Source organism: Onychomys torridus, chromosome 22, assembly GCF_903995425.1.
Source record: "Onychomys torridus chromosome 22, mOncTor1.1, whole genome shotgun sequence".
Classification (NCBI taxonomy): Eukaryota; Metazoa; Chordata; class Mammalia; order Rodentia; family Cricetidae; genus Onychomys; species Onychomys torridus.
In genome coordinates this window covers 29,792,620-29,844,384 of record NC_050464.1, presented here as the reverse complement: position 1 = coordinate 29,844,384, position 51,765 = coordinate 29,792,620, and the positions used below count along the sequence as shown (strand labels likewise).

Below are 51,765 nucleotides of genomic sequence, written 5' to 3'. Positions count from 1 at the left end.
TGGCACACACCTTTTAATCCAAGCACTGAGGAGACAAAGGCAGGTGGATCTCTGAGTTCGAGGCCAGCCTGGGCTACAGAGTGAGTTCCAGGACAGCCAGGGCTACACAGAGAAATCCTGTCTCGGGAAAAAAAGTAAAACAAAACATTTGTTGCTCTTACAGAGGACTTGGCTTTGATTCCCAGCACCTACTTGGCTGATCACAACCATCCTTATCTCTAGTTTTGGGGGTCTAACACCCTCTTTTGACCTCTGAGGTCATAAACCTAACATAAGTTCAGGCCAAATACACATCAAATGATGAATCTAAAACTCAAACACCAACCAAAGAAAAGATGTGAAGAGAGACAGGAAGATTGCCAATCTGAATTACCAAGTTAGGCTCTGTCTCAAAAAAAAAAGTGTGGGGACCCCATTGTGCTGGATCTGCAGGATGAAACCTTTACTCAGAGAAGTAACAGCCTCATCAAGGATCAGAAGTAAGTTTGAGGCCAGGCATGGTGGCTCAAGCCTTTAATCCCAGCACTCAGGAAGCAGAGCCAGGTGGATCTCCATGAGTTTGAGGCCAGCCTGGTCTACAGAGCAAATTCCAGAGCAGCCAATGCTACACAGAGAAGCTCTGTCTTGAAAAACCAAAAACCAAACCAAACCAAACCAAAACCAAAAAATGAGTGTGGGCACCAAGACCTCCCCTCCCAGGAAAATGGATGTGTTTCTCCTCCATTTTTTGAGGAGCCACCTAGGGGGTCCAGCACACACCACCCTGATCCAAGTGTCCTGTGATGGTCCTTCTGTACCTGCCCTCTTGGATTAAGGAAGACTAAAGACCAGCCCATCAGGAGGGAGTTGGGACAGCGTTTGATATCCCAGTGATTTTCTACAGTATTGTCTCTCCCTCAGTGGGAGGAGATAACTGCCATCTCAGGAATTCTCAATAAAATGTTTAATACTTCAACTGAAAGGGGAGGGGCAAGGAGTAAGCGCAAGCTTGTTAAAATGGACCACAGCGGCAGGCTTCAAGAGTAAATGGTGTTTACTGAAAAACTTTTGTTTCTGCTTCATAAAAGAGTGCGTGTCTATTTTTAGAGACATTTGGAGTACTGGACTTCCGTGGTCAGGAGAGTTTATAAACCACGGGACTGGATTCAGATCCCTCTCAATAGATGGTCTGCATTTGGAACGCAGTTAGCAAGTGCAGACCACTTGGTGAACCCCATGTGACCAAGGCTTGGGGATCTCCCCAAGGCTCCAGCTATCTATAGGATAACTGTAGGGTGAACCAGAGGAGCTTGGAAGAAGAAAGCGTGTAGAGGGGTTGGGCATGGCAAGCGAGGAGGCGCTCTCACGAGTATCGAGAATGCCAGGTGCTCAGGGACTCCGTGGAGCCCAACAGGAAGGTAGGAAGGTGGTTGATATTCAAGTGAGGTGGGCACGGGCCTAGCTGGGCCTTGCCAACCACACGATCAATAATCTTTAGCCCTTGTTTCAGATCTAGGATCCCCGATATCTCCTGCGAGGATCTGTAGACTAGTGTGAGTTGGGGGCCCTGTAGTCTTACCCTTCTGCCCCGTTAGGCCCTGTACAGGGCGGGTGTTTGTGGAGGCCTGCTGGCTGGCTAGGAGCTGTTTATTTTAGGTTAACAAGTCCTGCTCCCTGCTATATTTACCTTGTGAAGCTTCATGCAATCTGATCTGATGTGATCTCCCTGGGACAGGGCTTGGGGCCCCCGGATGTCAGCTGCCAGATCCTGCCAGGCCTCCCCGACTTACTCCCCTGACCCTGAGCGACATGTCCCTAGTGGGGCTCATTCTGGAAGATGACTCTTCTGCCCGTGAATAGTTTTCATCCGTGATTTATGCCCGCCACCCTTTACTTCTCACTCAGAAGCGTTTCCTGCATGCAGCCCTGTGGTGTTGAACTTGGTCCTTCCTACACGTGGCAATGGGGCATCCTGCCAGCCTGTGCGTGGACTTCCAGGAATGGGTAGATGAGGGTAATGGGGTTTCTTCCGGAGTACAGCAGCAGGCCCTTCCTCTTTCTTAGGGACTTCAGCCTTCCCTCAGCCCAAGGCTGTCAGGGTACCTACTCTCGGTACCCCTAGACCATGTGTGCCTCAGCCAGGTTTTACAGCCCTGGTAATGCTGTCCTGCAGACACGGTTACTTGGCCAGGTCTTGGGTAGAGTACACTTCCCCCTGATGCCTGCATTGGGAGCTCAGAAAGAGATATACGAGGCCCCTAGTGAGGACTAGTGTGCAGGCCTGGGGAGTTGACCCTTCCCCTTCCACTTCTAGCTCTTTGTTTTTTCTTTTTAACTAAGATTTACTGCGCTTCTCCTGTGGCTGCGTCTGTGCTAAACATTTACACATCACAACCTCATTTAACCTCAGTGACCAGTGTGCAGGAAGCAATGCCCTCATCACACAGGCTTTAGAGTGGCCTGAGTTCCCCTACCCTGCCCTAGAGCAGGATAGCAGCTACCTTTCTGCAACGGGTCTCATTTCTCTGACCCTCAGTTTCCTATTCTAAAGAGCAATGAGTATATGTGTGTCTGTCTGTGCATGGAACCCAAGGCCTCACCACACCTGGCTAGCAAGCTCCTGCCGGGGAACAACCTCTGCCCCAATAATGCTAACTAGTCATTGATACTCTATACGTTTATCCTAAGTCGGGTCATGTGAAAGGGTATTTTGTGTTCACTAACCCTGGAACTTCATACCTATCGTAAGCAAAACCTGAAATACCAAAGCATTTAAATACCTGTCCAGGGTCACCAGCTGTGTAAGCTGAGGCCCAGGTTTCACATTCGGCTTTCTGTTACGGGTCTATGTGCTTAACACACTACAGAGGGGAGCAGCATGCCACGTGGAGGTTGCTGGGGTGCAGGAAAGTTCACAACCACCCCCCCAGCATCAGACCCACAGAACAGCTCTGCACATGCCATTCCACCAGCCTCTCCTGCTTGTCCTTTCTCAGGTTCCGGGACAGCAGACCAAAACAGGAAGAGGAAGTATGGGGGTGGGGAGGCAGCAGGAGGTGCTGCTGCTGCTGGGGGTACCCAGCTTCTCAGGTCAGAGCCTCAAGATGTGCCTTGCCTTGCTATGGTGTTCCATGGCCCTCGCCCGCATGTACTCAGTGCCCAACTCCCTTGCCCGCATGAGCTCAGAATAATTCTCAGGGTTGGCATTGGGCCACCGGGGAAATCTTAAACAGCGGTCAAAATCCTCATGGCAGTGCCCCAAATTTACATGAACTTGAACCGGTTTTTTTTTGTAAATTCTCAGGCTAGAGCATCCTTATCCTTGCTAGTTGTGGCGATTCTTAGGCAAAAGCCTTTAAATCCTGTTGAAATGATCGGAAAAGTCTGAGGGATGTATGAACCGGGCTGTTTTTATTCCTGCCCCCAGATTCTCGGGCTATCTCTTTGCCCTGACCCTAGTCTCACCCTTCCCTTCTTCCAGAGGGGGATGGCTCTGACCTGCTTCTCTGGAGCTGATCCTGCCTCTCCAGCACGAGGGAGAGAACTGCAGGACTTCAGGCAGACTGGGGTAGGAATGAAGGTTTTAAACTGATACTAATAAAGCCCATTTAAAAACGAAAACAAAAAAACAAACCATTTTTACCGGTTTTCCTGTGCCCCCCCACGAAGCAAGTATTTAGTATGAATGAATTCATTAGCACCACCATCACCCCCACGCATGCATGCGCGCACACTCGCGCATTTACCATCATTTTGTTTTAATTTTTTCATTAAATACAGGGTCTCATGTAGCTCAGGCTGTCCTTGAACTCGCTGTGGAGCCAAGGATGACCTTGAACTTCTCCCCTTGCCTATGTTTTCCCAGTGCTGAGATTTTCGGGCATGAACCAGCACACAGTGTAGCTGTATTGGGGACTGAACAGAGGGCTTCTTGCATGGGAAGCAAGCATTCTACCGGGTTACATTCCCAGCCTTCCTTGATGATGGTGTCATTTCCCTTGTTTGCTGCCCTTGACCCCTCCAGCCCACATGGGCCGACCCTGGCAAGGTACCCAATTGCCCAAATCTGATGAGCTGGCTCCTTTGCATGAGGGTGATTTGCAAGGCCCAGGTGTAAAAAGAGCAGGTGGTGGTTCCAGAGTATGCCCCTGGTAACCCCAAATCTTCAAGTCTCCAGGAACTTGGGAGCAGCTGGTGTGTGAGCCCTGAGGCTAGAGGAGATGGCCTTGGAGCTTGCTGGCTGTCGAGCCAGACAAGATACGGGCACTGGCTTGAGCCTGTCTGTTCTGAGAAGCCTCTGTTGGTTCCTTGTTGGCCTGTGTGCGCTCTGTTCTCAGAATGAACCTAGATGTGACGTGAGAAGGCCTCCACTTCTCCAGCTTCCAACCTGTTCCTTGTCCCCAGAGCAGGATATGAAATAGAGTCCTGTTTTGATATGACAGTGTGGGGCCAAATGGAATAGTGGATGGTAGTTGTTTTTTTTTTTTTTTTTTTTTTTTTTTCCAAGACAAGGTTTCTCTGAGTAGCCTTGGCTGTCCTAGAACTTGCTCAGTAGCCCAGGCTGGCCTCGAACTAACTCCTAGAGAACCACTGCCTCTGCCTCCTGAGTGCTGGGATTAAAGGCATGTGCCACCACCATCCAGTGATGTATTTTTAAATTATTTTAAATTTATTTTATGTGCATTGGTGTGAAGGTGTCAGATCCCCTGGAACTAGAGCTACGGACAGTTGTGAGCCACCATGTGGGTGCTGGGAATTGAACCCAGGACCTCTGGAAGAGCATCTAGTGCTCTTAACCTCTAAGCCATCTCTCCAGCCCCAATTTTTTTTTTAATGTATTTAAAAGTTTTCTTGGTCTGTAGAGATAGTAAAGCAGGTAAAAGTGCCTGATGCCAAAATTGAAAACCTGAGTTTGATCTCCAGGACCCACATGCTAGAAGGAAAGAACTGCCCACCAAGACAGAGGCAGGTGGATCTCTGAATTCGAAACCAGCCTAGTCTACAGAGTGAGTTCCGGGACAACCAGGGCTACACAGAGAGACCCAGGGTTAAAAAAAGAAACACACACACACACACACACACACACACACACACACAGAGGAATGGGGATTTAGCTCAGTGGCAGAGTGCTTGCCTATAGCAAGTGCAAGGCCCTGGGTTCAGTCCTCAGCTCTGAAACACACACACACACACACTCACACACACACACACGCGCGCGCGCACACGCGCGCGCACGCACACACACACTCACACTATGCATGATACTCTTTACTGTAACATCTTCACTATTTATGATCCACACCGACAGTGGCAGCGTTCCCATTTGGAAGATGGTTACTGTACACTGTACACCGGAACACTCTTGTTAAAATAATTCTGTGAATTAATAGGTCACACCTATTTTCTATATATGGTAAGGCTCGGAGACACTGACTTCCTAAGGGCACACAGCTAATGGATTCCTGCTCTCGCTGCCCTCATCAGAAGTTTTTGCTACTTCTCTACCCAGAGTGGGTAGCCTTCATCATTCCCAGAAAGAGAGAACCGGAGAGGTCGAGGGACCGGTCTGGTGCGAAGAGAAACAGGATTTGGCACGCCACTCACTTCCCTGTCCCCCTCTCGTAGGTGGCGATGGTGGAAGTCCAGCTGGACACGGACCACGACTATCCACCAGGGTTGCTCATTGTCTTCAGTGCCTGCACCACAGTGCTGGTGGCCGTCCACCTGTTTGCCCTCATGATCAGCACCTGCATCCTCCCCAACATCGAGGCTGTGAGCAACGTCCACAACCTCAACTCGGTCAAAGAGTCTCCCCACGAGCGGATGCACCGCCACATCGAGCTGGCCTGGGCCTTCTCCACCGTCATCGGGACGCTGCTCTTCCTGGCCGAGGTCGTACTGCTGTGCTGGGTCAAGTTCTTACCCCTCAAGAAACAGTCAGGGCAGCCAAGCCCCACCAAGCCCCCCGCGGAAGCCGCCGCCGCCCTGGCCAACAGCAGCAGTGGCGGCATCACCCCGGGTGAAGCGGCGGCCATCGCCTCCACGGCCATCATGGTCCCCTGCGGCCTGGTTTTTATTGTCTTCGCTGTCCACTTCTACCGCTCACTGGTCAGCCATAAGACGGACCGGCAGTTCCAGGAGCTCAACGAGCTGGCTGAGTTTGCCCGCTTGCAGGACCAGCTGGACCACAGAGGGGACCATTCTCTAACACCCGGCACGCATTACGCCTGAGTCCTCACCTTCCCACTTGGCCCTGCGGAGGAGCTTTTCGCCTCGCGCCCTTCCCCACCCATGACCTTGTCCTGGCCCAGTCTAGAGGACGGCCTGTGCGGGCAGCTGGGCTTCACCAGGGCCGGGTGTGCAGGGAAGAGGCTTTAAAAAAAAAAAAAAAAAAAAAATCACTGCACTTTGAGACTTTCTTCTGGGAGAATAAACACGCTCTGTTCTTCCAGCTCTGGGTCCTCCTCCTGGTAGGATGTAGGGGGGTGGGAATGGGACACATGCTCTCTTTGTCCGGATCCCCTCCTCAGTGCCACCCGGATGTTTCCTGTCCTGTCGTCCTCAGCCTCCTTCCTGGTGTGTGTGTGAGAGGGTGAATGTGTGTGTATGTGTGTGTGTTGCATAAAATAGACTCACAAGGGACACTTCTTCCTCATGTCTGTGTTTGTTGGGCCTGGGTTGCCTGATAGGATGTCCCAGTCAGGTGAGCCACTAACAATCGAGAGAAAGGAGCCGGGTGGTGGGAGCGCACACATTTAATCCCTGCACTCAGGAAGCAGAGCCAGGTGGATCTCTGTGAGTTCGAGGCCAGCCTGGACTACAGAGCAAGATCCAGGACAGGCACCAAAACTACACGGAGAAATCCTGTCTCCAAAAACAAAATAACTGAGAGAAAGGGCCTCAGAGACAGAACCCAGGAACCCAGGCCTGATACAGCCAAAGCTTTGGGCTCAGACCACCAACTCTACAAAAACTGTTGTTAGGCATAGAACGCAGGAACTTGACCAGACACTCTCCCACTGAGCTATACTCCAAGACGTGTAACTTTGGAATTTTTTTTTCTCAAAAGAAACCTTCATGGACAGTAGTTAAAATGTGTACCCAATTGTTTCTTTTGGAGGTAGTTATACACAGTAAAGTGGCCAGAAACCTGTGTGCACAAACTGAGTCACTGTTTCTAGGGGAAACTCAAAGTTAGGCCCCTGCCAACCTCTGGTCACAGTATTTTTGTTACATGATTAAGATGTTACATTGTGGGGTTGGGGATTTAGCTCAGAGGTAGAGTGCTTGAGCGCAAGGTCCTGGGTTGGGTCCTCAGCTCTGGCCAAAATAAAAAAAAAAAAAAAGTTACATTGTATTGGGTGTAATTGAATTTAAAGAATACGTATGTTGCAGGGCTGGAGAGATGGTTCAGTGGTTGAGAGCACTGGCTGCTCCTCCAGAGGACCCAGGTTTGATGCCTAGTATCCATGTTGCAGCTTACAGCTGTCTGTAACTTCAGTTCCAGGAGACCCAACAGCCTCTTCCGGCCTTTATGGGGACCCGTCACACATGTGGTTCACAGACATACAGGCAAGGCAAAACACACATACACATAAGAGACCTGGGAGGTGGTGGCCCACACCTTTAGTCCCAACACTTGGGAGGCAGAGGCAGGCGGATCTCTGTGAGTTCGAGGCCAGCCTGGGCTACCAAGTGAGTTCCAGGAAAGGCCCAAAGCTACACAGAGAAACCCTGTCTCGAAAAACCAAAACAAACAATAAACAAAACAAAAGACTCTTGAGGCCAGAGAGATGCTCAGTGGTTAAGAGTATTTGCTGCTCTTCTAGAAGATCTGAGTTCAGTTTCCAGCACCCATACAGGGCAGTTCACAACTGTCCGTAATTTCAGCTTCAGGGGATTTGACCCCTCCTCTGGCCTCACTGGGTACCAGCACAGATGGAACTTATGCTCACATAGAAACACAGCTATCCTTGTTAGCTGGTTGTTATGACCTAAAAACAAAGGTATTCCCTTACATAGCCACAACTCATTGATCAAATTCAGAAAGACAAGACAAAAACTTGAACAGGTTTTAAGTAGCCAAGGCTTGCCTTGAACTTCTGGTCTTTCAGGAACATCCACCGCCCAAGTGCTGGAATTAACAGTGTGTGCCACGCAGCCACTTCATGGGATGCTAGGTGTCAAATCCAGGGCTGCTTCTATGCTAGGCAAGTGTTCTGCTTTGTCTAAATCCTCAGTCCAAATACAGGAGATTGGATTTGGGAACACTACCGGATACACAAGTTCAGTTTCCTACTTGTTAGAACACCCTTTATATCTGTGTGTACTGGAATTGTCACTTAATGTGGAATTTGGAACAGTTGCCTGGCTTTTGTCTTCAAATACGAACCTTTAGGGCTTTTATTAAGGTGGTTTCATGGAGCTCAGCCTAGCCATAGACTTGCTGTGTAGTGGAGGATTGCCTTGAACAGCAGATACTCCTCTATCTCCCAAGTTCTGGGATGATAGGTACCTGCCATACCAGGTGTCTTGCAGAGCTGGGGGGAACAAGTCCAGAGCCTCCTGAAAGCCAAAAAGGCCCTCTACGAACTGAGCGACATCCCTACCCCAACATTAACTTTGTTTGTTTTTGTTTGTTTGTTTGAGACAGGGTTTCTCTGTGTCGCTTTGTGCCTTTTCTGGATCTCACTCTGTAGACCAGGCTGGTCTCGAACTCACAGAGATCTGCCTGCCTCTGCCTCCCGAGTGCCGGGATTAAAGGCGTGCACCACCACTGCCTGGCAACATTTTTTTTTTTAAATGTGCGAGTGCATATATGCATGGGTACCACATGTATGTATGGGTACCACATGTATGTATGGGTACCACATGTATGTATGGGTACATGTATGTATGGGTACCACATGCATGCCTGGTGCTCTGGTGGCCAGAAGAGGGCGTCACATCACCTGAGAACTGGACTTACAGGCCGTTGTGAGCCACCACATAGGTGCTAGGAACAAAATTTGGGTCTTGCTGTGAGAACAGCTGGTGGTTTTATCTCTAAGCCGTTCAGCCCAGTTAATAACTTTTTTTTTTTTTTTTTTTTTTGGAACCGAGGATCGAACCCAGGGCCTTGTGCTTGCTAGGCAAGCCCTCTACCACGGAGCTAAATCCCCAACCCCAACTTTTTTTTTTTTTTTTAAAGTGCCCAGACCTGTAGTTTTTACAGAATGCCTTGTTAGTTGAGTTTCTCTTGATAATTTTTCATGGTTATAATCAGATAGTGCTTTGGGGCCAGGAATAGCCTGAGACTGGATCAACCCATCTGAAACAAGGAAAATAAGACTGGTTAGCCATTAGGTGTGTGGGATGTTCTAAGTACCGAGCGCTGCTCATTGGGTCCTCGACCTTCTCAGCACGTTAATCTTCGCCGTACAGGAAACAGAGTTGATGCTCAAGAGAGTTAATGTAAGCATTGGGGATTTAGCTCCGTGGTAGAGCGCTTGCCTAGCAAGCACAAGGCCCTGGGTTCGATCCTCAGCTCAAAAAAAAGTTAATGTAGCTGGGCAGTGGTGGCTTTAATCCCAGCACTGGGGAGGCAGAACCAGGCAGATCTCCGTGAGTTCGAGGCCAGCCTGGGCTACAGAGTGAGTTCCAGGACAGGCTCCAAAGCTACACAGAGAAACCCTGTCTCGAAAAACCAAAAAAAAAAAAAAAAAGTAGCAGGCCTTTGTGTCACGTGACGGGAGAGGGGGGGGGAGGGGGGGCGACCTTAGAGTATTATCTCAGCTAGAGGCCTTAGAGATGTCAGTCCATCCTGATGGAGAGGGTGTGCCAGAGACATCAGTTTGTGTCGTGGCAGCCAAGACTCTTAACAAGGGGACCCAGGAAGTGACCGCAGCAAGATACAGGCCCTGGGGATGCACGTCCAGCGACCTTCCTGTCAAGCCCCACCTCCCATATTTCACCACCTCCCAATAACGCTGTTGTGGGAGCCAGGAAGGAATGACTCCCTGCCATTGATTAGGTCAGAGACCTTGTAAGCTAATCATCTTTGGAAATGCTCGCACAGTACCCCAGGTGCTTTACTAATCCCCTGGGCTTTTCCTAATCCAGTCAAGTTGACAGCGAAGATTAGCTATCTATCACAAGTAACTTGCCAGGGCTCAAACCGGAAGGTGCCCCAGAGCTCAGAGCCTCTAAAGAATCTTACCTAGGCAGGTTCTGGCATTGCTTGGAGAGTGGGAAGGTCCAGGGGCCCCGGGCCTGCCTTGCACAGTAGTGAGCAGGTACTGAGTTTTAGCCACAGTTCCCCAGGGCCTGTCTTGTCCCCAGTCCCCAGTTCATTTCCCAGAACCTGCATGGTGGGAGGAGAAAACCAATTCTCACTAGTTCTCCCGACCTCCACACATGCAACATGGAACTTGCACACCCAGAGTCACACACAGTAAATGTAATTTTTTTTTTTTTTTTTTTTTTTTTGAGCTGAGGATCGAACCCAGGGCCTTGTGCTTGCTAGGCAAGTGCTCTGCCACTGAGCTAAATCCCCAACCCCAATAAATGTAATTTTAAAGACATTGCTTATCCGACTCTCACAGGCCCTGAGTTTGAGATAAGTCTGTCCTGGAACGCCAGTATATAAAGTGGTTTTGTTTTCTTTCTAATGGCACTGAAAATCAAACGTAGGACTTTGTGCATAATAAGCATCCTACTGATGTGCTATACCCCTAGACCCTATAAAGTGGCTTAGGGGCCTAATGTATGTCCTGCTCCCATCACTCTGCATCTTACGAACCAGGACCATTCTCTTGAGAGATGCTGGGTACAACCGGGAAGAGTCCCAAGTACTACCTTGGCTCCCCAGAGATGCCTGGATATCACTCACATATCAAACCACCTTCCTGCTTCTGCAGTAACCCAGGATCCTGCTGGGAATACTCCTGGACAATGACTCTGAAGTCTAATGTTTTGTTTCCTGAATGTGTCTGGATCAAGAATCACCAGGCTGGTTTGTGGAATGTAGATCCTCAAACATCACCATCTACCACGAGCTGATGCAGGTTGGCAGTTTGGTCTGGGTATGCCTCTGGGATCTCTCTCCAACAAGTACCCAGGCACCTTGAGTGCTTGAATATTCCTTAAGATCCTAGGCTCAGAGCTGAGGTTTAGCTCAGTGGTCGAGCATTTGCTTGGCCTACACCAGGCTTTGTGTTCTATCCCAGCACCAAAGTAGATGATGAAATAAAAACACAGTCTCTCTGCTTTGACTTTATTTTTATTTTAGATGCAGTAGATTATTCACTTGCTTCCAAATTCAACAGTAAAAAGTTGTTCTTAAACCGGGCAGTAGTGGTGCAGGCTTTTAATCCCAGCCTGGGCTACAGAGTGAGTTCTAGGACAGCCAAGGCTACACAGAAACACTGTCTCAGTCTCAAAAAAAAAAAAAGAAAAGAAAAGAAAGAAAAAGGTTCTCTACTCCTGTCCCAAGTCCCCAGTTGTTGTCTCCAGAAGTGACTACTGTTGCCTGTTTATAGCTTTTTATAAACAAATGTATCCTCAATCCCCATGCCTTTTTGAGGCAGGATATCTATACAGACCAGGATGGCTTTGCAGAGGTCTGCCTGTCTTTGCCTCCCAAATGCTAGGATTAAACGTGTGCACCATCATGCCTGGGAAGAATCTATACACTTCCACTGCCTAAGAGTAGAGAGGGTTGGGGATTTAGCTCAGTGGTAGAGCGCTTGCCTAGCAAGCGCAAGGCCTCAAAAAAAAAAAAAAAAGTATAGAGCGCTTGCTGTTCTGCCAGAGGACTCTGTTTAGATTTCCTACACCCATGTGATGGCCCACGGCCATTTGTAACACCTCCTTGGGCACCAGGCATACACAGGCACACATGCTGGCAAGCACACAAAAATAAAAGGATATATAGGGCTGAGCAGTGGTGGCGCATGCCTTTAGTCCCAGCACTCAGGAGGCAGAGGCAGGCAGGTCTCTATGAGTTCCAGGCTAACCTGGTCTGGAGTGAGTTCCAATACAGCCAGGGCTACACAGAGAAACCCTGTCTGAAAAAAAAACAACAAACAAACAAAAAAACACAATAAGGATAAGCACACTATTATGGTGGGGACTTTACCAACCTGTTTTCTCTAAACTAGCAGAGAATAGTAGGTCACCTCACAGGTTATGGAGTCACAGGAGAGGCAGCTGAAGCTATCCAGACCCAGCCTGGTGTAAAGTAAGCACTTAGCACCTGTGTAGTTATGCTGATCCTACTTCATGGAGTCAGGTGCAGTGAATATCACACACCCTGAAGTGGGTCGCCATACTTAGAATTTAGGGGCAAAGAAAATATAACATCAGTGTGAGCTTTTCTGTTTTATTGAGGCTATTGCAGCCAGGCTGGTGTCAACCCCTTACTGATTCTCTTCCCTCCATCTCCAGAGTGCTGGGATTACAGGTGTGAGCCTCCACCATGCCTCACTAAGTGTGGGGCATTTGCTAAGAGCTTCTTTATTTTTATTTTTATTTTTATTGAGACAGGATTTCTCTGTAGCTTTAGAGCCTGTCCTGGACTAGCTCAGTAGACCAGGCTGGCCTCGAAATCACAGAGATCCACCTGCCTCTGCCTCCCGAGTGCTGGGATTAAAGGCATGCAGCACCACTGCCTGGCGAGAACTTATTTATTTTATTATTATTGTTATTATTATTATTGTCATTATTATTATTATTAAGAAAATTTTTTCATTCATTTTACACACCAATCAAAGATCCCCCTCTTCCCTCCTCCCGCTCCCCAGCCTCTCCCCAAACCCCCATTCCTCCCCAACCTCCACGCCTCCCCAAGGGAAGGCATATCCAGTAAAGGCAAGTCCAAGCCCTTCCCCGTCTCAAGGCTGCACAGGGTGTCCCATCGTAGGGAATGGGCTCCCAAAAGCCCCCTGGTGCACCAGGGATGGATTCTAATTCTACTGCCAGCTCACCACCACCACCGCCGCCGCCCCCCTGCTGCCGCCGCCGCCGCCCCCCTGCCGCCCAAGCAGATCAGACTACACAATTGTCTCAACATGTAGAGAGAGGGCCTAGTCCAGTCCCATGCAGGCTTCACTTGCTGAGAGCTTTACGGACAGACATTGGTTGAGCTGAATCATTCCTTTGTAGTGTGTTCAATGTAGCATGTTGAGCAGGGCATATCGAAACAGGAGGCAGAGGCAGGCGGATCTCTGTGAGTTCGAGGCCAGCCTGGTCTACATAAGTAAGTTCCAGGACAGCCAGAGCTACATAGTGAGACCCTATCCCCCCCCCCAAAAAAAAAACAAAATAAAGCCAGGCAGTGGTGGCGAACACCTTTAATCCCAACACTCAGGAGGCGGAGGCATGGAGATCTCTATGAGTTCGAGTGATCTACAGAGTAGCCCTGTCTCGAAAAAACAAACAAAAGCATAGTATGTTTAGCAACATCCCTGCACTCAGATTCCAGTAACATTCTTCTCTGTCCACCATGACAACCAGGAGTGTCTCCAAGCAGAACCAAATGTCCCCAAGGAGCTGGGCGAGAGCAAGACTCCTGGGTGGTTTTAAACTACTGTCTCACAATGCTGCCCCTAGTGAGTGTGTAGCCCAGGCTAGCCTCAAACTCAGAGATTCACCTGCCTCTGCTTCCAAGTATGTGTAGGTAGGGCACGGGCTGCCACAAGTATCCTGTGTACTCTTGGCTTTTAATCCTCCAGATTCCTGTCTGAGGCTAAGGAGGGTGGCAGAGAGCAGCCTCACTGTCCTCTCTGGGCTAGCTCAGAGGGGGTGGAGCTGAAGCCACTTTCTTGCTCCACTGCCTCGAATCCTCAACACACACACACACACACACACACACACACAGTGTGTCTGGGGGGGGGGACCCACACAATTGGTGAGGCTGCCTCTCTCCTCCCTTAGGTTCCTCCCACCCCTGCTTAAGCCATAGGTCCTTGGAGCAAGGCCACCAGGGTTTTCTTTATTTTCGTGCACTCTGATATAAGATCATAGGGCAAAGGCTTTAAACAAGTGGGTCCCCGAGGCCAGCCAGGGAGAAGCAATACCCCACCTCCACTGGCAAAGAATGCCCTAGTGTCTGGAGGAGTGGGGGTGCCCACTGAGGGAGCCAAGGGCGTGCCCAGAGTCGCTGTTTGCTCCTCCTGCAGGAGCGCACCGGTCTGAGCAGTTTGGTGACAAGGGCTGGCGCATCTCCTGAGCCTTGATGCGCTCGCTCTCTACAGGCGGCAACGACGCTGGAACTAGTATTAGAAACAGTCACAGACACCCTCTCCCTGAAGCCTCACAATCACCCCATTCCAGGCCTCATCAAGAGTTGTGCCCGTGCAGGCCAAGGGCCCACAGCCTTACTTAAAGAGCCTTAAAAAGGGACAGAGCACCTGACTTCAGCTCAGTGCCCACCTCAGGAGGCTGAGAATGCAACTCAGGAGACCTGGGCAGGCCTGGAGTGCACTTGCTCTTCTAGGAACATGAGTTTCAAAGAGAAGCAGGAGGAGTTAAGTGATACCAGCATTGTTCAGGGACCCAGAGCTGCCTCAGCCTCGTCACAGATGGCAGAAAGATGTCTTCTCACCTGGCATCAGGTATCTTCTTCCTCTGGGTTCATCAGAGCAGCTATTGCTTCCCTCAGCACACCATCTGGGTCTTGAACCTCTACCTGGACGGCGGCAGGGGGAGGGGATCGCTCGGTTGGTTTAAGGGGCATGGAAGGCCCCAGGATACCTTGCTAGAGATGCTGTGCTTGGAAACAAAAACCTCATCTCGAGTGCCTGAACATGTGGGGCTGCAGAGGCTGGTTTTTGGCTCTCTGGCTTCAGGACCACCCACCTTAGGGATGGGGAACTGGGTGGGCTTCGGGGCCTCATCACGGCCAAAGTCAATCATGGTGCCACACTTGGCCACGTCGTCCACCCAGAAGCCTTCAAACAGCTGCCCACGGTCCAGGTGAAAGAAACGCCCATGCCCGTTCTTCATGCCTCTCTCCCAGCTGCCCTCATACCGGTTCCCGTTTTCTAGAGAAAGGACAGGAAAGCTTGGGTGCTGTGTGCAGGGAAGCAGCCGGGACTATCAGGGTGGGCCACACCACTCCTAGCTGCTGACAGGGGTGTGATAGAGAGTCATTAGGCACTAGACAGTGGGTATAGTGTCTAGCTCGACACCAACATCAACGGCGTTTAACCTCAATCACTTCAAAAGGTTTATTTTTTTTGTGGTTGGAGACAGAATCTGGCGCATGCGCACACTCAGCGTGTCCTCTGCCCCTGGGGCTATGGCTCTTAAGGTCCGATTTGTGGGTTTTGTTGTTGCTTTTATTTTTGTTTTGTTTTGTTCTGCAGTGCTAGAGGCTTTGAGCATGGGGCTTTGAGCATGCTAGGTAAGTGCTCTACACCCCACCACCCCCCAGCCTATGTAGACTAGGAATTCGGAGCTCCACCTGCCTCTGCCTCCCAAGTCCTGTGATGAAAACCACGTGTCATCTTTTTTAGACAGCCTTTTGCGACCTAGCTAGCACAGGCTGGCCTCCAAGTCGAAGCAATCCTGCTGATCCCAGGTGTTAGAGACCATGCGCATCTCCCGTTTTTTATTTCCTTGAGTGTGTTTGTGTAAAGTGCAGGCACTTGTGCATCATGGTGCAATTGTAACACACATGCAGAGGTGAGAGACAGCTCTGGGGAATGGTTCTCTCCTCTCACCTTGTGGGATCCAGGATCAGACCCCGTCAGGTCCCTGTGGAAGTGTCCTTACTCACTGAGCCATCTCACAGGCCCCTCTCATTTATGAACATTTTAATCACAAAATGTTAACCATAAGGAAACGGGATCACTGTTCCAATAAATTGCCTAGGGGCTCACGCCAGGATCTGAATTCGTGCAAGCTTGCCCGGAGTCCAGGCCGTGAGAAATGAAGCGCCTAGAACATTTGCTCGGCTCAGCACGTGCTCACTAAACGCAGGTTATGCGTAGTGGAACCTCACTGAAGGCAGGCTTGGCTAAGGAGTCTAGGGCCGACCAGACAGACTGACCGCCGAAGCCCTCCCAGCTGACCCAGGGCCTCAGCTTAGTTGGATCTCATCGGAAGTTGGAATATCACTTTCTCAGGGCCAACAAGACTAGAGAGAGTTACTATGGGACCTGGCCGGTGGGGCAGGGGAGTCTGGGGCGAGCCCTTTCCGGGACGGGGCGGGGCCCAGAGGCGTTGGGGGCGTGGTTTCACGGGGGCGGGGCACTCACTCAGCCGCAACATGCCCTCCCCTTCAGGCTTGTCGTTCTGCCACTGGCCCTCGTAGATGTTGCCATCGGGGTAGTACATGCGTCCCCACCCGCTGCGCTGGTTGCCACACCACTCACCCTCGTAATAGTCCTTGGATCCGAAAAACTGGATCCCATAGCCCTGCAAGCAGGAAGATGTCCCACCATTTGCCGGGTGACCCAAGTCTCACACCTGAGCGTCCTCCTACAAGTAGCCAGTCATTCAAGCAGAGGTGAAAGAATTCTAGAACTCTAGCCCGTGCACCGCCGCCTTCCTACAGCCTGCATGGGTTTTCTCTCTTCTGTAGTCCGCTTATCTCTGGCCCCACTTCCGTACACCTTCCATACAGCCACCAGGAGGGTATTTTATAATCCATAGGATCACCCATCCCACTCTCCGATTGCAATATTCAGTGACCTCCTCAGCTGTCTACTTAGAAACATAAATGTGACATCTGAAGACCAACCGCAGGAAATCGGGGCCTGCTGGAGATCACCTAGGTGGCTGGGTTAAGTAGCCTAAGTCTGTCCCTCAAAAACCTCAATGCCACTTCTCTATTCTCTTCCCGTCCCAGGGCAGACAAGACCTGCTGCTGGATACCTTTGTTATCCCTTCCTTTGACCCGTCTACCTGGCTAGCTCCCTGCTTCTTTGGGTATGACCTCCTGCCCTGTATTTTCTAGGCTAAATGACTCCATCTCCCAGCCCCAGGGAAACCACATAAAATGCAAACCATTTAAACTCCGTCTTCCCACTAGGAGCAAAGAACATGAAATCTTGGGCTCTGAAACTTGGCTACACTTGTCCCTCAATTAGTAAAAGGGAATACCAATGGTGATACGCTGTTACAAGAGTCAGTTCATGTACCACTAAAGTAACTGCCCAATAGCAACACTGTTATAATTATCAGGCTCCATAGCGAACATCCATCCAAGTTTTTAGAATGAATGTATCTGCAGAAGTATGGACATTTGTGGACGGAGGATTGCTCTCTGTTAGCCTCTACCTCCTTCTTCCTCTCTTGCCCCATGGCCAAGGGTGTGGACCCTGCTCTTGCTCCATTTTCTACCCTTTCCCTTTCCAGTCATGGTCTCTCTATGTAGCCCAGGCTGGCCTCCAACTCACTATCCTCCTGCCTCCACGTTCGTAATGCTGAGAGTGCCGGCCTTCACCTGACCTAATTAGACTCTGCTTCCTAACCTCCCATCTAACCAACAGTAGGATCCTCAGAATGGGGTCCCAGGGAGAAGAAAGCCCGGAAACGAGGGGGAAGAGGGTGGAGGAGCCCTTGCCTGCTGCCTCCTAGTAGCCATGGAGTTTTTAAAGGGTTCCTCCCTGGGGCCCCCACATCTCTTGCTTCCTGTTTTCTTGGTTTTGTTTTGAGAAGCAACACAATTTCCCCACCCCTTCCTTCTCCCACCCACCAAACCACTGGTCCTCCAGGCTCTAGGTCCACCTCCCACCTTCTCCCTACACACACACACACACACACACACACACACACACACACACACACACAGAGAGAGAGAGAGAGCGCGCTTGGCTCTCAGCCTAGCCTACGAACAAGGCATGCTGGGAACCACTCACCGACTTCTTATCGCCTTTCCACCAGCCTGAGTACACCCTCTGGTACTTCCCCGTCTTTGGGTCAGGACGGCTGAGCGTGCCATAGCCATCTCTCTTCCCAAACTTCCAGTCCCCTTCATAGATGGCCCCACTCTTCTTCCAGACCTGTGTTCCTTTCCCTGGTGACACACGGATGGATCAACACTGTAGATGGTGGCCACCCAGAGGCTGAAGGCCACATGCCGGTACAGACCTCAGGGACTTCTGCCCTGAACAGTTTCTTCGGAACTGGAATAGAGTCTGTACCTCCTTGTTAGACTGTAAGCGTAAGGAAGAAAGGAAAGTTCCATAGCTGGGGGGGGGGGGGGGGACAGTGATTCTCCTGCTCACGGCCTAACAGCCAGACTGTGGATGGCAAACCTCCAGTGGAGATGAGGCTGAGGCAGGAGGATGGTGAGCTCCAGGCCAGCCAGGGCAACTTCTAGAGACTGCCTCAAAATAAAGAAAAGAAGAGACCGGGGAACGGTGTGACATCCTAAGTGCAATCCTCAGCAGTGAAACATACAAAGAAAAGAGAAATCCTGTTGTCTACAACATGGGTGAATATGAAGGGCATTAAGATGGGTGAAATAGGCCGGGCAGCGGCGGCGTGGTGCACACCTTTAATCCCAGCACTCGGGAGGCAGAGCCAGGCGGATCTCTGTGAGTTCAAGGCCAGCCTGGGCTACAGAGGGAGATCCAGGACAGGCTCCAAAGCTACACAGAGAAACCCTGTCTCAAAAAACGAGGGGAAAAAAAAAAAGATGAGTGAAACAGCCAGGTGGTGGTGGCACACACCTGTAATCCCAGCCCTCAGGAGGCAGACACAGGTGGATCTCTGAGTTCAAGGCCACCCTGGTCTGCAGAGTGAATTCCAGGACAGCCAGGGCTACACAGGGAAACCCTGTCTTGGGGGGTTGGGGAGTGGTTGGGAGGAGGAGAGCGAAATAAACCAGAACTCGGAAAGACAAATACCAAGGGATGTCACTTTTATGTGGGCTCTCAAACTCAGAGAAATAGAGAATAGAATGATGGGTACCAGGAGCTGGGAGGAGAGAAAGAGGGAGATGAGGGTCAAAGGCTGTAGCATACACTTTCAACATAAGGTGTCTACGTTTTGGAGGACCAATGTACAGCATTGTGATTAAGTTAGTAATTAAATCAGGCTGGAGAGATGGTCCAGCCAAGCAGGCTAGCCATGCAAGCCTGAGGATGTTATTGTTTGATCTCCAGCACCCACAGTGGAAGGAAAGGACTGACTTCCAAAAGTTTCTCATGTGCCATCTACACACATGCTGTGGCAACGATTGTCCTTATCTATACACATTATACATGCCTGGATTTATGCTCTGCTGGGACTCGAACCCAGGGCCTTGTGCATGTCTGGGAAGCAATTTACCAACTGGCGGCTACATCTTTAACCCCATATTATGGATTATTTGGTTTTTGTTGTTGTTGTTGTTGTTTGTTTGTTTTTTGAGACAGGGTTTCTCTGTGTATTGTTTTGGTGACTGTCCTGGAACTCACTCTGTAGCCCAGGCTGGCCTTGAACTCACAGAGATCCACCTGCCTCTGCCTCCCGAGTGCTGGGATTAAAGGTGTGCGCCACCACCACACAGCTGATATTATGGATTTTTGAGACAGGATCTTATCCTATTTCCCAGGCTGCTCTTGAACTCATGATCCTCCTGTCTATGCTTCTCAAGGGTTTGGATTACAGCTATTGCTACTATCCCTGGCCATAATCAGTCTGATTCCAATGAATAAATCTAAGGAATGAATGAATGAATGAATGACCACGAAGGAAAGCTTTGTAAGCAAACATCCATGTCAAGTCTGCACACAGCATTCCTCAACTCCCAGGTTGGCCCCTTAGCAGGCTGGAATTTTCTGTCCCCTTCTCATTCCCTGAACAAACTTACATCAAAAGCTACCGGCAGGCCCCAGAGAGGGCTGGGAAAGGTGGTCTGGCTGCTTACTCAGGGTTTCTGAAGGGTGACCAACCACCGGAACAGTGAAAGTGGGGTGCCTCCCAGTAGGGGTGAGGACATGAAGAAAAATGTCCTTGACATACGGGGTACCCCTCTGGAAATGGTTCTTGACTATGAAGAAAACGCCTAGAGGAAGTTGTTGGTCCCTTGGTGTCAAGTGTCACCCACTGTCCCTGGCGTTTTCTCCACCATCTTCTGGCCACAGCCTCCAGACTGAAGAAGAGAGCATATGATCTGAGCTAGGGTGCAGCCAATCAGAGTCTTTTCCTTAGATTTTTATTGGGGGGGCAGGGTTGAGACAGGGCTTCTCTGTGTAGCCCTGGTTGTCCTAGAACTCGCTCTGTAGACCAGGCTGGTCTTGAACTCAGAGATCTGCCTGCCTCTGCCTCCTGAGCTCTGGGTTTTACTTGGATTTTTATGGGATCCAGTGCAGGGCTTCACCTGTGCCAGGCAAACTGTCTGTCACCATTAGCCAGTTTTATGTTAGCTATTTGACGCAGAGTAGAGTCACTTTTGAAGAGGGAGAAAATGTCTCCATTGGATTGGGCCTGTGAACAAGCCTGAAGCATTTTCTTTCTTTCTTTCTTTCTTATTTATTTATTTGTTTGTTTGTTTTTGGAGCTGAGGATGGAACCCCGGGCCTTGGGCTTGCTAGGCAAGCACTCTACCACTGAGTTAAATCCCCATCCCCAGCATTTTCTTGACTGGTGATTGGTGTGGGAAGCTCCAGCTCACTGTGGATGCTGTCACCCCTGTGTTAGTGATCCTGGGTGCCGGGGGTGGGGTGGGGGTGGGGAGTCAGGCTTGAGTGGGGATGGCTGGAGAGATGGCTCAATGGTTGGGAACTCCTGCTGTTCTTACAGAGCATCAGGGTTCAGTTCCCAGCACCCTTGGCTTACAGTTCTCCATAGACATAAACATGCTGTACATACATACATACATATATACATATATACATACACACATACATACATACACATCCATACATACATACATACACACAAACATAAATACATACACATATATACATACATACATGCATACATACACATACATACATACATACACATATACATACATACATACACACAAACATAAATACATACATACACACATACGTACATACATACATCTAAAAAGAGAAAGAAGGCTGGGTTAGTAAGCCACAAATAGCAAGCCAGTAAGCAGCACCCTCCATGGCCTCTGTATCAGCTCCTGCCCCCATGTTCCTGCCTCCAGGTTCCTGTCTCCAGGTTCCTGTCTCCAGGTTCCTGCCTCCAGGTTGCTGTCTCCAGGTTCCTGTCTCTAGGTTCCTGCCTTGAATTCCTGTCCTGACTTTCTTTGTTGTGGAAGTGTAGGTGGAAATAAACCCTTTACTCTCTAAGTTGCTTTTGTTCGTGGTGTTTTATCACAACAATAGAAACCTAAGGCAACCACTGAGCTACATTCTTAGCCCTTGAATTCAAAGTTTTATTTATTATTTTTAAAGATTTGTTTTTCTATATGTGTCTGTGAATATGCCTTATGACTGTAGTACCCACAGAGGCCATTAGAGGGCGATATCACCCCGGGGAGGTGAAGTTACAGGTCAGCTACTAGATGTGGGTGCTGGGAACTGAACTCAGGTTCTCATATTTTCTTTTTGTTTGTTTTGTTGTTATTTTTGTATTTTTTGGTTGTGAGCCTAGCCTTTAACGGCTGAGCCATCTCTCCAGCCCTTGTTGTTATTTTTAAAAAAGATTTATTTATTTATTATGTATACAGAAGAGGGCGCCAGATCTCATTACAGATGGTTGTAAGCCACTATGTGGTTGCTGGAAATTGAACTCAGGACCTCCGGAAGAGCAGTCAGTGCTCTTAACCTCTGAGCCATCTCTCCAGCCCCTTGTTGTTATTTTTGAGACATGGTCACACTGTGTACCTCGGGCTAGCCTAAAGCTTGCTCTGTAGCCCAGGCTGTCCTACAACTCGCAGATCTCCCTGCCTCTGCCTCCTGCGTGCTCAGCTTAAAGCTGTGCACCACCACGACCAGTGAACAGTATTTGCTCTTAACTACTGAGCTATCTCCCAGGCCCAGCCCTTGGGTTTTTAGATCTAGAGCAGGTAGGGCTTTCCGTCCTATCTCAGTGGTAGATAGAGCCTTTGCCTAACAATATTTGAAATATTGTGAAATAAAATATTCACATTGTGAGATAAAAATTTGATCTAGGTTATTCCTGACAAGGGCGGACTCACCCTTCATCCAGCACGTGTTTGGCACACACAGTGCTGACTAGCCTGTTCTCTTCTTTTTAACCACGATTGTCCTGGATTCAAGAAAGACAGAGCTTGGGGCTGGAGGGATGGCTCAGTGGTTAAGGGCACTTGCTGCCTTTGTAGAGGACCTGGGTTCTGTTCCCAGCATGCACTTGGCAGGCAGCTCACAACCACCTGTCACTCCAGTTCCAGTGGGATCTAATACCCTCTTCTGATCTCCATGGGCACCAGGCACTCACATGGCATATATATATATATATATATATACACACACACACACACACACACACACACACACACACACACATACACATCGAGGCAAAACACTCATGCACATAAAATAAAATAAATCTTTTTTTTTTGTTTTTGTTTTTTGAGACAGGATGTCTCTGTGTAATTTAAAATAAATCTTAAAAAAATTTTTTTTTTTAAAGACAAGGCTCACAATGGTTCATGAGGCATAATATACTTGCTGGGTAGTTAGCTAAACAGGCACCTAAGTCTGTCTATCTGTCTGTATGTGTGTGTGTGTCTCTCTCTCTCCCTTCCTCCCTTCCATCCCTCTTTGGTTTGTTTACTCCATTTTTGAGACAGGATTTCAGTAAGCAGCCCCAGCTGGCCTGGGACTTTCGATGTAGACCAGCCTGGCCTTGAACTCACAGAGATCAACCTGCTTCTGCCTCTGGAGTGCTGGGAGTAAAAGTATGAGCCACCCCAGCTAGCCACTAATCTCTTTTTCTTCCTTCCATTTTTTAACTTCATTTTGTTTTGAGATAAGGTCTCTTGTATAGCTCAGGCTGGCCTTGAACTCACTATATAGCTGAAGCTGGACTTGAACTCCTGGTTTTTCTGCCTTGTCTTCCAAGCACTTGGGACTACAGGAATGCACCATCACACCTGGCTCCCCACCACCACCACTTTGTTTTGTTTGAGAGAGGGTCATAGCCCAGCCTCAATCTTCCTACCTCAGCCTCTTGAGCCAATAACTGGAAGACTAAAACCACACCCTGTCCCGGCCCACTTTCTCCCGATGCCCTCTCTGCTCTAGCTACACTGACTTCGAACACCTCAGTGTTCGGCAATGACTACCTCAAGACTGTGGCTGGTAGGACTGGGGTTCTAACAGCGCAGGCTCATGGATTCTAGTGTAGACAACCCAGAAGGGCAAGAGAAGAGGGTGGTTAAGTCCGGAATGCAAGACTGGAGTGACAGACACTATCTTTTAATAAAGCTCCCCCTTCCCCCCCCCCCCCCCCCCCCCCCCTTCTCCATCAGGATTTGCAGTGTATGACCAGAACCCCTTCGCCCCCTGCTGGTCAGGCCTGAGCCCAGGCACACAGGAGTCATCACGGAGGCCCTGTTACTTCATGAGGTCACACTGGTCCTACCTGTGTCCTGAGGCCCAGACCCTGCGCTGCACCTGCAGTGGAGCATCCGGGCTGAGGGTGAAGCCCAGAACCCCTACTGCAAGCCAGGAGGCTCTTATCATGTTGACCTTTGCTCCTGTCAACCAGCCCCAGGCTCAGCCAGCCTATCAGAAGCTCCATTCCCCACAAGTTGGGCTGGTTTCTGAAGACTCTTGTATCATTGTCCCTCGACCCTTGCTCAGCTGAAGTTGTGGCTGAGATGGGCCTCAGAGCCAAAGCATGGGAGGGCCCCTTGCTGGTCCTGGTCAACATTCACACCCTAAGGAGGTACAGCACCATATGTCCCTAATGAACTCGGTACACTGCTTTTGGTTTGGGTTTTGTTTGTTTGTTTGTTTGAGACAGGGTTTCTTTGGGTAGCCCTGGCTATCCTGGAACTCGCTCTGTAGACCAGGCTGGCCTTGAACTCACAAAGATCCACCCGATTCTGCCTCGAGAGTGCTGGGATTAAAGGCATGGGCCACCACTGTCTGGTTGGTTTTGTTTTGTCTTGCATTGCCCGCCCACTCTGACCCCACACTGACCCCTGACCCCTCGAGGATCCCCGGCTCACCATGTTTCAAGTTGTCCTTCCATTCACCCACATAGTGGTCGCCGTTCACAGCATAGACTTGGTGCCTCAGCCCGTTCTTCTGGGCTTTCCAGTCCCACCCTTTCCACAGGGGCTCTGATTTTCTTGGGCACTTGGTGACCGGCATGTCGGCTGCTTCTGCGGTGTCGGAGGGTGCTGGTACTGGTGAGAGGTAGGAGCTTCAGGGGCTCAGCGTATCCCGTGTATCTCTGGGATCCTGGGGCTTCCTGGGGAGGTGCCTGCCTGTGTCCCAGTAGGGCAGGTCATGTGTGTTCTGAGTCCCCAGGGCAGGTGAGCAGCCCTCAGTGGGGATCCTCCTGTGCTGTACTGACCCAGGACAGCCCCCTCTCTTGCATTCTCCTGGGGCCCTTCTGTGGGGATGTGATGGCACAATCCCTTGGGGACCCAGGGTTTGTGATGACGTCAGGGAGAAGCTGCCTGGAAAGAATGATGGTCACACACTTAGTGACTAGATGGACCAATCAAAAGGGGTTTTTTTTTTGGAAGAGGAGCCCAGTAGGAAGGATCAGATGGTGGCAAGTGCTGGGACCGCTCCAGGAGAGTCAGAGGGTATCAGGCAGACGGCTACCTTCTGCACACACTGCAGGAACATCCCTGGTCAAGCACTATTACCTCCTTTGGTCCTACTTACCTGGTAGATAGAACAGATGGTAAAGCTCGGGGGTTGCCTTTCAGCTGGGACAATCCTACAAAATAAAGAGACTGATCCCAAGGTGACCAACTCTCCCTGACTGAAGGGTTGACTATACAGTGGGATCTCTCAAAAAAACACAGTAGGAAAGTCCCCAACATCTTTCCACATCTGACCTCTGACCTGGACTCTGCTCAACCCCCTGGCTAGCCTCTTCTATGGCTATCTGCTAGAACCTATAAAGAAACAGTGGGTGGCCCAGGGCCTCCTCCCGGTGTCTGGGAACCCCCATTTGTGTTCCTCGCATCCCCCAATCTCCCCAGAATCTCCAGAGAGGACATTCATGTCTTCCCATCTATCGCCATGGAGTTTGCTCAGGGGTGATTTAAAAAAAAAAAAAAAAAAAAAATGGTCTTGTCCAAATCCTGGGGAAGCCTGTTCCCCCTCAACTCCATAAGTTCTGAGCTGCACAAATCTACTCACATGGGCTTGGGGATTTAGCTCAGTGGTAGAGCGCTTGCCTAGCAAATGCAAGGCCCTGGGTTCGGTCCTCAGCTCTGGAAAGAAAAAAAAAAATCCACTCCCATGAAATCTTGCACCAGCAGCACACACGGGTACTGCCAAATCAAAATCACCTCAGGGATGAGCCAGTTCCAGGAGATCATGGTACCTCAGCATCTACTCAAAAGCATGTGCTTCAGGTTGTACACGGTGCCTGCCCCCTGTGCCGTTGTCCCCACAGAAGGGACCATTCTTTGCTCACACTTTTTTGCTACCCAGTATTGAAACTATTTATTTATTTGGTTTGTTGTTGTTGTTGTTGTTGTTTGTTTTGTTTTTTGAGACAGGGTTTCTCTGTGTAGCTTTGCGCCTTTCCTGGAACTCACTCTGTAGACCAGGCTGGCCTCGAACTCACAGAGATCTGCCTGCCTCTGCCTCCCGAGTGCTGGGATTGAAGGCATGTGCCACCACTGCCCAGCTTATTTGGTTTTTCAAGACAGAGTTTCTCTGTGTGGCAGCCTTGGCTGTCCTTGAACTCACTCTGTAGACCAGGCTGGCCTCGAACTCACAGAGATTGCCTGCCTCTGCCTCCCTAGTCCTGAGATTAAGGCGTGCGCCACTACAGCCGGCTAATTTTTTTTTTTTTAATGGAGTCTTGCTATGTAGCCGCAGCTGACCTGGAACTCCATAGGCAGACCAGGCTGACCCTGGTAGAGCCTCAGATGGGGAGTGGAGCCTTGAGAGAGGGGCAGTGGTGGCGCACACCTTTAATCCCAGCCCTTGGGAGGCAGAGGCAGGCGGATCTCTGTGGGTTCAAGGCCAGCCTGGGCTACAGAGTGAGATCCAGGACAGCCAGGGCTACACAGAGAAACCCTGTCTTAAGAAGGAAGGGAGGGATGGAGGGACGGAGGGGGAGAGAGAGAAAGAAGAGATGGGGCTATGATGTGAAAGGATTTTGCTCTTGGCAGAATCCTGGGGTTACCAATCTGCTTTTGCAATATCTTTATAGGTCTTCAAGACTACCCTTTCCCACTGAACACTACCCTGTTCAGTACCGCTCTACTGCCGTTCTCAGTAGAGATGACAGGTACCATGTCTTTCCCGTTTCTTACCGCACCTGGTACCTGCACACAGCAGGTCCTCAACTAAAGGACAAAGGGGACCCTGGGAGTAGTAATGCAACCTGCAGTCCTAACTGTCGAAAAGCTGAGGCAGGGCTGGAGAGATGGCTCAGAGGTTAAGAGCACTGGCTGTTCTTCCAGAGGTCCTGAGTTCAAGTCCCAGCAACCACATGGCAGCTCACAACCATCTGTAATGAGATCTGGCGCCCTCTTCTGGTCTACAATCATGCATGTAGACAAAACACTGTATGCATAATAAAAATAAATAAAATGTCTTTAAAAAAAAAAAAAGAAAGAAAAAGAAAAAGAAAAAAGAAAGAAAAGTTGAGACAGAAGAATCACCATGAGTTTGAGATCAACTTGGGCCACAGACTGAGAGCCTGTTTCAAAAGAGCAGGCATCAGGGCAGGAGAAGGTGGCTCGGTTGTTAAGAGCACCGGCTGCTCTGGCAGAAGACTTGGTTTGGTTCCCAGCACCCAGATGGCAGCTTGCAGCTCACCATGTCTGTAACTCCAGGTCTAGGGAATCCAATGGTGGCACATGAGTTGTGCACAGAAATACACATAGGCAAGACACCCATACACATAAAATAAAACATAAATGAGAGATGAGCAAAAGTTAAGGGAGATATTGGTGCCATAACCCCAAAGTGACAGTATGTGCTGGGCTTACTCGGAATTGTGAAAGAATTCTGCACTAGAGTCCTGTATGATGTCAAAAATACCACTTCATCTGTGTATCATAGATTCTACTCTTTTTCTTTTCTTTTTCCTGAGATAGGGTTTCAGCCCTGGATATTCTAGAACTCACTCTGTAGACCAGGCTGGCCTCGAACTCACAGAGATCCGCCTGTCTCTGCCTCCTGAGTGCTGGGATTAAAGGCGTGTACCACCACCGCCACCGGGCATAGATTCCCCTCTTTTCCCCCCATTTTTAAGAACGTCAGGAAAAGAAAAAGTGGACCAGAAAAGAAAGGCTTGCAAACTGCCCAGGTTGTTTTGTTTCTAAAGAAAAGAGAGAGAGAGAGAGCGGTGACCTGTGTGGACACTGGAGGGCCCGGGCACAGACAGCGGGGCGTCGTTTCTGAGCTCCAGCCCCCCGCCCCCCCGCGTCCACCTGGCTCACCTGTAACAGCTTTGGGCTTCACCTTCAGCTAGAGTTGCGCGGAGTCTGCGCCCCTGGAGGTTGTTATGGCAACAGCAAAGCGAGCTGGCAGTGTCCGCCTCTTCCTGCAGAAGAGAAGCAGCGGGAAATTTTAAGGGTAAGGAAAAATCCTATTTGTTCTTAGTCTCTAGGACGGCTTCGAGTCTCTTTGGGAAGCTCTGGAGACCGTCTCCAGGGAAATTGCATAGCACACATATTACAGAAGCAAGTTCTTGCTCTGCTCACCACGCTCATAGCTTACACTAAGGCCTCGAAGACCCGGGAAGACCTGCCTAGCCCCTCCACTATTCTCTTTGAGCTGTTCCCCTAAACCTCACACTCAGCCCCCTGCCTGAGTTACAGACTTGCTTTCCTGCTGTTCCTGGAGACTGAGCCTCAGGCTTTGGGCTCTGGAACCCATGCAAGGACATCTCCCCCTACACTAAAGTGCGGGTCTTACCGTCCTTTCTTTCCGAGCGTTGTTCAGACATCAGCCCCTCACCAAGGAGTTCTCAGAACCACCCTATGTAAAATTGGAATCTCCACGTGTTTCATCCCTGTTAACGCTGTTAAATGTTTAAGCACGTAGCACCGCTAAGACACCCGCCCATCCCCCAACCACCTACAGTTATCCATCTCTAAATACAAAGGTTTTTGCATTCTCAGTTTTGTTTCATTTTGTTTCTCTGAGACAGGGTCTCACTATGTAGCTCTGGCTGTCCTGGAACTCACTCTGTAGACCAGGCTGGCCTAGAACTCACAGAGATCCGCCTGCCTCTGCCTCCCGAGTGCTGGGATTAAAGTCATGTGCAACTACACTTGGCCTCACTCTCACTTTTATCTTGTGAGAAAAGAAAGGAAGGAAGGAAGGAAGGAAGGAAGGAAGGAAGGAAGGAAGGAAGGAAGGAAGGAAGAAACAGTAACACCCAAACCCTCAAACATAAAAAGAAAAAAGAGAAGCCAGTGAGATGGCTCAGTGATAAAGGCACCAAGCTTAGTACCCCTGAGTTAGATCCTTGGGACATACACGGTGGGAGAGACACACACGGTGGGAGGAAAGCTGACTCCTGCAGGTTGTCTGTCTGTCTCTGTCTCTCTGTCTCTCTGACACACACACACACACACACACACACACACACACACACACACACGGAATACGAATTTCAAAGACACAGGAAAACACAGCTGTAACATACAGCGCTACTTCTCCTTCCTGCACTCAACCGGTGTGGCCATTCTTGCCTAATCTGAAAGCAGAGAAGGTTTTGTAGGCTTGTATTGTTGGAACTCACAGAGATGCACCCGCCTCCGCCTCCAAGTGCCGGGATAAAGGCGTGCGCCACCACGCCATCCTGCCTCTTTGGCCTTTCTCATTCCGCCCTCAGCCTGCTGACGCCCTCGGAGAAAAGTGAGCGGCTCCTTATGTCCCTGTGATTTTAATTCTTCACAGGAATTAACTGTTTCCAAATGCCTCTCAAGTACTCAGCTGGCCCAGCTAGGTTCTAGAGCCTGCCCGGGCTTAGACTGGTTCTCCTCATAACATTCTACTTTTCCCTCAGGCACCCAGCCAGCCGCAGCAGCCAGCCTTTACCCTGGTACAAATTGTCCTTTGGCCATGGGCCCTGTCCCAGGCCTCCATGCCACCTGCTGAGTGGAACCTTCAGATCCAGGCACTCATCCTTTCTAGGTCAGACACCAACCCACTGCATCTCAGTTCCTCACTGTGAGAAAGCTTCTTGTTTCGGGTTTTTCAAGACAGGGTTTCTCTGTGTAGCCCTGGCTGTCCAGGAACTCACTCTGTAGGCCAGGCTGGCCTTGAACTCACAGAGATCCTCCTGCCTCTGCCTCCCGAGTGCTGGGATTAAAGGTCTGCACCACCACTGCCTGGCTTTCTGATGGCAATTTTTAAAGATTTATTTTTATTTTATGTGTGTAAGTGTTTTCCCTTCATGGATGTCTCTGTACCGTGTGAGTGTAGTGTCTGTAGAAGCCAGTAGAGGGCGTCAGATTCCCCGGAACTGGAGTTACAGACAGTTGTGAGCTGCCACGTGGGTGCCGGGAGTGGAACTCGGGTCCTCTGGAAGAGCAGCCAGCACTCTTAACTAGTGAGCCATCTCCCCAGCCCTGGTGGCAGTTTTCGCAAGTCCATAAGTAGGTCCCTTGGATTGGCCAGTCAGTATATCACTTTTGGGAGTATCCATCTCAAACCCTCTTTTGTTGCCGTTGTTAAAGATTTTAAAAAAATTTTTATTTTATGTGTTTTGAGTGCTTTGCCTGCATATATAAAATGCACTGCCTGCCTACCTGTTGACTGCAGAGGCCAGAAGAGGGAGCCAGATACCCTAGAACAGTTATGCCTGGTTATAAACCTCCATATTGGTGTTAGGAACCAAATCCCTGTCCTCCATAAGAACAGCAAATGCTCATCACCTCTAAGCCATCTCTCCAGACCGAAAATACATTTATAATAATCACTTGCCAGATCTACAAAGTTGGCATTTGACCAGATTCTTCTCAAGGACTTCATTTACAAAAAGAAGGGCGGGGCTACCACGTATCGTCCATGGAGAGAGGTTCCCACACACACTGCATATTAATGTTTCCTTGGGGAGGCGTGGTCCTGTAGACATTAACTGCTTCCAAAGCTTTGGCTTAAGGCTGGATTCTATTCCCTAACAAAAAAACCCAAGACCTCATTCAGAATTGTCCAGATTCACTGGGCACCTTTCATGCTTAGTGTACAACCTAAAATGTAATGGAGAATGGCACTTCCTGGATCAGGACAACCTGGGTGTCAGCCTTCCCAGAACTACCAGGAAGGACCTACCTGTCTGGACCAGCGAGTCTCCTTGAATACAATGGACAGAAGGTGGAAACAGCCCAAGTATCCATCGATGGGTGAATGAATAAACAAAACACAGTCTGTCTCTACAACAGAATATTGTTTGGCTATAAAAAGAACGAAGTTGCTGGGCGATGGTGGTGCACACCTGTAATCTCAGCACTCGGGAGGCAGAGGCAGGTGGATCTCTGTGAGTTCGAGGGCCAGCCTGTTCTATAGAGCTAGTCCAGGACAGGCTCCAAAGCTACAGAGAAACCCTGTCTCAAAAAACTAAAAAGAAGAAAAAAAGAACGCAGTCACGACATGGATGAAACAGGATGCTGAGCGAAAACTTCTGCACACCAAAGGACACTAATTATATCATCCCATTCATTGGAAGTATCCATAGTAGACCAGTCCCTCCTTAGAGAAAGTAGAAAAGTGGGCGCCAGGGAGTAACATCTAATGAGTGGAAGTTGTTGTTTGTTTTGTTTAGACAGGGTCTCACTGTGCAGCTCTGGAGGGCCTGGAATTTGCTATGTAGACCAGGCTAGCCTCAGTCTCATAAGATCAGTCTACATCTGCCCTCTGAGTGCTGGAATTAAAAGTGTGTGTCCTGCCAGGCGGTGGTGGCACAAATCTTTAATCCCAGCACTCAGGAGGAAGAGGCAGGCAGATCTCTGTGAGTTCGAGGCCAGCCTGGTCTACAAACAAACAAGTATGTGTCACTGCCCCAGGCCTCAACTCTGTGTGCATGGCTGAGGGTGACCTTGGATTTCTGAGCCTTCTATTGCCAGCTCCCAGGTGCTGATGACAGGCCAGGCTAATTGGGGCTTCTCTTTTGAGGGTGATACAGTTATGCTAAAATTGACTGTGGTGATGGTTTCACAAGTCTGTGAGAAGACTTAAGGCCAACTGTATACTTTCAATGAGTGAATTTTATAATCCATGAGTTATATGAATTATATCTCAATAAAGCTGTTTATCCAATCTTCCACAAAGAAGGAGCACCCTCTAGAGGCTCTCAGAAGTTCAGAGGAAATCACAGGCCAACTGGCTTGTTTTTTCTTTTGAGACAAGAACTCACCTGACTGGCCAGGACTCTCTTTGTAGACCAGGCTGGGTTCAAACTGAAAGAGATTCCACTGTATGAGTTCTGAGATTAAAGGAGTGCATCAATATGCCCTGTCAATTTTTGTTGGTGCTGAGCATGGAACCTAGGGCCTTGCACAGGTTAAGACAGTGTGTGTACCACCACCAAGCTGTAGTCTTCCATCTCTCCCACCCCCTCCACCCCCCCCCTTTTTTTTTCCGAGACAGGGTTTCTCTGTGTAGCTTTGCGACTTTCCTGGAATTCACTTTGTAGAACTCACAGAGATCTGCCTGGCTCTGCCTCCCAAGTGTTGGGATTAAAGGCGTGCGCCATCACTGCCCGGCTCCCCCTCTCTTCTTTTTGAGATTTTTTTTTTTACTAAAAAAGAAATCACAGAAATATTAAAGAGAGCAATACAATATAGTTTTGGGGAAGGGTGGTGGTGACACATACCTTTAATCCCAGCACGGGCAGAGGCAGGGGCAGGGGGATCTCTGAGTTCGAGGCCAGCCTGGGCTATAGAGTGAGTTCCAGGACAGCCAGGGCTGTTATCCATGTTACACAGAGAAACCCTATCTCAAACAAACAAAACAAAACAAAACAAAACACCCCACAAATGCCATCACTGCCCAGCCATGAGTGGAATTTTTTTTTTTTTTTTTTCTGACAATGTCTCCTGTATGTAGCCTACACTAGCCTCAAACTTGTTTTATGGTTGAGGACGATCCTAAACTCCAGATCCTCCTGTCTCCATGTCCCAAGGGTGTAGATTACAGGTGTCTACCAACATGCCCTGTAGTGTATCACCTCTGGTGAAGACCAGCTCCCCCTTGAGCTTTCTCCTTCAAGAATAATGTCAGAAGTCCATTTTAACTACGTGGGCACCTCCTAGTGAGGCTGCAGATTTCCTCCTCTCCAGCCCCCTCACCCCACCTCACTCCTTTGTCCCTAACCTCTGTGACGCTGGCTCTATGGAACAGGACAGGTTCACAAGACTTCCCTACCCTAGAAAGTTCCACTGTGCAGAACTGCCTTTGCGAGATGGGCTTTGTCTGCTGGCCTCCAATCCCTTTTTTGCCCATTTGTCTGTCGTCTCTCTCTCTCTCTCTCTCTCTCTCTCTCTCTCTCTCTCTCTCCCCAGACAGGTTCTCACGTAGCCCAGGCTGGCCTTGAACTGGTTGCTCTTGACTCTGTCTCCAAAGTGCTGGGATTAGAGGCAGGCGCCACCATGCCTGGACTCTCCAACATTCTTTAAAAAAAAAAAAAAGAAAAAAGGCAGCAAAATGCTCTGTCAAAGCCAAACATAATGTCTACGGGGATAAGCCAGTGGAAATTACAGTGTTCAAAAATAGTTGTCAGGCAAAGCAATAGAACTAATAAATTATCCCAAGAGAAAAAAAATGCATGGTCTCCCTAGCAATTAAAGAAATGAAAATTCAAATAACTCTACTATACTATTACATATTGTCTAGACAAGGAGAAGTGCGTACAAGAATGGACCATAATATCGGCTGTCCTATGGTCTAAGAGAGCATTACACACACCTGGCCTTGCAATTAGATAAATCCCTCTGAGGAACTTTCTGGAACTGCTGTTTTATGAGTGAAGAATGCCATTTATGGACTATTTATTCAATACAGGATTAGAAGGCAGCATGATATATTGCACTTATATTCTTTAATAAAACCTTACTTCTTGGGCTGGAGAGATAGCTCTGTAGTTAAGAGCACATACTGACCTTGCAGAGGACCCAGGTTCAAGTCCCAGTACCCATGTTAAGTGGCATACAACTGCCTGTAACTCCAGCTCCTGGGGATCTGATATCTCTGGTGTCTGAGGGCACCTGTAATCATAGGCATACACACACTAAAAAAAAAACTACTTCTGACAATCCCGTGAGACTGGTGGGTATTGTCTGCATTTTAAAATTCAGCACACTCTTAGGCTCACGGGTGAAAGTAACATTTCTAGAATAAAAAGCAAGGAGATAAGGTGGCCAAGATTTAGTGTCAAACCTCTTGACCTTGGAAAGACCACCAAGAATGTCATCCTGATTGGCATTTCATAGAACTACATTCAAGGAAAGAGTGGTGTTGGGTATGGTAAGAAAAAAAAATTTTTTTTTTGACACAGGGTTTCTCTGTGTAGCTTTGGAGCCTGTCCTGGAACTAGCTCTGTAGACCAGGCTGGCCTCGAACTCACAGAGATCTTCCTGGCTCTGCCTCCCGAGTGCTGGGATTAAAGGCATGTGCCACCACCGCCCGGCCTAGATAATTAATTTTAAAAAGCATTTTTGAAGCCAGGCATAGTGGCAATTCCAGCACTTGGGAAACTGAAGCAGCAGTATCATAAATTCAAGGCCAGCTTGGCCTACAGAGGGAGACCCTGTCTCAGGAGACAAAAAGCAAAGGCTGAGGAGGCAGCTCATTGGTTAAGAACTGCTCTTCGAGAGGACCTGGGGTCTGTTTCCAGCAGCTCACTACCGGCTGATACCAGTACCAGGGGATCTGACGCCCTGTTCTGGCCTCCTCTGGCATAAGGAACACACATGGTGCATAATGCATGCAGGCGAAACACCCATACACATTAAATATAAATAGTAAGTGAAACATTTGGTTGTACTCAACCAAACATATTAAAATGTGAATTTAAAATCTTTACACATTAAAAACGTCTGGCCAGGCGGTGGTGGCACACGCTTTTAATCCCAGCACTCGGGAGGCAGAGGCAGGTGGATCTCTGTGAGTTCGAGGCCAGCCTGGGCTACATACAGAACGAGTTCCAGGACAGGCTCCAAAGCTACACAGTCTGTTTAGTTTTTAATCACAATAAAGTAAAACTATAAATCTAAACCACAATTAGGTAGCACCCGATTCTGGCTCTTTAAAAGCGGGGTTGTGGAGAAAGCGGTACACACAAATCAGACGGCTGGTGTGGCTGACGTCATAACCTTCGTGCTCGTTTGAAATGAGCATGCGTACAGCTGGCTTCCACGATCGCCGCGGTCCTGCTGTCGGTGCGCATGCGCCTGGTGCCCCGCCCACCCATCCCCGCTTGGCTCTCGGCTCCGCCTCTTTGCGTGGGCGGAGTCAGTCGCGTGAGTTCTCTAGACCCACCTGGTCCCGCGCAATTACCGGGCCTAGCCTCTTTGCACATGCGCACTCACCCACGCTCGCCTGGGAAGCCGCGGCAAGCCCGCCCCGCCGGGTCTGGCGCCTGCGCTCTGGACGCCCTTAGCGGAAGTGGGAGGGGCGGAGCCGCGCTTCTTCGCGGAAGCTGAGGAGGGCGGGGCAGGAAGCGCGGCACCGGTTCGCGGCTCCGCCCCTGCTGCCTGGGGCCCTTCCAAGTCACGTGACGACCGGAATCTAGACGCTGGAGCTACTTTCCGATTTTTAAAAGGTTTCACAAAATTAGCCTTGTCTACGTGAAGGAATTTTTTTCTTTCACTTTTTTTTTTCCTTTGGTGGAAATAGTTCAATTAGTCCAGGCAGGTCTCGAACTCCCTTCATCTAATTTCAACTTCCCAAGTGCTGGCATTACAGGCCTGCGCCACCTCACCCGGGAAACTTACTTATTTATTTAATTTCATTTTATGTGCATTGGTGTTTTGCCGTGGTGTCTGGTTCCCTGGAACTGGAGTTAGACAATTGGGAGCTGACATGGGGTGCTGGGACTTGAACCCAAGCCCTCTGGAAGAGCAGTGTCAGTACTCTTAACCGCTGAGCCATCTTTCCAGCTTCCACCCCAGCACACTTCTAGTTTTGTATTTACCCCCTAATGATTTCTTAACATTTCAGAAGGCTTCAAGCCACAAGAAAGGTTTTAGGAACCAAGCATGGTAGCTCGGGCCAGTAATCGCAGCACATGAGAGGCAGAGGCAAGAGTTCAAAACCCTCCTTAGCTACACAGGGAGCCAAGAGGCCAGCCTGTGTCACATGAGGCCACGTCTCAGAGCAGAAACTCACCTTGGATGCCTCCACGTGGGCAGGCCTGGAAGTTTTAGTAAGTGAAAGTCTGAGTCCTGTCTGTTAGGCAGATTCGTTGAACAAAGGGAAGTACAGATGTCTGCACAGTGAGTTCTGTGTCCTGAAGGTTGTTGGATCATCAACTTGTTTTCCATCAACAAGTGTGGAAAGCACATGAAGTTCAGTGAGTGGACACCTAACTGAAGGCTGGAGACACCAAATTGTCTGTAATTCAGCCCGTTCTTTTTTTTTTAAACTGAGGATCGAACCCAGGGCCTTGCACTTGCTAGGCAAGCGCTCTACCAATGAGCTAAATCCCCAACCCTCAGCCCGTTCTTAAAGGGTTCATGCAGGGGAAGGTCATGTGATTCAGATGTGGACGTGGTCTTGGTGGCACACGCCTTTAATCCCAGCAGCCTTTAATCCTAGCACTCAGGAGGCAGAGCCTGGCTGATCTCTGTGAGTTCGAGGCCAGCCTGGTCTACAGAGTGAGTTCCAGGACAGGCACCAAAACTACACAGAGAAACCCTGTCTCGAAAAAACAAACAAAAAAAGACAAAAGGAAAACACAAACCCAGACATTGCTGGGCAGCTGACCTGGGCAGCCACTGGACAGCTGCTGGGCTTTGGTGCTCAATTTCATCATCCTGGAACTACACAGTGACCGCGCTGACCTCGTGAGACAGCCACAAGGATTAAGTGAAGCAGTGTTCGTGACTCAGATTGTAAACAGCTAGCGACTGTTCACATGAAGGTGTGTGGGAAATGTACCCGCGGTGCTATTTGCCCCGTTGTCAAACACAGGAGCGAGCTAAGAGGGCTGAGTCTTTCAAGTGCTTTCTTCTGGCAAGTGGTACCTCTCTTCACGGTGCAAATTAGCCCAACATGGCCTCTCAGGGGAACACACTTGGATGTTTAGAAAGTAAGAAAAGAAAAGAAAAAAACTAACCAAATGTAATGTGCTTTTGAAAGGTAATTAGAGAAAACAGAAGGCTTGGATCCTCTGGGGAGTATAAATCACCATGAAAGACAGTTTAGTGTCAAAAGGTTGGAAATGGAGAAAATCGTGTATCCAATTAGGGACCTTGAGGAAGGGATACAAATGTCCATTGCTGTACCATTCTTCAAATCCTTAACGGGAACCACCCTACTGTTTGTCAGTGTTGGAGTATCACAGCTGTGGAAGAGATCTGTGTCATACACAGCAGTGGATAAGCCCGATACTGGTTGCAAAAGGAAAAGGGAAGCCAGGTGTGGTGGTGCATGCCCGTAATCCCAACACTTGCAAGACTGAAGCAAGCAGGCTGGAGAGATGAGATGGCTCACTGGTTAAAAGCACACACTGTATTTGCAGAGGACCTAAGTTCTGTTTCCAGAACCCCTAAGGGGGCAACTCACAACTGCCTGGAACTTCAGCTCCAGGGGATCCAACACCTTCTGAGGGCACCTACACACACACACACAAACACACGCACACACACACACACACACACACACACACACACGCCATACAATCTTCCCTTGCATGCTGGGGGTATCTTTCTGTATGCTGTGAAAGTGTTGCTCTGATTGATTGATAAATAAAATGCTGATTGGCCAGTAGCCAGGCAGGAAGTTATAGTATAGGTGGGATAAGCAGAGAGGAGAATTCTGGGGAGTGGAAGGCTGAGTCAGGAGATGCTGCTAGCTGCTGCTGCTACAATAATCAAGATTTAAAGATACCAGCAAGCCGCGAGCCACGTGGCAAGGTATAGATGTATAGAAATGGGTTAATTTAAGATGTAAGATCTAGCTAGCAAGAAGCCTGAGCCATTAGGCCATACAGTTTTAATTAATATAAGCCTCTGTGTGTTTACTTGGGTCTAAGCGGCTGCAGGACTGGCAGGTGAGAGAGATTTGTCCTGATCATGGGCCAAGTGGGACACAGGAAAACTCCAACTACACTTGCATAAATAAAAATAAACTTTAGAAAGATTCAAGCATGAGGAAAATGCGTGGGTTTCATAGGGAGATCCTGATGATGGCTCATTGGGGTAGAGGCGCTTGCCCACAACCTGACTTTCACTTACTGTGTTGAGGCTTTCCCATGGGTTAGTGTGGGTATCACATCATTCCATTTTAGGGCTGAATAACGTTCCGTGTTATTTTATATCACATTCTATTCATTTCATAAGTTGATGGACATTTAGATTATTTTTTAAAAGATTTATTATTTATGTGTTTGTGTCCATGTATTGGTATGTGCACATAAGAGTGGGTGCTCCCAGAGGCCAGAAGAGGGTGTTCGGTCCCCTGAAGCTGCAGTTCCAGACAGCTGTGAGCCTTCTGACTTGGGACTGGGAACTGAATAACTGTGGGAATTTACAAATGAAATAGCTACACTAAATGTTTGTTTGTTTGTTTGTTTGAGACAGGGTTTCCCTGTGTAGCTTTGGAGCCTGTCCTGGATCTCACTCTGTAGATCAGGCTGGCCTCGAACTCACAGAGATCCTCCTGCCTCTGCCTCTCAAGTGCTGGGAACTGAACTCAGGTCCTTTCAAGAACGGCGAGTGCTTTTGAACTGCTGAGCCATCCCTGCATCCCACGGTTGTTTCCCCTGTCTGGCTACCATGAGAGATGCCTTTATAATGTACAGAAGTCTTCTTAGGGACACATGCGTTCATTCTCCTTACTAACATACCTCCTGCTAGAAAGTGGAATTTACATGTCATGCGGTTAAATTTGTCAAGTTGTTTTCCAAAGTGGCTGTGCCATGTTCCACCTGTGTCAGTAACATGTAAGTTTCCATCTGGGGTTGCCTGTCACCTTGCTAGTCATACGAAGTAGCATCTCACTACAGTTTGGTTTGCATTTCCCAAAAGGCTATTGATGCTGAGTTCAGAATGCATTTGTGCTTGTTTGTTTTATTTTGTTTTAGATGGGGGTCTCACTCTGTAAACCAGACTGGCCTTAAACTCACAGAGATCCTCCTGCCTCTGACCCCTGAATGCTGGGATTAAAGGCCCAGCCAGAATGTATTTGTTAAATGCAGGAATGACTGTGGGAATTTACAAATGAAATACCTACACTAAAATTTTAAAATTTATATTTGTTGCTGGTTATAGTGGTGCATGCCTTAATCCCAGTACTCAGGAGGCAGAAGTAGGCAGATCTCTGAATTCAAGCCTGGCCTGGTCTACAGAGTGAGTTCCAGGAAAGCCAGAGCTACACAGAGAAACTATGTCTTGAAAAACAAGTGTTTGTTATTTATTATTGTATGGCTGTGAATTCATGTTCCATGGCGTGCATGTGGATGTCAGAGGGCAATTCTGTGTAAACACTTCTCTCCTTCCACCTCCAGGGGGCTTCTGGGATCATCAGGCTCGCTTGATTGGGCCAAAAGTGCCTGTACCCACTGAGCCATCTTGCCACCCTAAAAATTTCATATTCCTGATATGATACTTAGTACTTTGAGCTGGGCATAGTGGTACACACCTTCAATCCCAGCACTAGGGAGACAGAGGCAGGTGGCTTTCTGTGAGTTTAAGGTCAGTCTGGTCTATATATATATAGCAAGTTCCAGGCCAGCCAACCAGCCAGCACTACATAGTGAGGCCCTGTCTCAAACAAACAAACAAGTAAATAAAATAAAAGGACTTCGGAACTTGGGACATTCTATACTTGGTAATGCGTTCCATGCAGGTTTGAATCTGGATCTCCAGAACCCATTGAAAAAGTCAAATACAGAGCTAGAAAAAATGGCTCAGCAGCTAAGAGCTGTCAGTGCTCTTCAGAGGACCTGAGTTCAGCTCACAACTGCCTGTGACTCCAACCTGACTCCAAGGTTACCAGCACATACATGTAAGGTTGGTGCTTGGGAGGCAGAGACAGGAGGACCCCTGAGGCTCACTGGCCAGCCAGGCTACTAGAGTCTTCAAGCTCCAGCTCAGTTAGAGACCCTGTCTCAAAAAATTAGATGGAGAGGCATTGAACCACACCCAGTGTTGACCTCTTGCTTCCACATGCCTATGCATACATGTGCACTCCCACATACATCCACAATGTAAAGCAGGATTGAAGCTGGAGGGATGGTCCAGACACTAAGAGAATCCAAGGGCTGTTCCCAGCACCTACATTTGGCATCTCACAACTGCCTGTAACTCCAGTTCCGAAGGAGTCTGGTGCCTGTGACCTCTGTGGGCACCTGCACACAAATGCACAAACATGCACACACACACACACACACACACACACACACACACACACATACATATATATATATATATATATATTTGAGACAGGTTTCTCTGTGTAGCCTTTGCTGTCCTGGATCTCGCTCTGTAGACCAGGCTGGCTTTGAACTCACAGAGATCTGTCTGCTTCTGCCTCCTGACTGCTGGGATAAAAGGTGAGCACTATCACTACTAGCCACACACATAATGAAAATAGAATCTTTTTCAAAAGAATAGCTGGAGGATGCTGTTTTTGGTTTTTTAATTCTTTTGGCACTTTAGGAGGCCTGCTATCCAGCTCACAAATAAACACACAAAGAAACAAATATTTTTACTTAGAAAAGTCTGGCCTTAGCTTGGCTTGTTTCTAGCCAGCTTTTCTTAACTTAAAATATCCCATCTACCCTTTGCCTCCGGCTTTTATCTTTCTCTATTCTATATACCTTTCTTTACCTCTTACTCTCTGGCTTGCTGTGTAGCTGGGTGGCTGGCCCCTGATGTCCTCTCCCCTTCTCCTTCTGTCTCTCTTCTCTTCCCAGATTTCTCCTCCTATTTATTCTCTCTGCCCTCCAGCCCTGCCTATTTCTCTCTCCTGCCTAGCTATTGGCCATCCAGCTCTTTATTAGACCATCAGGTGTTTTATTTTTTATCTTTACTTTATGTTTATTGATGTTTTGCCATGGGTGTCAGTTCCCCTAGAACTGGAGTTACAGACAGTTGTGAGCTGCCATGTGGGTGCTGGGAATTGAACCTGGGTCCTCTGGAAGAGCTGTCAGTGCTCTTAACTGCTGACCCATTTCTTCAACCCTCAGTCAGGTGTTTTAGACAGGCACAGTCACACTGCTTCACAGAGTTAAGCAAATGCAACATAAAAAAACGCAGCACATCTTTGCATCATTAAACAAATGTTCCACAGCATAAACAAATGTAACACATCTTAAACTAATATTCCACAACAGGATGCACTTGAGCTATGTACATGAAAGAAAATATCATAATAAAACCAATTATGTTGTACACCAACTGAAGTAACTTTTGAAAATGAATAAGGAAAATAGAAAAGTCAATGTTTTGCCTTATGATAAATAAGTGAACTTCAAAAATTTCCAGTACCCAAACATAGCAGTTCATTTTTTTGTGAGTGATAGATATTTAGCTGCAATAAAAATGAATTCATTTCTTTTTTCTGGTGCTGGGGTTCAAACTCAGCCTTACAGAACATTCATGAACAAATTTTTGTTGAATAACCTTTGTGCTTTTTTGTGGTAGGAAATGAATTCCGTGGAATTGCCAGCAGGGGGCGCAATGATCCAAGATTTAAGCTTGTATTCTAAAAAAAGCAAAGGCGCTCAGCCAACATGGTACCTTTTTGTTGGCCCTGTTTGTTTTCAACACAGAGTATAATGTAGTCTGACCCAGGGTGGCCAGGAACCACTCCTGGGCTTCCTGCCTCCACATTCCTCCTGCAAAGATTATAGGTGTGGGCCACAGCCTCCACCCTTGACCTTTTTACCTTGTGTTTGGAAAACATGTCTCTTGAATTTCCCAGAGGAATCTGCCATAATACAAAAGAACCCACTAGCCAGATGGTGGTGGTGGCACACACCTTTAATCCCAGCACTAGGGAGGCCGAGGGAATTGGATCTCTGAGTTCGAGGCCAGCCTGATCTACACAGAGCGAGTTCCAGGACAGCCAGGACTACACAAAGAAACTCTGTCTCAAATAGCTACAAAACAAACAAACAAACAAACACCCCACTAAATATGGCTTAATGAGAGAACTGTTCCTCTTATTTCTGTAACAAAGACAAAGCCACAGCCATTTGGTGTTTTCTCTGCTGATTGAATTTTGCTTCAAAATAATGCATTTGGCTGGGGTCCAGGATCTGGGGCTGCGTGTGTCTGTAGCCAGTGAGGAGAGCAAAGGCTTTTGTTATCTATAAATACATCCTTATGTTCCTTCTCTCTTTCCTTCTTTTTTGTAGTCCTCATGATAGGACCTGATGCCTTGAACATCTAGGCAACTTCTCTACCACTGAGTTAACATTAATTTTATTTTATTTTATTTTGTTTTCTTTTCTTTTTGACGAGACAGGGTTTCTCTATGTAGCCCTGGCTGTGCTGGAACTCGCTCTCTAGACCAGGCTGGCCTCGAACTCACAGAGATCCACCTGCCTCTGCCTCCCGAGTGCTGGGATTACAGGCACGCCCCACCACTGCCCAGCATTATTATTTTACATTTGTGTGTGTGTGTGTGTGTGTGTGTGTGTGTGTGCGTGCACACATGCATGTGTGTGCGTGTACTGTGGCACACACAACACTTGCAGGAATTGGCTGGTTTCTTTCCCCATGTGTGTTCTAGGACTCAAACTCAGGTTCCCAGGCTTAGTGGCAAGCGCCCTTGTACGCACTGAGCCATCCCTCCATCTCAGAGCTGGTTAGTTTGTGTCAATTTGACGCAAACTAGAGTCACCTGGGAAGGGGGTGCACTCTTCTCAACTGAAGAAGGCTTGCCTCCATTAGACCTGGGCATGACTGTAGAGCATTTTCTTCTTTGGTGACTGATGTGGAAGGGCCCAGCCCACTGTGGTCAGCGCCACACCTTAGGCAGGTGGTTCCAGGTTGTATAAGAAAGCAAGTTGAGCTAACCAGGAGCAGCTAACCAGTAAGTGGTGTTTCCCCCCACAGCCTCCGATTCAGCTCCTCAGTTTCCGCTGTGGCTTCCCTTGATGATGATTGATAATGGGTGAAATTGACTCTTTCTTCCCCCAAGTTGTACTCTCATTTTCCTTTCTTTTTTCGTTTTTCGTTTATTTGTATTTTCCGTGCATTGGTGTTTTGCCTGCATGTATGTCTATGTGAGGGTGTGGGATCCCCTGGAGCAGGGTTAGACAGTGTGTGCTGCCATGTGGGTGCTGGGAGCTGAACCTGGGTTCTTAGTTTTTATCTTATGTAGGTGGGTATTCTGTCTGTCTATCTGTCTCTGCACTCCGTGCATGCCCACTGGAGACCAGAAGAGGACCCAGATCCACTGGGATTGGAGTTACACAGGGTTGTGAACTGTTATGTGGGTGCCAGGAACCAAAGAGTCCTCTGCACTCATACACGCCATTCCCACTGTCTGGCAATAAATCTTTTTTGTTTGTTTGATTGTTTTTTGGTTTTTTGAGACAGTTTCTCTGTGTAACTTTGCACCCTTCCTGGAACTCACTCTGTAGCCCAGGCTGGCCTCGAACTCACAGAGATCCGCCTGCCTCTGCCTCCCGAGTGCTGGGATTAAAGACGTGCGCCACCACCGCCCAGCTAATAAATAATTTTTTAATGGCGTGTTAATGGGTATGGGTTTGTTTGGAGGAGTGATAAAAATGTTCTAGAGCTGGGAGGTGGTGGTACACACCTTTAATTCCAGTACTTGGGAGTCAGAGGCAGGAGGCTCTCTGATTTTGAGGCCAGCCTATACAGCAAGTTCCAGGACAGCCTAAACTGTTACTCCACACAGCAAAGTCCTGTCTACAAAAAAAAAAGAAAAAAAAGAAAGAAAGAAAAAAAATATTCTAGAATTGGACAGCAATGATGGCTGTGTAGTCTGTGAATGTCCTTTTCTTTCCTTTTAAAATATATGTAGTTATTATTTTATGTATATGAGTGCTCTGTCTTCGAATATACCAGAAGAGGACATCAGATCCCACTATAGGTTGTGAGCCACCCTGTGGTTGCTGGGAATTGAACTCAGGAACTCTGGAAGAGCAGTCAGTGCTCTTAACCGCAGAGCCATCTCTCCAGCCCTCTGTGAATGTTCTAAAAAGGAGTGAAACATGCCTTTTAAAACCACCTTCAAGCTGAGTGGTGGTGGCGCACACCTTTAATCCCAGCACTCAGGAGGCAGAGCCAGGCGGATCTCTGTGAGTTCGAGGCCAGCCTGGGCTACAGAGCGAGATCCAGGAAAGGCGCAAAGCTACACTGAGAAACCCTGTCTTGAAAACAAACAAACAAAAAAACAAATAACAAAAAAACTACCTTTGGGGTAGGGGATTTAGCTCAGTGGTAGAGCTCTTGCCTAGCAAGCACAAGGCCCTGGGTTCGGTCCTCAGCTCTCAAAAACAAAAACAAACACAAAAACTACCTTTAAGTGATTTTATAGCATGGTGTCGTGGTCATGATAAATAAGGAAAGACTTAATTCTACTTTCACAGATGAGAAGTACATGATGCCTGATGTTATGTTGGAACCTGGAGCAGAAAAGAACAATAATGGAAAGAAACAGTCAACTCTGAGTAAGCTCTGAGAGTTAGTTTACAGCAGTCTACCAGTGTTGATTTCTTTTCTTTTCTTTATAAGATGGTCTTGCCGGGCAGTGGTGGTGCACGCCTTTAATCCCAGCACTCTGGAGACAGAGGCAGGCGGATCTTTGTGAGTTCGAGGCCAGCCTGGTCTATAGAACGAGATCCAGGAAAGGCGCAAAGCTACACAGAGAAACCCTGTCTCGGGAAGAGAGAGAGAGAGAGAGAGAGAGAGAGAGAGGGTCTTATGTAGTCCAGGCTAGCCACCAACTTGCTATGTTGATGAGGATGGTCTTGAACTCCCAAGTCCCCCTGCCTCCATCTCCCAAGAACTGGAATTATGGAAGTGTGCCAGGCCCATAAAAGACATTTAACATTCAGATGTCCATTGCACTTGCACAGTTACTAATGAACTCTGTCAATGCGGAAGTGTAGCAAGGATTGTCTGTCCAGTTGTTTCTTGGCCTTGCTGTGCGTCATTGTCCCTCGGGCATGAGGCTAGACTCCTCTGGAATGAGGAAGGTCCTATGATCCTAGCCACCAGGTGAATCAGAGAATTTCTGTATGGGCCAGTTCCAAAACAGAAGGACCATGGAAGCTGTGTTTGTATGTCCTAAAGTTAAGAAAGTCCTAAATGAGCTGGACATTTATGCCTGTAATTCTGGCACTGGAGAGGTGTCAGGAAGGTCAAGAGTTCAAGGTTAGGGTGAGGTTGGTGGTGCAAGCCTGTATAATCCCAGCACTCAGGAGGCAGAGGTTGGCAAACTCTAAGTTTAACACTAGCTTGGTCTACATAGCAAGTTCTATGCCAGCCAGGACTACAGAGTGAGGCCCTGTCTCAAAAATAAAAGGGGTGGGGAGCTAGGGGAGGTGGCCCAGCCATTAAGAACACTGGCTGCTCTTGCTGAGGACCTGGGTTTGGTTCCCCGCTCTCACAGCTCATGCACAAATGTAACCCCGGCTCCAGGGCTCTGAGGCCCTCTTCTGGCCACTGTGGGCACTAGGCACACAGGTGGTGCACAGACAAGGTGCAGACAAAACACCTCTGGACATAAAAAAACCTTTTTTTTTTCCCTGAGACAGAGTTGCTCTGTGTAACAGTCCTGGCTGTCCTGGAACTTGCTCTGTAGACCAGGATGGCCTCGAACTCACAGAGATCCACCTGCCTCTGCCTCCCAAGTGCTGGGATCAAAGGTGTATGCCACCGTTGCTTGGCAACAGTAACTTTTTTTTTTTTAAAGATTTCAAGGTCATTCTTGGCTAAATAATGAGTTTGAGGCCAGTGTGGGCTGCATGAGACCCCATCTCCAAAACACAGAGGTAAAAGGTAAGACAGGGAGGGTTGTAGTTTCTGGAGTCTGCTGGAGGAAGGGCTTAAGGGCTAGAGGAATCACATTCAAAACCAGAAGATAGGTATCAGAGAGTTTGCTGTTTGTGAGCTTCCAAACACATCAGAACAAGGGCTTTATTTTTTTCTGTTTTGCTGGGGTTGAACCTTGGGTCTTGTGTATGCTAGGCAAGTGCTCTACCACTGAGCTATGTCCTAAGCCTCATGTCTTGCTTTTTACTTTGAGACAGAGGGAATCTCACTCAATTGCCAAAGGATGGCCTTGAATCTGATCTGTATCCCCTACGTTGAAATGGGGGGTGTGTGTCCAAGAGTCCTGAGCTGTCCTGGAACTTGCTCTGTAGCCCACAGGCTGGCCTTGAACTCAGAGATCTGCCTCTTGAGTGTGCCACCATGCCCAGCTAAGGTCTTGAAGTTCTTGTCTTCCTGCCTCAGCCTTCCAGATAGCTGGGATTACATACCTGTGCCAGCAGGTCTGCCTAAAATGGGGGTTTTAATTTCAAAAAAGCATTTGAGTAATTTTGAAAAAAATTCCATCTATATATAATATAAATTATATATTAAATTTACCTGATTTTTTTTTTTCCAGAGTATATGAATGATCATATCTTTAACCAGCATCCTTTAGCAGGGGTATTTTGAGACGAGGTCTCAGTATGTATCCCAGGCTGGTCTCCGACTCACAGAGATCTGTGGTGACATATTGTGTACCCTAATAAACTTGCCTGAGGATCAGCGGACAGAGCCAGCCACTAGATTAGACATAGAGGCCAGGCAGTGGCGGCACACACCTTTAATCCCTATGCTGGGAAGCACACAAGCCTTTAATCCCAGGAAGTGATGGCAGGGCAGAGAAAGGTATATAAGGCGTGAGGAGACAGGAACTAAAGCAGTTCAGATGAGACCCTTCTGGGTGAAGACTCAGAGAATTTTAGTCAGAGGATTTGTGGAGTTTGTGAGGCAATAGGTGGTGTCTGTGGCTTGCTCTACTTCTCTGATTTTTCAGCTTTTACCCCAATATCTGGTACCAGGTTTTTTGTTAAAAGACCATCTAAGATTCGAACAACAGAGGTCTGCTTGCCTCTGCCTCCTGGATTCTGGAGTAAAAGGCACACACCACTGTGCTGGGCTCAGACTATACTTGAACGGTTTGCCTAGCATGGGGTGTTTGGGATGGTTCTATCTGTGCCGCTATAAATGTCTTCACAGGATGGCTTGGTGTGGTCTTGGGGACGATTCTGAGCAAGCTCATTTAGAGAAACAGACTGAGAGTCACTGGGACTTTAACTTCTCCTTTGACAGTTGTGTTTCTTTGGAAAGGACCCTGGGTGTTTTGTCATGGGAGCTCTGGGTAAATTCCGTCACCCAGCTGTGCATACCCTGAAGCTGTTTGGAAGCCTGTAGGATGATAGGATTTTAAGCGTCTCTGTATTTTAACAAGATTGACACTAGGGATTCCAGGGTACATTAAAACTTGGAGAAGCCACCAGACGGTGATGGCACATGCCTTTAATCCCAGCACTCCAGAGGCAGAGGCAGGTGGATCTTTGTGAGTTCGAGGCCAGCATGGACTACCAAGTGAGTTCCAGGACAGGCACCAAAGCTAGAGAGAAACCCTGTCTCAAAAAAGAAACAAAAACAAAACTTGGCAGAGCTGTGGATTTGTGGCTCATACAGGTGGTCCCAGAATGTGGGAAGATGTAGCCGGAAACTACCACAAACTCAAGGTCATCCTGGACTACCCCCCCCACATACAACTAATTACCTTTATTTCAGTATGCATCCACATTTCAACATTTAGTGGTCATGAACAGAATGGGGAACATGGCTACGAGCCAGGATGCCAGGCCCACTGTCACAGTCAGAAGGACAGTGTTACAGCTGTTAGTCACCAAGGCTTTGGCCTCCCTACCCAGTCCATCCAAAGGTGCATGCTATAAAACGTAGGAAAATGGGGGTGCAGCCAAGGTATCCCCAATCTGAAAATGCAGTGCTCCTCTGGGTCCCTGTCTGAGGAACAGCAACAACTATTGCTCAGGGCCTTGTGTTCCAGCTGTCAGGCTCCACATTAGACCTGATGGGCCACCAAGGTGACACCCTTGTTAAAACCTCTTCAGTGTGTAAAAGCAAAGCAATTTTGGGAAGAGGAACTGACTCAGAACCTTGTGCACTTAGGACTCTCCATATGGCCTGTCTCCAGGGAAAACCACCAAGGACTCAATGCTAGCAGGTCTGAATCTCCTCATAACTGTTCACTTGGAGGCCTGAGCTCAGCTGATGGTGGCGGCAGGGTGGAGGACCGGGCACTCCCTTCCCAGGCTGGCGGCAAAAAAGCGTGTGGTCCAGAGCTTCGTGAGGAAAGCCAGGTTCCTCCCACCTCATCTGATGGCTTCTGGCCACAGCCATTGTTGGGTGGTGATGGGCACCAAGAGAATTGGAGAGGACAGGAAAGGAGCACCCCTTGATAAAGGTGGGGATACAGGAAGCCCTGAATCCTCACCCAGGGCCAATTTCAGAGGGAGAAGAGGGTTACAATCTCAGCTTTGGCCAAGGGTGGGAATGAAGGGTTGGGACAATGCCTTGGATGGGGCATCACATGAGACTTAGGGAAAACAAGGGTGCAGCCAAGGTACCCCCAATCCCCTAGTAGTCCCAGGGATGCCCCCTAAAACCTTTCCATCTATTCTGAGGGCCACCATGCCGTTGTGATGGGAGGGTGAGGTGGGCAAAGGGAGACCCAGACCATGTGTCAGCAGCAGGTGATGGTGTGACATGTCTGTTCACAGTTGTGTTAGCTGTGTCCACCACTGCCAAAGGAAAATGATTTCAACACACTTTTTAATTAAAAAAATTTTTTAATTCATTTTACATACCAAAGATCCCACTCTTCCCTCCTCCCGCTCCCCAGCCTCCCCCTCCAATCCACAAGGAAGCCTGAGTGAGTGTGTGCTGTTGACATGAGCACAGCCATGTCAAAGGCCTCCAAGCCTCAGACCTCCAAGGAAATGGCAAAGCCAACCCTGAGCTGGCCTCAGAGCAATGGCAAAGCCTTCCCTCCTCGGCCGATGGTCATGTGCAGAAAATGTCCCCTGTAGCTTTCTTCCCCCAGGTATTTCCAGACTGAAGATTGCTCCCCTACAGAGACTGCTCCTTGAGATCAGCGAAACCTGCTCCTTGGTCCAGCTGTATCCCATAACACTGACTCTTTATTTTTCTGCATGGAGTAGCCTGATTCCTTGTTCAGCTGCATGCAATAACCACAGCTCTGTTGAACTCTACATCATAAACACATGGAGCTGCTGGAGTGCTGCTGTCCACCTGAGCCCATCAGAGAGCCCAGTCCACCTGAACACGTGTGTGCGTGTGTGCATGTGTGTGTGTGTGTGTGTGTGTGTGTGTGTGTGTGTGTGTGTGTGTGTTGCCTTTTCTTCATTCCCTCGATGCCCCAGTCATCTCTGTCCCTGGAGCTGGGATGGGCACAGCCTGCATTCACAGCCTTGCATTCTCTGGTGAAAATGCCTGGTTCAGAGATAGGCTCATGGTCCAGCCTGCACCCAGCCAATGGGACAAGGCTGGTGAAACGCTCAGAAGAAAAGAACTGTGCTGTTTGCTAGGAGCAATGACAGTCTCTTGTCAGCAAGAGACTGACCAGCATCAGGCATGGTCTCCCCTCCCTGGGTGTCAACGTTTCTCGTCAGCTCCCTGTTCCCCCAAATGACGGTCCCGCCAGCCAGGCCTCTAGTTACCTGGAGCCATTGCTGATGAGGATGCTCTCCCGAATGGTCAAGGTGCAGTAATACCACACGAGCAGGAAGTTGAAGACTTCATCGGTCACCCTAGTTGGAAGAAAACAGCCCCCAGGGAAGGGGACAGCCTGACCGGACAGTCCCTGGGTGCCTCCCCTCGCCTACCACCAGACCCTGTGCCCCATCTCTTCCCCGGCCCCGCCTACGTGCCAAGGGCTAGCAGAGGCTCCCCCACTAGCCATCCAGCCACACAGCCACTGGAATGTAACAGGTTTAAGTTGAAAAATGCCAAGGACTGAGGATGGCCATGGGAGAGAGACCCGGAAGAGCTTTCTCGGAACTCAGAACCAGCATGGTCCTGCAACATCCTGACCTCTTATTCCACTCCAGGGTGGCGACAGAAAGTGTTTTTGTTGTGTTCTCCAGTTGGTGAAACTTTGTCCAAGAGATAAATTAGAGACTTGTGTATAAGAGGAGAGGAGAAATGGGGCCGTCCAGGCTCTGGGTGGAGCTTAGACCAGGACTTAGAACATGACACACCACAGGCTTCCTGGAGGAACCCAGAGGCCCCAGTGTAAGGGCCTAGGACTGGACACCAAGAACTCTCTCTTTCAGAGGGGCAGATGAGCATTACTTGCGTGCGCAGCCTTTGCCCTTGGGGTCACAAGCCGGGCACTGGCAGCAGGCAGGCATGAACTGAGAGCCTGCAAGGGCCTTTGTTGGGAAATTCAAGTAGCCAGGCCAGCAGCTGGACTCTCAGCAAAAGTGCACGCCAGGAAATAAACCTTGACACTTAGGCCAAATGCCTAAGCCATACTTGGCTGCCTCCCCCTTTATGGCAGAAAACCCAAGCAGAGGAAGGAAAGGACCAGACCCTCTTGGCGGTATGGATGGGCCCTGTCTCTATCTGCCTCCCTCTCTTCTCAGTGATTGATGGGCAGAAACTGAGTACTACCCCCACACAGTGTGAGCTCACTGAGCGGCTATAACCCTATGAGGTACAGCCTGCTGCCACAGTCTAACAAAGGGAGAGACTGAGGACTCCATAGGGAACCTGTCCATAGACAGAGGCATTCAGTCTCAAAGCCAGAATTTGAATCCAGACAGCCTGGGATGGCTCTTCTTGCTCTCGAATGCATCCCTCTATGTATTAGTCTGTACTTTTTCTTTTACTGAGGTAGGGTCTTCATACATCCTCCAACTCTCCTGTGGCCAGTGACGACCTTGAGTTTCTGATCCTCCAGCCTCCACTCTCTGAGAGCTGGGATGAGAGGGCTGCAACACCAGACCTGGCTTCTTCGATGCTGGAGACTGACCCAGGGTCTCCTTGCATACCAAGCAAGCAACTGAGTTACAGCCTCAGCCCTATTGATCAACTTATTATGAAACTGAGATGTAATCCACATACCATACAATTTTCCCTTTTAAAGCATGTAATCGAAAGGCTAGGGAGCAAATACCTTTAATTCCAGCACTCGGGAGGCAGAAGCTGCATGAATTTTAGGCCAGCATGGTCTTAAAAACTTTTTAAAGAAGATGTAATTTGGTGTCTTTTGTTCATTTTGTTATACCACTGACTAATTCCAGGGTATTCTATCATTCTCAAAAGGAAATGCTGGTGCCCATGAATTGCCATTCCCCATTCCTGCTTCCCCTGGCAAGCTCTGCTCCCGCTACATGTCTCTGAACCTGCCCCTTCTGGACATTTCCTATCAATGGACATATACCATATGTGGCCTTTTGTACCTGGCGTCTTTCTCACTTAGCATGATGCTGGCAAAGCTCACCCATGCCACAGCATGTCGGCGTCGCACTCCACGTTAGGGCTGTGTTACACCCCAGGGTCTACATAAACCACACTAGACCACCAAGGACTACATCTTGAGGCCCTGCCAGCAGCTAGCCCATGAAGCTTGCTAGATGGATGGGGGATGGGCAGGAATGCTACTTCCTGGCAGTCGGAACTGGTCCTTCCCTACCCTGTGCTAGCCCTGGGCTGGGGAAGCAATAGCCTGCCTCCCTGAGGACTCCCTCCTCATACCCCCATGCCCTCCCCCACACCCCACCATGCCCTTCCCCAAACCCCCATACCCTCCCCCACACCCCACCATGCCCTCCCCCACACCCCACCGTGCCCCATTACCTGTAGTGAAGGACGAACCGACATGCCACAGCACCCAGAAGCAGGATTATGGTCAGGTAAAGCTTAAACTTCTCATACTCGTCCTTGTAGGCAAACCTGCCATGACAGACATCCCAGGAAAGGTCTTGTATTGCTACCATCCCACTCGGCCACGCCTGCCACTAACCCCGTCTCCACTGCCACATCCTGCCCACAGATCTGCAGCAGGACCTGACCTTCAACTAGTGATGTCTAGTGAGGGAAAGGGCCCTGCTCCTGGGCTCTGGGGCCATGTTGGGGGCAGACAAGGGTCAAAAACAAGTCCTCTACCCTCACCTAAAGACTGCAGCAGAAACAAGGCCGATGCCACCTGGAAATGTCACCTAGGGTGGTTAGGCAGGACTCTATTCTCCAGAACAAATGCTGTATCAGGTGTAAGAAAGAGTAGATGTCACTCTCGTGGGAACTGGGGGTGTGGTGGGGGTCCTATCCACCCACATACTGACTCTGGGAAAGGAAGAAAGGCGAGGTCCCCCCCGAGCACTCCCCCACTGAGGTGGGCAGGGTCAGAAAGCCAGATAGCCAGAGCCTCAACTGCTAACCAGTTTTGATCCATGCAAAAACCCTCGCTTCCACCCATCGTCCCCCAGGAAAAGGCCCAAGAGGCTGGCTTC

The 51,765-nt window shown here is 48.9% G+C and overlaps 2 protein-coding genes and 1 long non-coding RNA gene across 8 annotated transcripts; 1 reads left to right on the top strand and 2 right to left on the bottom strand.

The window, feature by feature from the left end:
- The first annotated feature begins 5,604 nt into the window (after nt 1–5,604).
- On the top strand, nt 5,605–6,762 carry Orai1 (ORAI calcium release-activated calcium modulator 1). The gene has a single exon (XM_036171491.1). The coding sequence runs from the start codon at nt 5,611–5,613 to the stop codon at nt 6,208–6,210; it is 600 nt and encodes a 199-aa protein (XP_036027384.1). The 5' UTR covers nt 5,605–5,610; the 3' UTR covers nt 6,211–6,762.
- Nucleotides 6,763–13,354: 6,592 nt separating this feature from the next.
- Nucleotides 13,355–34,645, bottom strand: Morn3 (MORN repeat containing 3). 6 transcript variants are annotated; one of them, XM_036171577.1, is made up of 9 exons: nt 28,798–29,015; nt 27,488–27,591; nt 24,741–24,795; nt 24,071–24,250; nt 17,826–17,983; nt 16,221–16,380; nt 14,818–15,002; nt 14,564–14,647; nt 13,355–13,378 (listed from the first exon to the last, which is right to left on the bottom strand). In XM_036171577.1, the coding sequence occupies exons 4-8, from the start codon at nt 24,213–24,215 to the stop codon at nt 14,570–14,572; spliced, it is 726 nt and encodes a 241-aa protein (XP_036027470.1). In that variant the 5' UTR covers nt 24,216–24,250; nt 24,741–24,795; nt 27,488–27,591; nt 28,798–29,015; the 3' UTR covers nt 13,355–13,378; nt 14,564–14,569. The 6 variants fall into 6 exon arrangements, with proteins under 6 accessions (XP_036027470.1, XP_036027472.1, XP_036027473.1 ...); XM_036171579.1 differs by lacking the exons at nt 13,355–13,378; nt 28,798–29,015 and adding an exon at nt 34,586–34,645 and having other exon boundaries at nt 13,813–14,647; XM_036171580.1 differs by lacking the exon at nt 13,355–13,378 and having other exon boundaries at nt 13,813–14,647; nt 24,071–24,526.
- Nucleotides 34,646–48,886: 14,241 nt separating this feature from the next.
- Nucleotides 48,887–51,492, bottom strand: LOC118572134. The gene is made up of 3 exons (XR_004943471.1): nt 51,428–51,492; nt 51,113–51,208; nt 48,887–49,059 (listed from the first exon to the last, which is right to left on the bottom strand). It is a non-coding gene; the product is annotated as an uncharacterized LOC118572134 (long non-coding RNA).
- Nucleotides 51,493–51,765: the final 273 nt, after the last annotated feature.

Bases quoted from the DNA above. Each gene is read 5' to 3' on its own strand.
- Morn3 (XM_036171579.1), bottom strand. From the start codon at position 24,215: ATGCCGGTCACCAAGTGCCCAAGAAAATCAGAGCCCCTGTGGAAAGGG. The intron at 16,381-17,825 runs GTGAGTGGTTCC...TCCTGCTTGCAG, and splicing joins GGAAAGGCGATAAGAAGTCG to GGCTATGGGATCCAGTTTTT. The intron at 14,648-14,817 runs GTGGGTGGTCCT...GCCGCCGTCCAG, and splicing joins CCCAGTTCCCCATCCCTAAG to GTAGAGGTTCAAGACCCAGA.
- Orai1 (XM_036171491.1), top strand. From the start codon at position 5,611: ATGGTGGAAGTCCAGCTGGACACGGACCACGACTATCCACCAGGGTTG.